Genomic DNA, 72,089 nt, shown 5'->3' on the forward strand with positions numbered 1-72,089 from the left:
GGACTTGAGCTATTTTCTGACTTGGATAGAAATGGTTCCCACGAGGCTAAAAGTGAGATTGTCGAGGGATGGCAAACTTCCAGGTGAAAACTTCATCAGAAGATGAACAGTTCTGAACAGTGAATCCCCTGTTATGGCGATCAAGATATTGGGTTAGATTTATTAAGGCACCATGGGTATTTTCATAAATTTTAGGAAATCCGAGGGTAGTTTTTAGTAATATTTGTGGACCCGGGTCAAAGTCTGTCAAGGGGGTTAAACCAGGGTTCTAGTCCAATGACGGGGGGTTTGGGTTAAAATGTGACGGGTCAAGATGGGTTTGACTACGGAGAGTGGCTATGTGTGTAGGTTAGCGAGATTGACTAAAACTGGATCTTTTTGGATGAATGGTCAAACAAGGGTATTTTTGGTTGAAATTTGGTTGGGTAAAGTTTTTGGACATTCTGAATTGATTGGTAGGGTTGGATTGCTCTTGGATCATGAAGATTTGGAATGGAGTTTGATTTGATCGATTTAGAGCCTCAAAATAAAATCTTTAGACGATAAAGAGTCAAAACAATGATATTTTTGGTTAAAATTTCATAGGGTAGTGTTTTTGAACATTATGGATTGATTAGTAGGGTTGGATTGGCCCAGCTGGGCCTAGATCGGTCATATATGGAAGGGTAGTGGTTCAATTAATCAAAGGTTTCAAAATGGAATCTTGGTGAGATAAAGGGGTGAAGAAAGGTATTTTGGGCTGAAATTTTATAGGTGTGTATTTTAAGGTCTCCAGGATCTGGTGGTAATGTTTGATTGGTTCAGGGGGGTCAAGATCATAAGAATTTGGGTCTACAAGAGGATTTATTATGGAATCTTGTTTTGATGGAAGGGTAAATGGGGGAATATTGGGTTAAAACTTTATGGGCAGGTGTTTTGGTGTGTTTAGGGATTAATTGTGTAGTTTGATTGGCTCAGAAATGCTTAGATCAAAGGGATATAGGTTGTGGATTTTTTACGCTAACGAGGGGGGTCAAAATGGAATTTTCATTTGATGAGAGGGTAAATAGAGGAATTTTAAGTTTAGATTTGCTAGGTCGGTATTTTAGGTTGTTTGGTGTTTAATGGTGGTGTTTGTTCTGAGGAGTGAGGTGCATATGGGGGTTGATCAAGGCCATCGGATTGGTATCAGGAAGATTTAATGGTGGATTTGAGGGCTCTTGGGGCAAAATTCTAGTTTGTTGGATTTTTAGGTGTTTTGGAATGATTGAAAGGGTCTCCGAGTGTTTAAGATAAATTGGAGGATCAAGCGATGGACCGAGTAAAAATTTGGTGGTACAATCACTCAGTTAGTATAACTACATTCTTCAATTTCTTCATTTTCTTCTACTATAGACATAAGGGTAATGTTCTTTCTATTGATGCCTTCTTATTTTTCTTTCTCCTTTTGTCTTATCTCATAGGTGAGAATGGACCTTATTAGCTCATCCATATGCATAAAGCTTAGGCTCCTTGATTTCTAGATGGTTGTTACCTTAATTTATCATTCATTTGGAAGAGATTTTAAAATCTTTCTCATTTTCTCTTCCTTAAGATTGGATTTCTTGAGGAATTTAAGTATGTTCACAATATCTGTGAATCTTGTGAACATGTTAGCATTGCTCTCATGAGGCTGCATACTGAATAGCTCATATACATGCACTAATATTCTGATTTTGGACTATTTAACCAAAGAGGTTCCCTCGGGTTATTTCTAAAGTTCTCCAAATTTCTTGGGCTATTTCTCATGATAAGATCCTATTGAACCTATTTCTATGTATTATGTGGCTATGTTTACTAAGTTGTTAAGCTTATGGATAGGTCAACTTATCTCTAATACCACTTGTTGGAACCAATGGCCTTACCCAATAGGGTTGTGAATTGGGTAAAGCTTCAAAAACAAAAAATCTTTAATTATAAATAAGTTAAGCTAAAAACCCTTCTCTTAAAATTAAATCTAAACCTTATTGACAGTATGACTCAAGATGAAGAGGAATAATAGGCCTAGTCAGTTCAGTTAAACAATTAATCAAGATATTGCTTAATGATTAACAAAATTGCTGAATATGAGTTGTAGCTACAAGAAACAAATACACAATGTGATAGTAGGAGCAATAGAAGTTAACAGTTAGTAGATATAAGTAGTAATGACAAGAACTACTAACAAGAGGATAGGAACTAAAATAAAGTGAAACAAATAAGTACTCTAGCCTGATTTTGGTTAGGGGTTCTAAGTTAAACAAATAAATGTAATCACTGTAAATGGACAACTGAAGATATGACCAACTACTAAGAGTAGTAGAGAGAAGGACTTTCTATGAGATGATAGTTGGGATAAGGACCAGCTATCTAAGACAAATTAACTTGAGATTCAAGCTATTGTTAGCTGCTATTAGAAACTTAAGGACAAGATAACTGCTAAAAGAAAATAAAATTGAACAATAAATACAAGCAATTGTAAATGTAAATGCAAAGCAGATAATATAGATGGTTAGTAGTTAGAAGAACTTAGAAGATAAAGCCTAGATTGTTGAACCAGTAGGACTTCATGGGTGCCTATAATACTTGATTTAGTTGGACTTACATGAGTGCCAACAAGACCAAATCTAGCAACACTTCTAATTACCTACAAGACCTTGTAGTTAGGCTTAACAGAGGTGTCAACAAGACCTTAATGGTGTTCAAAACATTAAACACCCACCTACATGGTAATAATACTTCTTTTAGCTCAAGTAGGTTACAAGTAAGGGAGACCTCTAGATTGGAAGATATAACAATACAAGGACAAGCTATCTTAGTTTCTAGAGTTTCTCTATCAATACTCAATTCATTGAGGAGACTACCAATAGTTGGGTGAGACTATATAAGATTACTAGATTTTCAACTTTGCTTACATCTAACACTATAGAAGCTTAGGCTAAATTTGGAAAAAAGTACGAATATGTATAAGGAATGCACAGGTTTTTCTCACAAGCCTGATTCAATCTTTTGCTTCTCTTGTTTTCTTTGAATCAAGCAAAACCCCTATATTTATAATGGATTTGATAGCATGTGACTATTTTCTAACCACTAAAGAGATTTTTCTTTACTTAATAATGATTTAAATTTTCTCCAACATCTTAGAAGACTTTCCTTAGATGGAGATAATTTAGAGCCTTTAAACAATCAAATTTCTTTGAAGTAGTTGTCTATCAAAATTGCTAATTGACTAAAATATGTTAGGAGGAATCTTTTTTTTCCTTTATTCAACTGGTTTTTTCTTATCAGTCAACTAATATGGCTTTGAACATAATTTGTTTGAGTTAGTCGACTATGTTGTTTTGGTTATTTGAAGACTCTTCTCAGATAGTGCATATTTATGCCTTGGTTGTTAGGGTTAGCCGATTACCTTTTGGAGTTGTCAACTATGTCCGATAGTCCTATCAATTTATGCCCTTGTTGTCAAAGTTAGTTGACTATACTCTTTAGGGTGGTCAACTATGTCTCTTAGTCAAGCTAAACTTGCCTTGGTTGTTACAATTAACTGACTATACATTTTAGAGTAGTTGATTACTCCATAAAGTCATGGAAATGTTATCTAACAAATAGCTGCACACTTAAAAACTTTAAAAAGGTTTGAGATCTCTTCCATTGTCTTTCAAAATGTATTTTTCTGATTATAATCACTAGTTTAGGTCTAAGAAAGCTGAACCAAACCTATTCTAACCAATGGTTTCTAAGGTTGATTGATACTTATTTCAGTCTTGTTAAGCATTAACATAGTGCCTCATATATATAAGTAATTACATCAGGATCCTAAAACATTGAGAAACTTTGAGTACAACTTAATGTAGTCTACTCCTTATTGAGTTGATGTAATAAATTTCCTTTGAGCAACTCTAAAGGCATTTAAATTGTTTATTAGCTTTGATGTGGCTCATTCATTTACTAAGGGCTTCCTCAACAGAGAGACTTGAAGATGGTGTAGAGATCATGAGGCATAGGCAACTAACTCGGTAAGGCTTCCATTTATTCATCTATGTAGCATCCTTTGCTTTAACACATTTTAGTGCAAGGAAACCTACTAAAGAATGCTGCACACTTTCACTCCATTAGTACTACCAATGACTTTGTTACCATTAAAACACATAAGGTCAACATCCTACACCTACCACCAGTGTATCAAAGCAAGATACAATAGGTGACTGAAAAGGATTCTAGTGAAAAAGGGTGCCATTCAAGAAGTCTACACACTTAATCACTCCATTAGTACTACCAATGACTTTGTTATCATTACAACACATAGGGTCAACATCCTACACCTACCATCAGTGTATCAAAGCAAGATACAATAGGTGACTGGTAAGGATTCTAGTGAAAAAGGGTGCCATTCAAGAAGTCTGAGGAACATTTACATGACATCATCTACTATACTCAACTTGCTAAGGATATAGAATCTAGGATCACAAGGGAAAATGGGTCTAGCCTATTAAGTTGCGATGAGAAGGAGGTGACCCCTTCATTAAAGAAAAATAAAAGGCATACGTGCATATGAATAACTGATCCTAGTGACCAGTCATAGTACACTTTAGCGGAGGAGGAGAGTTAAGCAAGTAAGCTAAAGAAATTGAATGTCATGGATGTGGTGTGAAGATTTATTTTTATGTAATTAATCACATCTATTTCCTTACATTGTCATTTGTATCCATCAAAATCTCTTATTGAATATACATATATACATGCATGCATGCATACATACCTACATACATATCCACACTTTAAGTTAGAGAATAATCTCTTACAATCAAAGTGAGTCATATCTTGTTCATCACGATACATGATAATTAGTTGTTACATTAATCATTTATCAAACCATACATGCAATACAAACATTGTTTGGCATTAATAAGGTATAATTAAGTAAAAATTTCAAACACAAAATGTTGCTAAACATGACACGTGTATATTAGGTCGAATTCAAATCTAGTGACTTGACTACATACTACAATGAAATAGAGCCTTCCCCCACCCACCTATAGGATCCAAACATTGTTTGGCATTAATAAGGTATAATTAAGTAAAAATTTCAAACACAAAATGTTGCTAAACATGACACGTGTATATTAGGTCGAATTCAAATCTAGTGACTTGACTACATACTACAATGAAATAGAGCCTTCCCCCACCCACCTATAGGATCCACACATTGTTGCAGATGAACCCTTAGAAGAGATTGACAATGCAAAAGGGGAGGGTAAAAGGTGTCCATTATTATTCATTTCAAGTAGACTACAATGATAACACAAAACCTGTCTCTTAGAGCTACAAATAGGTATACCATCCTTTCCCTATTCATCATGCTAAACTTAGTAATCTCCCTTACAAAATTTCAAGATGTCGTTGTGTGGTCATACAACTAGATGTTAAGCTTAGACCCTAGTATCACCAAGTAGTCACTCTACACACATTCCAATGTCAAGTCTGTAGATACTCCAGTTTTGTGCTCTTCAGTCTTTCAATAATATTTTGAGCTTCAAGCATTTTTAGCTAACCTTTCAACTAATTTGGGGGTATTTTTGGAATTTCACAAAAAATTGAACTCTAAAATCCAAAACCATAGGTACATAAATCCCAAAATCCAAATTCGACAATACCAAGATCACCTAAATCCAACACCGTTTGCCCCTTCATCCTAAGATCCAAAGTCGGAACAAATTCTGATCGTCTCATCAAAGTCATTTTGATCATAAATCTCATTTTATTTCAAATAAAAAATCCAAAATCATAGAAACATAGAGCCCAAAAATACAAATCCAATGAGACCAAGATCACTTGAATCCAACACCATTTACCCATTCATCTTAAGCTCTAAAGCTGGAACTGATTCTGATTGTCCAATTAGAGTCATTTTGATCCTCAATCTCATTTCATGTCAAATAAGAAATCCAAGACCATAGGTACGTAGAGCCTAAAAATATGAATCCATTGATACAAATATCACCCAAATCCGACACCATTTACCCCTTCATCTTAACACTTGAAGCCAAAATCGATTCCGACCATCTGATTGGAGTTATTTTGACCCCAAACCTCATCTCACGTTAAATCAGAAATCCAAAATCACAGGTACATATATACCAAAAATCTAAGTCTAACGATGCCAAGATCACCCAAATCCGACATCGTTTACCCCTTCATCTCAAGATCCAAAATCGAAACCAATTCCAATCATCCAATTTAAATCATTTTTTATCTTGAACCCTATCCTATATCAAATTTGAAATTCAACCTTGTAGATGGATAGAGATCAAAATTTTGAGTCCAGCAGTACCAAGGCCGTCCAATTCCAACATTATTAGCCCCTCCATCTTAAGATCCAAATCTAGACTTGATCTAAGCCTTCCGTTTGGAATTCTCTTCACTACAATTGTGAACCTAAGGCATCTCACAACCATATCCTCGTCCCAACCTCTATAAATATCTTAAAATTTAAAATCTAAGTAGCTAAGGAGCCTCCAATCAATCAAGCCAATCTCTAAAAGCTGTCTTAATAACCCCTTCCCTCAATCAATCTCCCTCCAAAAGCCCTTTAAACCTCAGCCGTTGATCTTCCTAGTCTTCCTATCTCAGCCCTTCATGCTCTTTTAGAACCCTTCTGAAAGTATCATAAATACCGCCCTTTTTCATATTCAAGGACACAATCTACCTTAGGAAGAGAACTCTACCCCCATTAACCTAGAAAATAACCCCCTTCAGCTCCAAACTTCCCTAACCCACGTCCTAGACTCACTCTCCACCATCTCTCACATCCCTTGGGTCCATCCATATCAGTATCAGGGCAGGAAACCCCCAGGTCGTACAAATTATAAAGGAAGGAAGCCGAAGCATGTTTGAAACCGCGACATTACAGTAGACACGGCAGACTTTCATCAGATCATCTACACATGGGCTAGACTCTACATGACCTTTGAATCCCGTGAGCAGTCAAGATATACAACGAATCATTGTAAGTAAAACTGATGCACGTTAAAGGTAAAGGCGGTCGAAGCAATGGGCGTCGGGTTCTTCCTTTTCTCTGTCATTCCAGCTATATTCACTGTTTTAAACTTTTAGATGATTTCTTAGTTTCATTTTGGAAGTAGTTTAATAGGATTTAGTTGTCCAAAGATAAACATCTCTTGCACACATTTGATCATTTCCCTCACGCTTATTTTTTCCTTTTCTTTCTAGAATTTAAAATCCTATGAATCAACTTTAAGGTTATGCTTTTCCTTGTAACTGTTTTCAAATTCAAACGTTGTGTGTCCATGCATTCTTTTTATTTAATCATTAATCCAATTAAGAATTTTGACATATCTACAATCAGCACTGTCCCATTCAGCATTTATATCTATTGTCATCTACCTATAATAGTGTAGTAACATTGAATATGTTTTAACCAAAATCCCTTTTCACCCTTTTCTATCTTAAATTTTAGAATATAGTGCCGGTCATTCTTTCAATCCAAGGTGGTAATTCATGTAGTTTACCAATTTCCTTTTATTCATATTAGTTTTAAGATCAACCCATGTACAATCATCGATTTGTTTCATTAGGCATCAACATTCAGCTCTCTTTTGTCATTTAGAATTAGCATTAACCACATATCCAGTCCTTGGTTAATCATCGGATTCAATCCCTCTTTTTTCTTTTCTTTTTCCTCTTTAATTAGATAAGACAACTGTTCCCACCTCATTCATGCTGCATTTACATAAACATGTTTTACATACTTCATTAAAGAGGAATAGAAATGAAATCGACAAATCCCCCAAGTCCAAGCCTTTGGGTGACCTGCTTCATTGCTCAACGTTTCAGTTATCTTTATTAGTAGTGGACTAGTGGGTTATAGGATTTATTAGTTTCACTCCAAGTTTTCATTAGAAACTAGGGTGCTATTCTAATGCTTCATTAACAGTCCCATGTTATTTTGGATGTATCAATCCATTAACTTAGTCTTTTTTTTTATGGCAAAAAGAGAATTCTAGAAGGTCCTACTGGGAGTTGAACCCAGGTCGCTGGATTCAAAGTACAAAGTGCCAACCACTATACCATAGAACCTTCGACCTTAACTTAGTCTTTTTTTTTTCATAAATATTTGCATCAGTTTTTGTTTTAATGCTTTTTGAGTTCTCGGTGCATTAATGGAGTGGTTCATTTTAGTCATCTAGTTCGTTAAATAAATGTTAGATGTTCACTAGTTCATATAGTTAGATTTTTTACTCTTTTTGTTGTAGTTCAGTTCATCACTTAGTACATTAATTCTCTAGGTTTTTTATGTTATATTATTATAGATTTTTTTAATCTTGTATTTTCCGTATTTCATTTATCATGTTTGGTGAGTGTGTGTTAATTTTGATAAATAATTCAAGCCTAAAATTGTTAAAAATCATCATTTGAGCATGGGTGAAGTAGAGGCTAGTTTAACCGGGTATGCATGGGGTGCCTAACACCTTCCCACACCGTACCTTGGCCCCCAAACCCTAAGAATCTCTATCCCATTGGGTCTTTGAGTCACCAAGGAAATTTTTGTTTTCCTTGAAAAATATTGGGTTTTTCCTAAATTCCGAATTCCAAAATTTAGGTAGTGACTCCAACTTCCCATTCCAACTCCATATTCAGTTCTCCCTTTGGGTTGGGTAGCCACAAAGTTGATAAAGCAGCCCCAACATGTCTTCAAGACTAAAATAGCAGTTAAGATAAAGGAAGAGATAGAAAAGCTCATCAATGTCGGGTTCATAAAGTCCACCATTCACCCTAAATGGTTAGCCAATGTCATCCCAATTAAGAAGAGTAATGGTCAACTAAGGTTAGATCCCAATTCCTACTCCCAACCTTGTCCTAATCACAAATCTTCATTTTCTAAAAGTGGATCCGGTAACTGCTCATTTAACCAGAACAATGGTGGTTAGGGTTTGTGTGGAGGTTGATCTTTTGAAAGAAAACCCTTGTCGTGTTTGGGTTGGGCTTGGCAAGGAGGGTTTCTAGTAGAAAATAGTTTATGAGAACCTTCCCAAATACTGCATGTTCTGCTTCAAACATAGTCATGGTGAGGGTAAATGCAAACTGAAACTGAAGAGAACTTCAAAAACATAGGGAGAAGTTGTCAAGACCAAGTCCACTTCAACTTCAAAGCTTGCAAAACCTAAACAAGCACCCAGGAAAAAAATAAGTTGTGTAATAGGTTTACTAGGAAGTTCGTAGATTTCCTACAACTGTTAAAGAAAGGGAAGTGACAGAAAATCAAAATATGGAGGAGATCTAGATTCAACAAACTGAAACCCAAAACCGATGACAATTCCTACAGAGGGGGTGCACAAATACTTTGCTTCCAAAGACGACATTAGTTTGAAGTCTATTCAGCCAATCAATCTGGAGACAATCACCTTTTTGTCTAGGAAGCCTGATAGGATCTGGAGTCTTGAGGATCTACGAAAATCTAAGCTGGAACGGGATGAAAGGCTCTCTCGTCGGGGGCACAATACTGTCAACAATTCTGATGCTGAGTTACTCGACAAAATTATTGAAAGAGTTGAAGGTTCTTCCTGTGCCCTATCTAAAGATGAAGCTGGGTTAGAGGTGGAGGCGAACTAGACACAGGTGGTTCGCAAGAAAAGGCCTCGCAAAAAATATGTGTAGAGTGAGAACAGGCTAGTTACCAGATCGTAGACTTGCCAAGGTACGCTTACTTCTAGATGTTCTTAATGAATGGTCTATTCTGGAATATAAGAGGGATTGCAAATGGTCCCTTTATCACTCATTTGAAAAATCTTTACAAACTGCATAAGTTAGGTGTGGTAACAGTTTCTGAACCCATGATTGGAGATGATAGACTTTCCCTGATTTCCAGGAGACTCAACATGTCTAGTTTCATGGTTAATATCAGTAGTAAAATTGTTCTGTTTTGGAATAGCTTTTTTTTTTGTACAGTTGATAGAGGACTATAATCAAATCCTAACTGTGAAAATTACCACATTTTCCAATGAGATATTTTTTCTTTCTATGGTTTATGCTAAATGTGATTGGCTAGAAAGAATATCTCTTTGGGACAAAATTTGGAATTTAGCCTCTGGCATTTCTGAACCTTGTTTGTTAGTTGGAAATTGTAATGTGATTGCTTGTAGAGAGGAAAATGTGGGTGGAATAAATCCTAATGTCTTTGCAATGGAGGATTTTGTTGATTTGATAAATACTATGAGCTTGGTAGATTTGGGTTTCTCTAGAAGACAGTTCATTTGGTGCAATAATAGAGAAGGTTTAGACTGTGTTTGGGCTCGTCTGGATTGAGTTCCGGTTAATTCTAGTTGGGTTCAATCCTTCCCTTTGAAGCTTGTCATTCATCTCAATCACACCTGTTTAGATCATTGTCCTTTGTTTCTTTGTGTTGAGGAAGAAAGACAGACAGGTCCCAAGTCTTTTAGATTTCAGCAAATGTGGCTCTCTCATCACTCTTTTCACATAGTTGTTAGGGACTGCTGGACTGAGGAGGTTCATGCCAATCCTTAGGTGAGTTTATTTCTAAAATTACATAAATTAAGGAGTAAACTCAAGCAATGGAATTGGTTAGTTTTTGGGAATGTTCATCAGGCAGCGAAGGAGGTAGAAGACAATGTTCAACGTGTAGAAATGAATCACTTACAGATGAACTCAGCTGCTAGCTTCATGGAGCTAAGAGAGGAGAGGAAGAAACTTCATGAAATTCACAATCTGGAGGAAATCTTCTGGAGGTAGAAATTTAGAATAAAATTGCTGAAAGAGGGTGATAGAAACTCAAAATTCTTTCATCTCTGTTAAGCTGAATCGAATGCGAAGCAAAATCTGCAAAATCAAAGATTCTATAGGAGACTGGATTACTGATCCAAAGGAGATGAAATAGGGTGTAGTGAACTATTTTTGCAGTGTTCTATAAGAGGAAGGGGCTGTTTGTGATGAAGATTTGCTGGAAGTCATACCGTGTGTGGTAAATCAAGGAGACAATGAATTTCTTTTGGCCATTCCTTCTGAGATAGAAATTCAAGAGGTGGTTCATGCCATGGAAAGAGACAGTGCTCCAGGACCGGATGGTTCCACAGGACATTTTTTTGTTTTGTGTTGGGGTATTGTTGGAGCGGATGTGGTAGGGGCTGTCTATTTTTCTTTAATGGTGGCCAACTTCTGGTGAATTACACTTTCTCCTTTATTACTTTGATTCCCAAATGCAAGGTTCTCGAAAGTTTCACAAATTTTTGTCTCATTAGATTAGGTAATTTTTGCTACAAAATTATTGCAAAAATATTTACTAAAAGATTGGCCGAAGTTTTACCTGAGATAATTTTGCAAGAGCAGGGTGCTTCCACTAAGGGGCGAAACATCATGGATAATGTGGCTCTGGTGTAAGAAATGGTTAATGATATTGAAAGGAAGGTGGGGGGGGGGGAATGTAGTTCTTCAACTTGATTTGGCAAAAACTTATGATCGGCTAAATTAGGACATTCTCTTCGCTGTCTTGAGATGGTTCGGTTTCAGTGAAGCCTATATTGAGCTGGTTAGAAAAATGGTTATTAATTGTTGGTTCTCAGTCCTTTGGAATGGAGGAGTCACAGGTTATTTTCAATCCACCAGAGGCTTGCGGCAAGGGTATCCACTCTTGCCTTACTTATTTATCATTGCAGAGGAGATACTCAACAGAAATTTAACTAAGCTAGGTGAAAAGTATCTTACAGGTGTTTATGTGACCCACAAGGGATGTCCACCTATCACCCACAGTCTCTATGCTGATGACACCATTATTTTCACAAGAGGGTCTAAGCAAGTGTTAAAGAAAGTCATGACAATAATCCCGAGGTATGAGAAGTGTTCGGGTCAATTGGTGAGTAAGGCTAAGAGCTGCCTTTTCACTTCAGTAAAAGCTTCTCACAACAGAATCCAAATTATCACATCAACCATGGGTTACTTACATAAGCCTCTTCCCTTCACTAACCTTGGTATCCCAATTGGTAAGGGCCATGTGAAAGCAGGAGCCTTTGATGGGGTTGTGCAGAAAGTGGTAGAAAAATTTTGGACTGGAAAGGAAAAGTGATTTTAGTAGGAGGTAATCTGATCCTAATTAGACATGTTTTAAATAGCATTCCTATATATTAATGTCAGCAGTTGCAACTCTCAAGAAGGTTATCAGGAGCCTAGAACAGTTGATGAAAGGTTTCCTGTAGTCTAATTTGGACTCGGTTAATCATCATCATTGTGTCACTTGGAAAAAAGTTGTGAGACCTTTTTTTCTGAAGGTGGACTACAAATTAAAAGTTTATCTGATGTGCAAAAAGCCCTTAGGCTGAAAGCTTTGTGACGAGTGCTATTTCAAAACTCCTTGTGGGCTGAATTCTTTAGATCCAAGGTGTTGAAGCATGGTTATTTCTATTCAGCCATCGCTCCTTGCTACACTTCTCGTACCTAGAAAGTTAATATGGAATTAAGAGGTGATTTAGTCCATCTCTCAAAGTGGATAGTGGGAAGGGGAGAAATCAGCTTTTGGTTTGATAATTGGACCATGGATGGTCCTTTAATTAAGAAAGCCATTTAGCTAGATGGCTTAAATTTGTAGTTGAGAGTTTGTGAAGTTGTTGATGAGGCAGGAGTTTAGCGCCTGGATCAGGTTAGGGGTTTTCTTGAAGAGGAGGTTCTCAACAGCATTCAGGTGTTTGGTGTGAAGCTCTCTAACAACCAAGATAAAATAGAACACTATCTCTGCGATGATGGTCTGTATCATGAATCAACCCAGTGATGAGCTTCCATGGTTTAAGTTTGCACAGTAGTGGAGGACATGCGAGTCCTTTTCTGCTCTCTGTTTTCAAATGAAGTAGATTGAAGAATAGGTCATTCTATTGGCCCATGGATTCTGGAAGTCTGGTCTCAAAGGATTGCAATCCGCCTTTGGTCGGTCCCTGAAGGATGTGCGCCTTCGCCTTAAGGTAGTTGAAGCTGGCCTTTCGAAGGCGACCGAGAAGCTAGACACCCTTTGGAGGAGTGTGCCTGTCGGTGAAAGATAGTATCCCTGTATGAGGCGGAGCAGAAAGACTTGCTAGATTTCTCGGCATGAAAGAACGGTCTAGTGGACATAGGTAATATGAGGAAAAGTTGGTCTGTCATGTAAAACATCTATGGTTTCTTATTCTGTAAATCATTGAAGTATTTGTAATGGAAAATGATCTTTAATTTTGGACTTATACTGGGTGTTGGTTGTCTCGCCTGATAATGACTTAAGCAATCATACCACGATTGTCTTAGTAGGTTTATGGCAACGTTAGCAAGCTTTCAGGCTTTGTGCGTTCATTATTACCTTAGCATTGTTACGCACGATATTCCTTGTAATTTCTGCATTTAAATTCTAAGAAGTTTGAACTTTGTCGCACTAAGTACATTGAGACTGGTAAGAACGTAAGTAAGTATCAGATAACACTAAGACTGGTAAGGTTCGACGCAAACGGTTTACTTTGTCCATGTTTTAATGTACAACAATTTCAATCCGAAAAAAAAGTTGCACACCATTCCAGCACTTCAGTGTCATCAGTCGAGAGAGAGTCATCGCAATAACACCCGGTAAAGCTTTATCGTGCACCAAAGAAATCTGAGTCGTGAGAAAGTTCCATAGTTTTTCGTAAGGTCAAACATGTCTTGCACGACGTAAGGGGTGTATTGCTATCAGTCGTGTCACAAATAGTTTTCAAATAGCGGCATTCGTGTTAATAGAGAACCATGTTTGCCCAAAGTCTAAAACGCAAAAGGCTTAAAACCAAACATTATCGCGAAGTTTGTGTTGGTACTCCTTAGTTCTGATTTCTGGAACTTCTACCTTGTCGTCGCCACATTCAAAAGGTCCCTTGCTATTGTCAATAGTACACTGTAATTGTTGTTCCTAAAAAATGTTTTGAACTTCACCGCATCGAGAGATATAAGCTCTTTTGGTGGTAACTGTAAACTCTTCTATGCACAAAGAACTGCACGTGTCAAATAATATTGAGAATAATAAGATTCAACGTCGGCACTTGAAGTCGGGTATCCCTCAAGGTAGGGTTAACTTTATCGCAAACAAGCATCGGCACAGGTAGAGTGAACTTTATCGCAAATCGTAAAAAACAATTGAGTGCTGTTCAGATATCTAAACATTATCAAGTGAAAAAGAGTTATTCCAATAACATATAGAGAGAGGGAATAAGCTATGAGGTGATTATTAAGGTCCACAACTATAGAAAAAGGGAGTTGAGCTACTTTGTGGGCGACAAAGTTGGGACTCAGCCATGGTGTAGAAAATTAGCATAAGTTTCATCGCACACGTTCGAGTTAACCATTGTGCTTTTCCTGTCAATCACATAGCATATTTGAAATTTCTCTGTGCATCTACGAGGGCAAAACATTCATGATCCACTGTACTTGTGTTCAATATGCCCTATGCAGGATGGTAATTCCTCACAAAGTAAGATGTGTTTGCCTTGTTTTAACATTGGGTGTTAGGGCCTTTGCATCGAGCATGTGACATTGTGCAATTGGCTACTATTAAACAGTACATGCCCTTAGCTCCAATCAGAATGATGTACATTATGACATTTATTGTAAATAAATAAATTACATATTTGATTCATGTTATTGTGGTATGTTTCTGTGTAATACCCTTAAACTGGACATATATGAGACTCGTGTTAGTTTAGAATGTTCATAGCCGTTGGATAAATCTAGGGAGATTTATCCTGCCAAGACTGACACTGATGTGCCGCCAAGTTCATTGGAGTGGCTTGTCTCAGCTGCTAGGGTGCCCGGTGTTGTTTTATAGCCTCTTTAGATAATCCGGTACAACAATTTAATATGATCGAAGTGTCCAAGGACATATTGGAAAGTCTAAAGACTATGTATGAGGAGCAGAATTGTTCTACTCATCAGAAGGTCTTAAAATTGTTTATGACTGCACAGATGACCAAGAACCAATAAGTTCATGACCATTGTCTAAAGATGATGAGTTACATTAATGAGTTGGAGGCTCTCGGGTCAGGGTTAGACCATGACACCAAAATTGATGTTGTCCTCAATTCCCTGCCTCCCTCCTTCAATTAGTTTATCACGAACTATAACATGAACAAGCTAAACGTTAGTCTTTATAAACTCAGCAATATGTTGTAGAGGGCTGAATAACTAATTAAGAAGGATAAGCCTATAGCCATGCTTGTTGAAAGTGGCAAATCAGGCAAAAGAAAGTGGAAGGATATGGGGAAGGCTCAGAAGAAAAGTAGCAAAGCTAAGAAGCAGAAGAAGGATAAGGCATCAGATGTCTGTCACTTCTGCAAACAGGCTGACCACTATAAGAGGAACTGTCCTCAATTTCTAGAGACTAAGAAGAAAGGTAATTTCAAATCTTTTATCATAGAGACCAATTTGTTGGTCATTTCTGCTTCTTGGTGTATTGACTTTGGGGCTTAAACTAATGCTTGTAACTCACTGCAGGCGTTCAAGATAGGCAGAAGACTGAGTGACAAAGAAGTAATGCTCTACTTGGGGACTTCTGCAATAGTTGTAGCTACAGCCATAGGAACTGTAGAATTAGTTTTCAGAGAATGAACTATTATACTAAAAGATTGTCTTTTCATACCAAATTTAAGAAGAAATTTGATTTTTGTCTCAAAATTGTGGATGGATCGTTATTCTATCTTATTCAATAATGTGATTACTATTAAACGGAATAAAAAATTCCTCACAAACGGAGAACTTGATAACGGTCTCTATGTTCTCCATCCTTCTCTAGAAACAAATCTTACCGAAACTATGTCGGAAATAATCCCCAAGAAGAGGATACGGTGAATCCCATGTGCCAGTGGCATTACCGACTTGGCCACATTAATAAAAATCGTATCACAAGGTTGGTAAATGATGGTCATTTAGATTTTCTAACTGTAGAAGATCTTCCAACTTGTGAACCTTGCCTTCAGGGTAAGATGATGAAACGACCATTTGCTAGTAAGCCTAAAAGATCTACAAGCACACTTGACCTTATACATACTGATGTATGTGGTCCCCTGAATGTTAGGACATGTAACCAACATGTTTATTTCATAACCTTTATCGATGATTACTCACAGTATGGTTATGTGTACCTAATGAGACATAAGTCTGAATCTTTTGAAAAGTTCAAAGAATTCAGATAAGAAGTCGAGAAACAGTTAGGGAGAGAAATTAAGACCCTTCGATCAGATCGGGGTGGCAAGTATCTCTCTGACGAATTTAGGGACTACATAAAGGACAGTGGGATAGTATCACAACTAGCTCCTCCTGCTACACCACAGTTAAACGGTGTGCCAGAAAGGAGGAACCGAACTTTATTGAATATGGTCTGATCACTTCTCGTACACTCAGAGTTACCCACATCTTTTTGGGGTTACGCATTAGAGACTGCCATATATGTTATGAACTGGGTTTCATCCAAATCCATCCCAAAGACTCCCTATGAGCTTTGGACCGGTAAGAAACCAAGTGAGGAGGATCCCATGACTTATACGGAAGCTATGTTGGATATAGATTTCTTGAAGTGGGTAGATGCCATGAGAGCTGAGATGGACTCTATGGAGACAAATGGAGTCTAGACTCTAGTAGATTCGCCCCTTGGGGTAAAGACAATTGGTTGCAAATGGATCTATAAGAGGAAGAAGGGCCCCGATGGTAAACTTGATACCTATAAGGCTCGTCTTGTGGCGAAAGGGTACACTTAGAAAGAGGGAATCGATTATGAGGAAACCTTCTCACCCGTGTCCATGCTTAAATCCATTAGGATCCTGCTAGCTGTAACAGCATAATGACTAGGAGATTTGGAAAATGCATGTCAAAACTGCACTCCTGAATGGAAATCTTACTAAAGATATCTATATGCAGCAACCGCAAGGTTTCATAGCTGTAGGTCAGGAACACATGGTATGCAAACTCAACCGATCCATAAATGGACTTAAGCAAGGTTCTACAAGTTGGAACATCCAGTTTGACTCTACCGTCAAATAGTTTGACTTTGAGCAAAATCCATATGAATCCTGTGTCTACAAGAAAACCAATGGTGATAAGGTTATGTTCTTGGTTCTGTATGTAGATGACATTCTACTCATTGGGAATGATGTAAGAATGTTAACTACGGTAAAAGTATAGCTTTCACAACAGTTCTCCATGAAAGATCTTGGAGAAACCTCCTACATATTGGGTCTTTGACTCTATAGAGATAGATCGAATAGGACAATAGGATTATCCCAGTTTACTTACGTTAACAAAATAGTCAAGAGATACAACATGGAGAACTCCAAGAAAGTAAATATTCCTTTCAGACATGGAGTCACTCTCTCCAAGGGTATGTCTCCCAAGACTCCCGAAGAGATTAAGAGCATGAAAGAGGTTCCCTATGCCTCATCTGTAGGGAGCATCATGTATTCCATGTTGTGCACTCATCCTGACATTTCTCAGGCAGTGAGTATGGTAAGCAGATACCAATCTAACACAGGGAAGAGCATTGGACCATTGTGAAAAACATACTAAAATACCTTCGAAGGACAAAAGAGTTTTGTCTGGTATTCGATGGTAGTTCACTATAGATCCAAGGGTATACTGATGCCAATTTTCAGTTAGATCTAGATGATAGAAAGTCTACATCTGGTTATATCTTCATGATAGGATCGTGTATTATTTGTTGGAAAAGCAACAAATGGGGGTCCACCGCAGATTCCACAACCGAAGCCGAATACATTGCCAGAAGTGAAGCCGCCAAAGAAGCCGTTTGGATGAAAAAGTTCATTTAGGAATTAGGAGTAGTTCATCCAGCACATCACCCATTCCATTATTGTGTGACAACACTCGATTCATTGTTCCGGCTAAGGAGCCACGAGCCCACTCGAAATCGAAGCACATCGAGAGATAGTACTATGTACTGTGAGAGATAATTGGAAGAGGGGATGTCCTAATTCAAAAGGTAGCATCAGCGAAAAATGTAGCAGACCCATTGACTAAGCCACTGACACAGAAAGTGTTTGAGAAACATATGGAAAGTATGGGGCATTGGCTTATACCCGATTGGACCTAAGTGCAAGTGAGAGCTGTTAGACAATTATGCCCTTTAGCTCCAATCAGATTGATGTATCTTTTTGACATTTATTGTAAATGAATAAAGTACTGATGAGACTAAAAAGTACCCTATTGTTATCCCCTAATATTCACTATTTTACACTTATTTAACACTTAAATGGACTCATTACTCTTGTATTTCGATTCAGGGCAAGAAAGAAGGCAATTGGGAGAAATCAGGGCAATTCGGATGATTTTGCACAGTTTCAGCAATAGTTAGTAATCTGGGCATAACTCTCATTTCCGGACTCCGAATTGGACAATTCAAGAGGAATTAGAAAGATGAAAGAAAGGCCCACAACTTTTATGTTTTCGATTTTCACAGATTTGATCTACATCGAATACGAAACCGGGCCTGAAGTCGGAGCAAGTTCATAGCCAGGCCCATTTCATAGTTGAAGCCCAACTCGCAGAAGAGTTTTGTAGCAGCCCAACTCGAATGTAATCCTATAAAGATAAGAAGATTGGATTAAATCACTAGATAAGAGATAGGATAGGATTAGTTCAAAATAGATTAGGACTTTCTAAGCTAAGGATAATCTCCTAGAAGGAGTTGGAAAACAGCCCTATCCCTCAGCTATATAAAGGGGGGGGGGACCAGCTCTAGCATCACTCAATCCAAGGATCCAAGAGATCATCAAGCAACTCAAGCTACCAAGAGAGCAGTTCGGCCACTGAGAAGCAGAGCATGGAGAGTTCGAAGATCATGAGCAACTAAGCTATTCTTTTCTGGTTCAAGGGGGGAGGTTCGATTGTGCCATTGTGAGGTTCTGTATTTAATTTAAGATCTTGCTTTTTAATTCAAGTATTTATTGGTTCTTGTGCATATTTTCATTGGATGTTAATGTAAATTAGTTTGACAAATTAATTAATGTTGATTTTCCTACTGCTATCCATGGTTCGGTGATCCGTAATTGTCATGAATAGTGGTACAAGTAGCAATTAGGTTAATATCTTTCTGGGTCAATTGTTCGTGACAACCTTTGACCAATGTATTGATATGTTTTAACCTAAGGGTAATCAATAGAAGAAGATTCGATAATTGTAGCTATCTCAATTGTTGTTATCTTGGTTTAACTGTTTTCACAAAGCATAATGCTATCACTGGTTAATATGGAACGCTATCGTACCTAGTTAAGTAGAGATAAGTGTTGATCGAATGCTAGGTTTGGTCAACTGAATTGGGAAAACACAAGGTTTATTATGGCTATCCTAATAAAATCTACGATTAAATGCTTGAATTGCGAGACTACTAGAGTCTACCTATGATCGATGGCCAATTGTCAAACCTAAACCCTTGAACCAGAATTCGGTAAGAATGATTACTTCTTGTTAGTTGAATTTGCTATTGCTTTCTTGTTCTTTTAAATTTTAGTTATTTAATTTTCCCACTCAGTTATATTATTCATTCAGCTGAGAGATTATTGTTTAGCTCCTTGTGGGATTCGACCTAGTACCACTTTTACGACAAACATTTTATTGTAGGACTAGCACTAATTTTGAGTTCTCCGACAATCCATCAAGTACATAATTAATTCATGTCATTGTGGTGTGTTTCTGTTCAATACCCTTAAACTAGACAATTCATGAGACTCGTGTTAGTTTAGAATCTTCACAGCCATTAGATAGATCTAGGGAGATTTATCCTACCAAGGCTGACACTGATGTTCCACCAAGTTGGTTGGGTTAGCTTGTCTCAGCCGCCAAGGTGAGACCTGAAGTACATGTAGTGTGGGTTTTCTTGAAACCCTGAACCAGACCAAAATTCCAATATTGCCCTAGACCTTGGAGATAGATAGGCAAAAATGGAACGTTACACCTAACCCCTAGACTCGATTATGATACTGCACTAGGTGTTGGATTGGGCTGCCTTTGATATGCCAATCAGTGAGATCCTTAGAGGGGGTCAAACTTGGGTATGTTGGGACAGTCCGAGAATTCATCTGAGTGGGTGATCATAGTGATAGGATCAGCCCCTTTGTCAAACAAAGTGAATGATCGGGGATGCACTCTCTTTGATGGAAACCTAATCCTCAGTAGTTGATTTCAACCGTTGAAATTTGTTTTACAAAATATATTTATATGAAGATATACTATATATATATATATATATATATATATATATATATATATATTATGGTTTCAAAATGTTTGCAAAAGGTTTTAATTCTCGAGATCCATGTTTGTAGAGAGTGCGACACTGCACCTTGCAACCGAGTGAGAGGTCCTCTCTTGTTGGGCAGTATTTGATCATTATGGGCTGAGAGTTTAAGTTTAAGACCATTGAGGGTAATGCTTGATGGGCTAATCTTGCATCTGCCCACAGTCCTTGGGTTTTCATAAGGTAGCTGGACCTAAGGACCATTTAGTGTAAATGTTGGGCCCATTAAGAGTCCATGGTGATGGACTTAGTGGTTCACTGTCTCCTATAGTGAATTCGGCCAGGCCTTGTAGCAAAGGCTGAGTTGAACCCATGTGGCCGATGTGTAAATTAATGTTTGGGTCCCACGCAATACAAGAATAGCCAACTGGGTAGCAAGTTCAAGAGGGCTAGTGAGCACATAGACTTAATGGGCCTAAATCCATTCGAACTGGCTTAATAAGATTAATTAAGTAAGGGGTGGTTCTGGAATTTGGATCAGCTGATAGGATGAGGGATTATCCCTATCCACTCAAAGAGTCCATATCTAAATAAAGATTTAGATAAGGAAACTCCTAATTTGATTAGGAAGGTTGATCTTTATTCGTAAATAAGATAAAGGATTATTCTTATCTCTTAAAGAGAGTCCAGATCCAAATCTAAGATTTGGATTAGGAAACTCCTAATATGATTAGGAGAACCTCTCTTTAAGGCTATAAATAGGAGAGCAGGGCGGACCCCAAATATACTCACTGTCTGCTGAATTAAGAGAGAAGACAACACACAGTTGATTGCTCCTGTCTTCTGTTCTTTTTCTTCCTGTTCTTGCCGCCCCTACTCAGTTTGATCTCCACCAGCGGGAGTGATTAAGAACCATTCTTGATATTGCTTCTTGCTAGAAGAGGCAATTTGAAGTTGTGCTCACTAGCCCTTTACTACATTATTGCTGAAGAATTTGGTTCTTGCTGAAGAGCCATCCTACTGATTCTGCTTCACATCACACTGTGTTATCTTTAGCGGGAGTAAATTTTGGTTTTCTCCTTGTGCGTGAACACCTTCATTGGGAGTTAATGTTACTCCGTGTCAGGTAATGTGATCCTTGAAAATGCAGTTCTCTAAAATAGGGAATGGGATTCCCAAATGGGAGAGAGAGAAATTTTTGAAATTTTACCCAACCTTCCTACAAGGTTTGGCCATCCATATGATGGATCTCTCATCCCCTTCACCCTATGCCTTAGCCGTAGGGAGCATCATGTATGCCATGCTGTGCACTCGGCCTGACATTACTCAGGTAGTGAGTGTGGTAAGTAGACACCTATCAAAACCAGGATAGGAGCAATGGACAACTATGAAAAACAAACTCAAATACCTTCAAAGGACAAAAACGTTTTGTTTGGTATTCAATGATAGTTTACTATAGATCCTAGGGTGTACCAATGCCAACTTCCATTCAGACGTAGATGATAGAAATTATTCATTTGGTTACATCTTCACGATGGGGTCCTATAAAGTAAGAAAAATAGTCCACGACCCAAGCCAAGAACATTGCTGTAAGTGAGGCTGCCAAATGGATGAAATTGTTCATTTTGGAATTTGGAATTAAGTACATCACCCATTCAACTATTGCACGACAACACTGGATCTATAGGAGATTATTGTTAGAGGTAGCATCAGTAGAGAATGTGGTAGACCCATTGACGAAGCCACTAACATAGAAAGCGTTTGAGAAACACGTGGACAGTTTCAAAGTGAGGCTTGTACTTGATTGGACCTATATATAAGTGTGAGTTATTAGGCAGTGTATGCTCTTAGCCCCAATCAGATTGATGTACTTTTGACATTTATTATAAATGAATAGAGTACATAATTGATTCATGTTATTATGGTGTGTTTCTGTGTAATACCCTTAAATTGGACACTTAAAAGACTCGTGTTAGTTTAGAATCTTCACAGTCATTGGATAGACCTAGGCAAACTCACATCTGCCCATAGTCTTTGGGCCTTCATAAGATGGCTGGACCTAAGGACCATTTAGTGTAAATGTTGGTCCCATTAAAAGCCCATACTGATGGACTCAAGGGTTCTTTGTACTCAGTAATAAATTTGGCCAGGCCTTGTAACAAAGGCTAGGCTGAACCCATGTGGCTTATGTGGAGATCAATGATAGGGCCCCACGCCATACAATGAGAGCCAAGCTAGCCAGCATTAAAAGGAAGTGAGCCTGAATGCTTAATGGGCCTAAAGCCCATTTTGAACTATGTTATTTGGATTAATTAAATAGGGGTAAATCAGGGTATGGATCAACAGATAAGGATAAGCGGATAACTTTTATCCACTTAAAGAGCGCAGATCCAAATAAAGATTTGGATTCAGAAACTTCTAATTGGATTAGGAGAAGTTGATCCCAATCTGCAAATAAGATAAGGTATAAGCCTTATGATGTGTGCGCATGATACACATCATTTTTATTGCTTTATATCTGGTTTTGATAATGATTTTCAATGATTTTTACCCTAATTGAGAAAAAATTCAGGAAACCAAGAGTTTGGGACAACTTAGGGTGAAGATAGCGTGAATACATGCTGATAGGGCGAATAGGGAAGCATTTTGGCCCATCTAGAAGAAAAGCCCAGGCAAAACTGTATGGGACACATCTAGAAGAAAGGCCCAGCCAAAACATTATAAGAGAAGCACTTCGGCTCACCAAGGAGGGAGGCCCAACTGCAGCCCAACCACAACCCTAAGGGAGGCTCCAAAAAGGTGGCTGACTTTTAGAGAAGAAAAAGGTTGAAGGGAAGAGTATAAAAAGAAAAGAAAAAGGAGGAATTAGGGTTTGAACCCCTGAAGACAAAATCAAGAGGAGAAGGCTGCTAAATGTGAACTGAAGAAGAAGAAGGGGTCAAAGATTGATGTAGAAACTGAAGGGATGAGAGATCCATCCCATGGACGCCCAAAGATTGCGGAATAAGGGGCGAATTTCAAAAATTTTTCTCTCCCTTCAACTGGGAATCACATTCCCTATTTAGAAAATCATATTTTCAAGGATCATTCTTGAATTTTAAAATGAACCAGATCTGAACCAAAAGGAATAGGAGAGAATTATACCTGATACGGAGAAGTAGTATCTCCCAACGAAGGTGTTCACGCCCAAGGAAAGATCCAAAGACTGCTCCCACTGAAGATGGCGCAGTGCAGGATGGAGCAGAATCAGTAGTGTTCTTCCCCAAGAACTCTGTCATTCGCAAGAATCAGTAGAATGGTACGTGAGCAAGATCCAATCTTTGACTTCTCCCACAACTGGAGATCGAACTGGCAAACAGGGTGACAAGAACAGGGAGGCGGCAAGAGAGTATTCGTAGGGTGCAGAATTCTCTCTTCTTGATTTCAGCACTAAAGAAGATCTGATGTATCTCTTCTAAGTTTGCCACCCCCTCCTTCCTTTTGTTAACTTAAAAGATCAGCTCCTAATACCATTAGGAGCTGCTTATCCAAATCATATTTGGATCAGCCTTCTCTTCTAGTGATAAGGATAAACCCTTATCTTATCTGCAGATTAGATTACCTTTCTCCTAATCCCATTAGGAGGTTTCTAGATCTGAATCACATTCAGATCTGGACTCTCTGAGTGGATAGGATTAAGACCCTATCCTATCTGCTAATCCATCTCAGAATTTGCAACTAAATAAATAGCCCAGTTCAAAATGGGCTTTAGGCCCATTAAGCTTATGTGCTCACTTAACCTTCCTAACTGCTGCCCAGTTGGGTTTCCTTGTATGGCGTGGGACCCAAGCATTGATCTACACATCAGCCACATGGGTTCAGCCCAGCCTTTGTTACAAGGCCTGGTCAAATACACTGTTAAAGACAGTGCACCCCGTGAAACCCATCGAATGGGCTCTATGGGCCCTACACTTACCCTAAGTAGTCCTTGGGCCAAGCCACCTTGTAACACACAGGGACTGTGGGCAGATTCAAGATTAGCCCATCAGGTATTATCCTCAATGGTCTTACACTTAACCTCTCAGCCCTTAATGATCATACACTGCCCAACAAGAGAGGACCTCTCCCTCGGCTGTAAGGAACAGTGTTGCACTCTCCACTTATATGGATCTCGGGAGTTAAAACCTTTTTGCAATCATTTTAGAAACCATAATGTATATACTTTTATATCTCATATAAAATATACTTTGCAAAACAAATCTCAACGGTTGAAATCGGCTGCCGGCAGTCTTGGTTTCTAACAGTGAGAGTGAATCCCCGATCATTACCTTTGTCCGACAAAGGGGCTGATCTTGTCACTATGATCACCCACTTAGATGAATTCTCAGATTGTCCCAACATACCCAGGTTTTGACCCCCGCTAAGGATCTCACTGATTGGTACATCAAAGACAGCCTGATCCGACACCTAGTGCAGTATCATAATCGAGTCTAGGGGTCGGGTGTAACTTTCCAGTTTTGCCCATCATTCTCTAAGGTCCAGGGCAACACTGGAAATCTGGTCCAGTTTAAAGATTCAATTAATCCCACATTGTATGTGCCTAGGGTCTCACCCCGGTAGCTGAGACAAGCCACCCCAACTGACTTGGTGGCACCACAGTGTCAGCCTTATTAGGATAGGTCTCCCCTGACCGACCCACTGGCTGTGAACATTTTAAACTAACACGAGTCTCAATAAGTGTCCAATTTAAGGGTATTACACAGAAACATACCAAGGGAACATGAATCAAATATGCACTTTTATTCATTTACAATAAACTCATAAAGTACATCAATTTTGATTGAAGCTAAGGGCATACAAAATTGTTTAACAGCTCCCACTTGCACTTAGGTCCAATCAGGTACTAGCCGGAGTCCCATGCTTTCCACGTGTTTCTCAAACACTTTCTATGATAGTGGCTTTGTCAATGGGTCTGCTACATTTTCCGCTGACGCTACCTTTTGAATCAAGATGTCCCCTCTACCAACAATCTCCCGCAGTACGTGGTACTTCCTCTCGATGTGCTTCGACTTCGAGTGGGCTCTTGGCTCCTTAGCCTGAGCAATGGCTCCATTGTTGTCACACAACAATGGGATGGGTGATGTGTCGGATGGAACTACTCCCAACTCATGAATGAACTTCTTCATCCATACGGCTTCTTTTGCAGCCTCACTTGCGGCAATGTACTCGGCCTCGGTCGTGGAGTCTGTAGTGGACCCTTATTTGCTGCTTTTCCAGCAAACAGCACACGATCCTATCATGAAAACATATCCAGATGTAGACTTTCTATCATCTGGGTCTGACTGAAAATCAGCATCTGTATACCCTTGGATCTGTAGGGAGCTACCATCGAATATTAGACAAAACTCTTTTGTCCTTCGAAGGTACTTAAGTATGTTTTTCACAGCAGTCCAATGCTCCTGCCTTGGGTTGGCCTGAAATCTGCTTACTACACTCACTGCCTGAGCTATGTTAGGACGAGTGCACAGCATGGCATACATGATGCTCCCTACGACAGAGGCATAGAGAACGTCTTTCGTGCCATCAATCTCCTCAGAAGTCTTGGGAGACATCTTCTTGGAGAGAGTGACTCCGTGCCTGAAAGGAACATTTCCTTTCTTCGAGTTTTCCATGCTGTATCTTTTGACTATTTTGTCAATGTAGGCAGATTGGGATAATCCTATTAACCGCTTCGATCTATCTCTATAGAGTCGAAGACCCAGTATATAAGAGGCTTTTCCAAGATCTTTCATTGAGAATTGCTATGATAGCCACACTTTCACCGTAGTTAACATACCTACATCATTCCCAATGAGTAGAATATCATCTACATATAGAACCAAGAAGGTAACCTTATCTCCACTGTACTTCTTGTATACATAGGGTTCATCCGGATTCTGCTCAAAGTCAAGCGATTTGACGGCAGAGTCAAAATGGATGTTCCAACTTCTAGAAGTTTGCTTAAGTCCATAAATGGATCTATTAAGTTTACATACCATGTTTTCCTGACCTGCAGCAATGAAGCCTTGCGGCTGCTGCATATAGATATCTTCAGTAAGATCTCCATTTAGGAATGCAGTTTTGACATCCATTTGCCAAATCTGATAATCATGGTAAGCTGCTACAGCTAACAGGATCCTAATGGATTTAAGCATGGCCACAGGCGAAAAGGTTTCCTCATAATCGATGCCCTCTTTCTGAGTGTACCCTTTTGCCACTAGACGAGCCTTGAAGGTTCAACCTTACCATCGGGGCCCTTCTTCCTCTTGTAAATCCATTTGCAACCGATTGCTTTTAACCCTAGAGGGCAGATCTACTCTCATGGCCTCCACCCACTTCTGGGAATCTATGTCCAACATAGCTTCCGTGTAAGTCACCGGATCCTCCTCACTAGTCAAGGTTTCCACCAGGTAACTATCCTGGTCATAACCATAACGGACTGGTGGCCTGGATACCCGAGTGGATCTTCTAGGTTGGTCACTACCTGGAACTTATGGGACATCTCCCACTACTCCTGAGCTCTCCTCATCAAGAACAACTTCCTGACGATGTGTGTCCAGGATATAGTCGGTTTCCAAGAATTGCGCATTACGACTGCAGAACACTTTCTGCTCACTTTGGTCATAGAATAGGTAACCTACAGAGCCTTTTGGGTAGCCTACAAATAGGCAACGGTTGGTCTTGGATTCCAACTTGTCTACACTCATTCTTTTAACGTGTGCTAGACAACCCCAAATCTTCAAGTGTCTAACACTTGGTTTCTTTCCAGTCCAAAGTTCATGTGGAGTATTCGGAACCGATTTGGTTGGAACCCGATTCGACACATAAATCACAGCCTCTAATGCATAACCCCAAAAGGATGTGGGTAACACTGAGTGTATGAGAAGCGACCGGACCATATCCAATAACCTGTGTTGCAAGGTCTAGCCCGGATCCAATAGCCTCCAGTTCGTTGATGTATCCCTTCATCCGAAGATAATGGTCATGAACTTGTTGACCTTTGGACATTTGTGCGGTCATGAACTATTTCAAGACCTTTTGTCGAGTAGAACGGTTTTGCTCTTCATACATTGTCCTGAGACTGTCCAATATGTCTTTGGCAAGTTTTATCTGATTGAATTGCCTCGGTATCGGGTTGTCTAAGGAGGCAATGATGTAACACCAGGCAAGGGAGTTTTTCTCCTCCCATTCTTGATGGTCTCTCCTTCAGGCCTCAGAAGCCCTATCACTCGGACGCTTCGGGGCAGGATTCTTTGCCACTTTGTCTAGCTTTTCAGAAGCTAGGACCAGCATAAGGTTCCTGTACCAGTCAGCATAGTTTGGGCCCTTCAACTTGTTGTCATCAAGCAGTTTTGCAAAAGATCCGTTTGCCATTTTCTGATAAAAGATTAAACATCAGTCCACAATCTAATTTGATTCATGTTCATTTCATAGATATGGATTTTAATCTATGATCCAATTTCCATTTATTCGTCTCTGAGATTTCTCTCCTTTCTCAGTGACGGAGACTAAGGGTTGTCTCTGGAAATGTGAAAAATCACATAGGGTGCATGGAGCCAACTGTTTCAGCTGCATAACCCCACCATCTTTCTGTGAAGGATCATATCCACTCATCATATGAGTTTTCCCTTTGCCCTCTATCAAACAAGGTTCAGAGCCGTTTTCAGGTAAACCTTTCTGTCCAGTGAGTGCTTACCCATCATATTCGTGAACGCCAAGGTACCGTGAGAGAGTTTTCATTTTCTGGTGAAGCCCCTCCCACATCGGTCTATGACGCCCCTATCATCTTATGAAACACTCAGACAAGCCCAACAGCAAATGGATAGCCCATTTTCTGGTGCGTTTCCTCATTACTGAAGGACCCATCCTCATGCTAATGATGGAAGGCATTTAGAGAGTTCATCATATGAATCTCCCTATCACATGCACTCATATTAGCTGGAGGGAACAAAATTACGCACTAGTTTGATTTAGGTCAAATCAAAGTGGCTCCCACTGACTTTCATAAAGCCAGATTTTGGTGGACCTTGAATCGGCTAGGGTTCCGCATGCAACCTCTTGATGAGGTGTGGGGCCTACCACTGAGGGAAGTCATCCAATGACCAAAAGGGACACCGTGGCAATGATGTGCATTCAGCCATGGTGTGCGAAAGAGCCACTGTCGAATGAGCATGGGCCAAGTACTTATGGCCCATGTACGCAACACATCACACATCCATACATCACTTGCAGGAATAAATTGATCCAATCAATTAATTATCTGTAAGGCCCGTTGGAAGCCCGTTAAGATTCCATAATATTAACCATTAATATTATGTAGGTATATGGGCTGAATTAGGGTTACCCAGTTCGGCCCATATAGCTTTATCCTTTAAAATGGGCTTTTGCAGTTTTATCTATTTAAAACTGGGCCTTTACAGGCTGGGCCGAAATAACCATTTAATTAAATATCAATCCTTAGGCCCATTAGTGGGAAATTAGGGCTGACTTTCAGCCTTGATTAAACCCTAGAATTGGTCCAAACAGTTTTGAACCAACCTCGGTTCGAATGGGTCTAGGGTTTGATTTTTAATTAAATCCTTAATTCAAGAAAATAATATGAAATTAAATACTGATAAAAGGAAAAACAAGAATCAGTCAAACAGGGCTGTTCACACAATCCTTCCTGCAAAACAGAGGTTAGATCACAGAATGCAGTTTCATAAACTGCAAATCGCAAATAGCATTTCTCTTATCTGCGAAATCTCCTTCTCTGCGAAATCTCCTTTTCTACGCCGCAATCTTCGATCCAAAATAAAATTAAATAGAAATCCTATTTCTATTAATAATTACATCAGATCAAATACCTATACCTTGAGTCTAGAAAAAAAAAATTATAGATCCAAAATAATTCAAGAACTGCAAAAATGCAGGTTCCCTGCGCAAACCAAGAATTCGATCTCCTCTTGTATGAACAACCCATAAATTAAGAAAATTATAAAGAACAATTCTAAATAATAATCAAATTTATTTAAAATTAATTTCAGATTATTTGCCCATCTGTTTTGGGAACAAATTTCCCAAAAAACCATATCTGCGCAAATTGGGTAGAACGCCTTCTCCCTAATTGCGCAAGTTCAGATCTGAAAGAGAATGGTTCAAGATTTGAACCTGGGCTTTGATACCACTAAAGGGATGAGAGATCCATCCCATGGATGCCCAAAGATTGCGGAATAAGGGGCGTATTTCAAAAATTTTTCTCTCCCTTCAATTGGGAATCACATTTCCTATTTAGAAAATCATATTTTCAAGGATCATTCTTGAACCTTAAAATGAACCAGATCTGAACCAAAAGGAATAGGAGAGAATTATACCTGATACGGAGAAGTAGTATCTCCCAACGAACGTGTTCACACCCAAGGAAGGATCCAAAGACTGCTCCCACTGAAGATGGCGCAGTGCAGGATGGAGTAGAATCAGTAGTGTTCTTCCCCAAGAACTCTGTCCTTCGCAAGAATCAGTAGAATGGTACGTGAGCATAGCTTCCTTTTCAATCCTTTCTCAAAGAACTGATGACAAGATCCAATCTTGACTTCCCCTACAATTGGAGATCGAACTGGCAAACAGGGTGACAAGAACAGGGAGGCGGCAAGAGAGTATTCGCAGGGTGCAGAATTCTCTCTTCTTGATTTCAGCACTAAAGAAGATCTGATGTATCTCTTCTAAGGCTGCCGCCCCCTCCTTCCATTTGTTAACTTAAAAGATCAGCTCCTAATCCCTTTAGGAGCTGCTTATCCAAATCATATTTGGATCAGCCTTCTCTTCTAGTGATAAGGATAAACCCTTATCTTATCTGCAGATTAGATTAGCTTTCTCCTAATCCAATTAGGAGGTTTCTAGATCTGAATCACATTCAGATCTGGACACTCTGAGTGGATAGGATTAAGACCCTATCCTATCTACTAATCCATCTCAGAATTCGCCCCTAAATAAATAGCCCAGTTCGAAATGGGATTTAGGCCCATTAAGCTTATGTTCTCACTTAACCTTCCTAACTGCTGCCCAGTTGGGTTTCCTTGTATGGCGTGGGACCCAAGCATTGATCTACACATCAGCCACATGGGTTCGGCCCAGCATTTGTTACAAGGCTTGGTCGAATACACTGTTAAGGACAGTGCACTCCCTAAAACCCATCGAATGGGCTTTATGGGCCCAACACTTACCCTTAGTGGTCACTGGGCCAAACCACCTTGTAACACCCAGGGACTGTGGGCAGATGCAAGATTAACCCATCAGGTATTATCCTCAGTGGTCTTACACTTAACCTCTCAGCCCTTAATGATCATACACTGCCCGACAAGAGAGGACCTCTCCCTCGGCTGCAAGGAACAGTGTTGCACTCTCCACTTATATGGATCCCGGGAATTAAAACCTTTTTGCAAACATTTTAGAAACCATAATGTATATACTTTTATATCTCATATAAAATATACTTTGAAAAACAAATCTCAACGGTTGAAATCGGCTGCCGGCAGTCTTGGTTTCCAACAGTGAGAGTGCATCCCTGATCATTACCTTTGTCCGACAAAGGGGCTGATCCTGTCTCTATGATCACCCACTCAGATGAATTCTCGGATTGTCCCAACATACCCAGGTTTTGACCCCCGCTAAGGATCTCACTAATTGGTACATCAAAGGCAGCCCGATCCGACACCTAGTGCAGTATCATAATCGAGTCTAGGGGTCGGGTGTAACTTTTCAGTTTTGCCCATCAATCTCCAAGGTCCAGGGCAACACTAGAAATCTGGTCCAGTTCAAAGATTCAATTAATCGCACACTGTATGTGCCTAGGGTCTCACCTCGGTAGCTGAGACAAGCCACCCCAACCGACTTGGTTGCACCATAGTGTCAGCCTTGTCAGGATAGGTCTCCCCAGACCGACCCACTGGCTGTGAACATTCTAAACTAACACGAGTCTCAATAAGTGTCCAGTTTAAGGGTATTACATAGAAACATACCAAGGGAACATGAATCAAATATGCACTTTTATTCATTTACAATAAACTCATAAAGTACATCAATTTTGATTGAAGCTAAGGGCATACAAAATTGTCTAACAGAAACCCTAGGTTGTCTTCTTCTTTGATTCTACAAATTCAGTAACATAGGTTTGATTAGTGTTTAATGATTTTTCTCTATTGAATCTTTCTTTCTTTCTGTTATTCGAACCATGGTGAATTTTAATTCAGATCTATAATTAAATCTTTAATGTTGTTCGATTGATTGTGATTCATTCTTGGGATTTCTTGATTAGGGTTTTTGATTCATAGAATAGTCTTGGCTGAATTGTTCTTGTTTCTTGGATTGCTTGAATTGCTTGACCAAGGGTTTAGGTAATCAGATCAACTAATCAAGAAAACGGATTTAATGCATCTTAGAGATAACATGCATGGTTCGTTTGAAATTCATTCATACCTGAATTGATGACCTTCAAATTCTTTGTTCTTAATACATCTATGGTGATTAAATTCTTGATAGAAATATAGGAATTATCGCCTATCGATAGGGTGGGCTGTGCTCGAAAGAGGCTACTCATACCATTAAGGTTTCGCCAACCCATGACTGAATTCAACTTCAGTTGGACAGCTTGATGATTTAATTAGGGTAGTTTGTTAGGGGTTAGGTTTATTTCTATTTAGCCCTTCGGATTGTCAAATAACAAACGACTGATTCATTACTAGTAGTTGTTGGATCAATCCCCGTAGGAGTGATACTCTACTCATCATTATATTACTTGATCGGCTAGTGCACTTGCTAGTGTAATCTATACATATAATGTTTTTGGCGCTGTTGCCAGGGATTCATGAAAATAATATTAGGAACCATCTATCATTGTTAATCTGATTCTGTACATTATGTTCAAGATTTGTGTGTATTAGTCTCTTTATGGCTTTGACTTGTACATTTTATGACACGCACAAGTGAAAAGGAGAGCATCACCTACGATCCTGAGATTGAAAGAACTCTCCGTCACCGCCTTAGAACATCTAAGCAAGTGAGAGCTGAAAGTGTAGAGATGGCCAAACAAAGGACCATGATGGATTATGCCAAACCAACCCTCACCAGGGCAGCCTCGAGCATTGTGAGACCAGCAATAGCTGCCAACAAGTTCGAAATCAATCCAGCAATCATTCAGATGATTTAGAATATAGTTCAGTTCTGCAGCTTGGCTCATGAAGATTCGAACACTCACATCGCCAACTTCTTGGAATTATGTGACACATTCAAGCACAATGGGGTTAGTGATGATGCGGTGAGGCTCAGATTGTTCCCATTCTCATTGAAGGACAAGGCTAAGACATGGCTGAATTCTCTACAGCTGGATCACTCTCTACTTGAGATGAAATGACCAACTATTTCCTATCCAAGTATTTTCCTCCGTCCAAGACAGCAAAGATGAGGAATGATATAACCACCTTCTATCAATAGGATGGGGAGTCATTGTATGAGTCATGGGAGCATTACAAAGAATTACTAAGGAACGTCCCTCATCATGGACTTCTCGTATGGCTGCAAGTTCAGACATTTTATAATGGGTTGGCCAAAGCAAATAAGACCATTATGGACACCATAGCTGGGGGATCCATTAATAACAAAATCCCTAAAGTTGCCCATGCACTCATTGAGGAGATGGCTGCAAACAACTATCAGTGGCATTCTGAGAGAGCCCAAGTTAGGAGACAGCCCGATCTTCACAATGTAGACACATATATAGCGCTATCTACACAAATCGGTGCCCTCAGTAAGAAGATAGATGAAATGCAGTTGGCAGCCATGCATGTTTAGACCGTAGCCTGTGAATGGTGTGGGGGAGGTCATATTAGCACCGAATGTCAAGTTGGAAATCAGTTCATGCAGTCCCTTGAGCAAGTAGATTTTGTTGGTAATTTGCAAAGGCAACAAGGCAATCAGTACCCTCGTGCATTTAACCTCAGATGGAAGAACCACCCCAATCTGTCTTGGCAAAATCAAAATGCAGTGAAACCATTCCCTCAAAATTTTGCTCAGCCGAAAAAGAAATCTAATCTAGAGGAGCTGATGACCAAGTTCATATCAAGTGCTGAAATGAGATTTCAAAACCAAGAAGCACCGATCAAGAACTTGGAGACTCAAGTAGGACAGTTGGCACAGATGATATCTTCTAGAGTCCAAGGTACTTTACCCAGCAATACCAAAGCAAATCCAAGAGAACAGGTGTAGGCCATTACCTTGAGGAGTGGAAAGGAGCTGCAAGAGGTGGAGAACAAAGCAAAGGAAGAAGGCAAGGTGAGTGCAATCCTAGAAACTAAAAAGAAGGAGGAAGAGCAGTCTGAATCAAAGAAAGAGAAAAGTCAACAGCCGCAAGTACAATTTCTGAATAGGCTAAAGCAACATAAATTGGAAAAGGAATTCAGTAAGTTTCTTGAATTTTTTAAGAGTTTACATATTAACATTCCTTTTGCAGATGCTTTAGCCCAGATGCCACACTATGCAAAGTTCCTGAAGGAAATCTTGGTGAACAAAAGGAAACTGGGAGATGTGGCTACAGTTGCATTGAATGAAGAATGCTCAGCAATCCTCCTCAACAAGCTGCCTCAGAAATTGAAAGATCCAGGGAGTTTCACTATTTCTTGCACTATAGGCAGTTTAAAAATTAATAAGGCATTGTGTGATTTAGGAGCTAATATAAATCTGATGTCATATTCGGTTTTTAAGAAGTTAGGGTTGGGTGAACCCTAACCCACTAGAGTTGCATTGCAATTAGCTGATAGGTCCATCAAGCATCCTAGGGGAATCATAGAAGATGTACTTGTTAAAGTTTACAAATTCATTTTTCCTATGGATTTCATAGTTTTAGACATGCAAGAGGATGTTGATGTCCCACTAATCCTAGGGCAACCCTTCCTAGCTACAAAAAAGGCAATGATTGATATCCAACAAGGACAACTCAGCCTTAGGATTCAAGATGAGGAAGTAATTTTTAAAATGTCTGATGCTATGAAACATGCACCTTTCAGTGATGATTCTTATTATATGATTGATGTCATTGATTATGTTGTTGGTGATTGTTTTTAGGTTAACAGGTTGGCTGATCCCCTTGAGCTATGCATACAAGATGGAGAAGCCGTAATGGGAGAAAATGAAGAGATTCAAAGCATGGTAGCATACCTGAATGCTAATCCTTAGTTTCAAGGAAAGAGATTCATCAAGTTTTTGAAAAAAAAAAGAGAGGCAATCCATTTGACGGGTTTGTCGAAGCCCTCAAAATTAGTACTACTCCCACAATAAAATATTTGCAGTAAAAGTGGTTCTAGGTCGAATCCCACAGGGAGCAAATCAATAATCTCTTAGCCGAATGGGTAAAGTAATTGTGTGAGAAAATTAAATAACTAAAATTAAAAAATAACAAACTAAACAAACAAGAGAAAATCAGTCTTATCGAATTCTGGTTCAAGGGTTCGGGTTGAATCAATTGGCCATCGATCCTAGGTACAATTTCGCATTCTTGCAATTCAAGCATTTAACCTTAGATTTATTAGGATAGCCATAATAAACATTGTGTTTTCCTAATTCAGTTGACCAAACCCAGCATTCGATCAACACTTATCACCACTCAACTGGGTACGATAGCGTTCCATGTTAAACAATGATAGCATTAAGATTTGTGAAAACAGTTAAACCAAATTAACAATAATTGAGATAGCTGCAATTACTGAATTTTGTTCCATCGATTCTTTTAGGTTGAATCATGTTAAAACATTGGTCAAAGGCTGTCACGAACAATTGACCCAAAAAGATATCAACCTAATTGCTACTTGTACCATTATTCGTGACAATTACGGATCACCGAAATCATGGATAGCAGTAGGAAAATCAACATTAATTCAGTTTGTCAGACTAATTAACATTAACATCCAAAATAAATGTGCACAAGAAACAATGAATACTTGAATTAAAAAGAAAGAAAATAAAGTAACTACAGAACCTCACAATGACACAATCGAACCTCCCCCCTTGAACCAGAAAAAGAAGCTTAGCTACTCATGATCTGTGCAATCTCCATGCTCTTCTTCTCCATAGCTGAACTGCCTTCTTGCTTCTTGGTCTTCTTGATGATCTCTTGGATCTTGGAATGAGTGATTGCTAGAGCTGGGTCACCCCCCTCTTTATATAGCCAAAGGAGAGGGTTGTTTTCCAACTCCTTCTAGGAGATCATCTTATCCTTAGGGTGTTTTGATCTTATCTTGAACTAATCCTATCATATCTCTTATCTAATGATCTAATCTCAATCTTCTTATATCTCTAGGATTATATTCAAGACTTTAGATCTGATAAAACTCTCTCCTTGGAAATTACATTCGAAATTCGGACTCTTAACTCTTGAATTCGAGTTGGGCTGCTTCAAGGTACTTCTGCGAGTTGGGCTTAAGTTGTGAAATGGATCTGGCTGCGAATTTGCTCCAACTTTGGGCTCATTTTCGTACTCGATGCGGGACGAATCTGTCAAAATCCAAAACATAAAAGTTATGGGCCTTCATTTTTTCTTTCTAATGCTTCTTGAATTGTCCAATTCGGTGTCCGGAATTGAGAGTTAGGCCCAGATTACTGACTGCCGCCGAAACTGTGCAAAATCACCCGATTTGCCCTGTTTTCTTCCAATTGCCTTCTTTATTGCCCTGAATCGAAATACAAGAGTAATGAGTCCATTTAAGTGCTAAATAAACATAAAAGAGTGAATATTAGGGGATAAAATTAGGGTTCGTTTTGGTCTCATCACCATTGCTGATAAGTAGTTTTTTTTTTAATTTATTTATTTGTTCTTTTTCTGTTATTCATTTTCTATATCATTCAAATTTTTTTAGGATCTTAGTTTCGTAGATTGCTGATCACCCTTAGTGTATCTCATTCTCTCCTCCTAGTTTCTTTTGATCCTTGGCAGCTAGAGGGTCGAAACGAAGGAGCCATTCCTTGATTTCAAAACGCTCTTTAAGGAAGTTCTCTAAACCCCTTCAATTGCTTGAAGTTCCACTGCCCTCATTGCTGAATTCATCTTCACACTCTATGAACATTGAGGGCAATGTTCATGATAAGTGTGGGGGACATTGTAGCTATACACCTCAATCACCCCAATACATAAATGCATTGATATGCCGAATAAACTGGAATCCCCTTCAAAATTATTGCTATCTATAGGGTGAATTCCAAGAGGTAATATGATGAAGTTGAAGGAAATCATTGTAAGTGCTAAAATTTATTCTAGTGATTTATCCAATTTTATCATAATATGTGAGGTTAAGGAAGCCGAATAAGACTTTCATCATGACTAGCACAAACTCTACTCATGTGTATAGGGCACTTGATTGAAATCTTAATGGATACTCGAGCATTAGTGCACTTCATGAACTGTTAATGCATGAATTTCAACAATTGCAAAAAGAAAGCGAGAGAGAGAGAGAAGAAGGGAAAGGGACAAAGTCCAAATAACTCCGCTGTCATGAAATGAATAGTAAAACTAGCGGTTTATGATATGAGTTCAGTCCCAACTCCGCTATTCCAAGCTGAATAGTAAAACTAGCAACTTGGAATATGAGTATTGTTATCTGCCTCTAGCCTGTGACCCGTGCGAGATGGAGCATAAAATGCACTCACACCAAAAAAAGAAAAGAAGAAGAAGAGAGAAAAGAATTCAGTGATGGCTGAGGTTCACGGGACAAAATATGGTTGAACATTCAATTTAGTGCTTTGATAGGATTTGAGACCAAGCTCGAGGTGATGGTTAGTTATGGCGGTCAAGGAGATGCTATATATATGGAACGGAAGTGAGTGTTGGAGCATGAAGAATCTCATGTTTTCCCCTTCCTTGGCTCTTATGTATGTGGTAAGAGTGGCCAATCATGGGGATGAATCAGAGTGCTTATGCAAGATTTCTGATCACTTAACTAATTCTCATCCTAAAATTCATTCGATAGGTGGAACTAATCTGGGGGATGATCGGTTTATGGGTAATATATTTTCTTGAGGATAAGCAAAAGATTAAGTGTGGGGGTGTTTGATGTGTGCGCATGCTACACATCATTTTTATTGCTTTATACCTAGTTTGATAATGATTTTCAATGATTTTTACCCTAATTGAGAATCATTTCAGGAAACCAAGAGCTTGGGACAGCTTAGGGAGAAGATAGCATGAAGACATGCTGATAGGGCAAATAGGGAAGCATTTCGGCCCATCTAGAAGAAAAGCCTAGCCGAAACCCTATGGGAGACACCTAGAAGAAAGGCCCAGCCAATACTTTATAAGAGAAGCACTTCGGCCCACCAAGGAGGGAGGCCCAATTGCAGACCAACAGCAGCCCTAAGGGAGGCTCCAAAAAGGTGGCTGACTTTTAGAGAAGAAAAAGGCTGAAGAGAAGAGTATAAAAAGAAAAGAAAAATGAGGAATTAGGGTTCGAACCCCTGAAGACAAAATCAAGAGGAGAAGTGCCGAAGAAAGAGGAGAAGGCTGCTGAATGAAAATTGAAGAAGAAGGGATCGGAGATTGATGCAGAAACCCTAAGGTGTCTTCTTCTTTGATTTTGCGAATTCGGTAACATAGGTTCGACTAGGGTTTAATGATTTTTCTCTATTGAATCTTTCTTTCTTTCTGTTAATTGAACCATGGTGAATGTTAATTCAGATTTGTAATTAAATCTTGAATGTTGTCCGATTGATTGTGATTCATTCTTGGGATTTCTTGATTAGGGTTTTCGATTAATAGAATAGTCTTGGCCGGATTGTTCTTGTTTCTTGGATTGCTTGAATTGATTGAGAAAGGGTTTAGGTAATCAGATCAACTAATCAAGAAAATGGATTTAATGCATCTTAGAGATAATATGGATGGGTCATTTGGCATTCGTTCATACCTGAATTGATAACCTTCGAATTCGTTGTTCTTAATGCATCTATGGTGATTAAATTCTTGATAGAAATATAGGAATTGCCACCTATAGACAGAAATATAAAAATTGTCACCTATAGATATGGATGGTTCGTTCGGCCATCTATATGATAGATCTCCCATCCCTTTAGAAACTTCCTAAACTATACTCCGAATGTGCACTTCAAGGGGTTAAGCCTTAGGTTGAAAGCTCTACATTGACTGAACACTTTTCATAGCACCTCAGGATGATCTTCTTGCTTCTTTCTCTTTGATATGTGACCCTAGCGTTCTTTAGGCCAAAGGGCATCATCTGGTAGTAGAAGTTCCCGATAGGTGTCCTAAAGGTTATGTGAGGTGCATGTACAAGATCCATAAGAATTTGGTTATACCCATTGTAGGCATCTAGGAGGAGAAAAGCCGATTCCCTACTGTTGAGTTTATCAGAATCTCCATGTTTGTAGGGGAAACTCATCTTTGGGATAGGCCTTATTCATGTCCATAAAGTTGATTTAGCATCTGTGATGGGAGTGAGAGGAGTTAATAGTGTTCTAAGAGCTTAACTAAGCAGCTAAACTTTAGATACTAACCTGAGTTGCCCGTTCTTCTTCTTAATTGGGATTATATTGGCTAGCCACTATGGGTGCACTATAGGCTTAATGAACCCTACATTTAGGAGTCGCTCGACCTCTTCCTTAATATTTAGGGTTACTTCTAGCTTGAAAAATCCTCTGGGTTGCTTTACATGTTTGAACTTCAGATCTATAAACAGATAGTGCCTGACAAGTGCCAAGTCTAAACCTGGCATCTGGCCGTACAACCAACCGAAGACTTCTTGGAATTCTGTGAAAGTGCACACAAATTAGTCTATTTTTGTTTAAACAAATCCTAGTACTTTTATGATAAGGAAAGGTTTTTACATTTCAGTATTGTGATCAAGTTTTCTTTATCTTCTAGTCCTAATCTGGTTGATATGTACAATGGCCTCTTTTCTATCCCCTCTATGGCCATGTTGATTTCCTCTAATGGCTATTCCACCGCATCAGTGGAATCTTGCATACGTTTGGGAGGTTCTTGGATTTCATCATAGTACTCTAAAGTTTCTTATTTTTGTTCCAGTTATCGCAAGTAGGTTTTAAAATTTCAAATTGCTTGTTACTTATGTGCTTATTGTATTTTAGTACCATACCTTCATTGCATGTAGTTCTTGTTTTGATTGTAGTGTGTCTTCCTCTGATGTAACTACTGCAATGTCCTTTTGTGGAGAAGGTCTAGTGAAAAAGTTCTAGTTAAAAACATTGTTTATAGATATGATTAAGAGAAATTTATGATTATTTCCATTCAAAACTCATATTTTACAGATGGTACATTCATATGGCAAGAATATCTATAAGTCAGTTTTTGGAAAAACCGCTTCGCGGTGATAGTTGTACTTTGCAATAAATTCATATGTGTATATCTTTTTACTCTAGCAGACATGACATAGATATCATACCGTGTAACTAATCATAAAGTCATACCTCAAGGATGGCCTTTTTGGCTTTCGTTAATACTCCATCCTCATAATCCGCTACGATGGTGTAGTACACACATTTGGTCCTCTTCTTTCTTTCTGGCATCGCTAAGGGTTCGCTCCGCATAAGGTTTGGCAATTGTAGTCCCTCTACTTCTACTATTCTTGTTTCACCTTCACAGCCAGCTCTGTGTGGTAGATTGCATCTTGCAAGTGAACTTTTGACCTGTCGAAGGGAACTTTGGTTGTTGGAATCCTTATCACACGTCCCATGTGTTTGACCTTTATGCGTTGATGGTATGTTGACGGAACCAAAGCCAGACAATGTATCAACGGTCACCCCAGTAAGGTATGATAGACGATCCATCCTGAGATGACTTGGAACTCTTGCATGATGGAGAATGGCCCAATTGTGACTTGTAGCCCAATGGACCCTCTATGATGGAAGTGTTGTCATTGAAGCCAGTCACCTCCATGGGAAAGCCTTTAACTGTCTCCTTCTGTATGTTCATTTGCTTTAACATGTGGACAGAAATTAGGTTGACAGAGCTCCCAGGATCAACCATAGACCTTCTCATCTCAAAGCCCCCCACCCTTCTTGTGTCGTATAAAGGTCAATTGTGGTGGGGGTCAGTAGCTAGCATGTCACCCAGTGTGAATTCTACATTGGTTCGATCAGGTCGATGTGACTCCAGTGGCCTTCTGAATGCTTCTGCCAGTGTTGTGATGTCCAACCTCCTCATTGAAGCTTCGGACTCTACTCAAACCTTTCTATCAGCATGTCATGCTAATACTGGCTTGGTGCTCCAACAACGTTGATGCTTCCCCCTTGGGTATGAGCTAGGAGGGGGTCGGTCTCTATTCAAACCTTTTTGAATGCTTCCCCCTTGCAAAATTAGCCTTCTCAGGAAAAAAACAATCCATTAGATCATGATGTGGCAATTGGTGGAAGTTGCACCATCTTCCTCCAAGCCTATACTTCTCCAAGTCCACTCCTTGTGGTGGTAGTGGCAAGTTGATCACCCTGACCAACTAGTTCATGATCATTAACACCTCCTCCTTGGTGTAGGGAAAAGGAGGAGGGATCGGAAAGTTACTCCTCTTTCCCTAGGGGTTGTTATGGTAATAGGGCCCCTGCCTGGGCCCTTTATTGTTTTGGGGCTTTCGATAAATTGCATAGGCCTCGTTCCTTCCATATTGCCTCAAAACTGGCATAGATTGGGCCAAAGTGTTCTTGACTGTGCATGTCGTTCTCTCCGCACATCTCCACAATTGACTAAACGTGTCAACTTCTACATTTTCAATGCATATCCCATAGGTAGACTGCATCCCCTATACGCATTGCTCGAGGAAGCTTTCCTTAGTGGCGTGCTTGTTGAAGACAAAATGTGTCAATTTCTGAAACCTCTAATCGTAGAAGGGGATTTGACTCACTAAGCTTCCTTGATTCCCACACATGAGTTAATCATCTTTCGATATCATAGTCTATCATGCAATTTTTATTGCCTATGGATCTAATTCAGAACAATCCTTTGGTCAGTCATGCATGAATCATCAAATCTTTAAAAGATTGGCCAATTCTTTTAAAGAATTAAGCATAGCAATAAAAATTCCCCATGCAAATAATAAAGGTCTTGAATTGAATTAAACAAATAACTATGTAATCTTAAGATCAAAATCCATCTAAACCCTAGCTAAGAGAATTTAGCTAGACATCATTAAATTCAACATACTCAAGAAAATTAAAGGCGAAACACAGCAAGAACACATCAAATAATGAATAGAATAATAAGAAAATTTTAGCCTTTGTAGGTCAAAGACAAGTGCAGCAACTAAGCCTTCCTCCCTCTTGGATTCGGATTGTTCCTCTCCTTCTCTAGCATGCTGAAACTACTTCCTCTCTTTTTTTTCTCTTCCAAATTCTCTCTAAAGATGTGCCCCTATGCCTTGAGTCTATGGTCTTTTTTATAATGCAACCTCTCCTCAATTTCTTCTCAATGCAGACTCCTAATTCAACACAAATTAGGTCTCTTAGTCTTTATCTTAGTTGAATTCCTATCTCTTCTGCACTGCCAACTGCTAGACCCGAAAATTGTAGCTTGCATTTCACTTGGGTGGAGGTGGAATTAGGTTGATTGATAAACATAAGAGTTGTAGTCCTATCTATTAGCTTTAATTATTTGTTTGAATCACCTCAATCTGAGTTGTAGGCAGAAAGTTATGCCCAAAATACGGGAACTATATCAAAACAGGAAATTTTCCGATTTTTGTGCATACATATCAAATCCGATTTGAATGGATTCTCTCCTTCATGGCTACATCCTGGAGCATCATTTCTATGTTGTCCTTCCTCTATTATTATCTTGATCAATTAAATCAAACTCCTCCTTAAAATTGCACAATTAACCTCCAAATCATCTTCTAAGACAATTTCATCATAATTAGTTTAATACCATGCTAATTCCAAAAACATTATTACCAAAATCATCAAGTTAGAGGTTTGACAATATGTACAAATATATGCTTATCAACAAGACTAAGGTTTCTTGAGGAGTTCAAGGGTTGTAGAAGGGAATGACGCCCGGATATTGTCAGGAGGGGTTCCTACAAGCAGTCCTACCAATCTGCAACTACCACCATTGGATTTGATCAGCCATCCTTTTGATTTTCTTTATTTTCTTTTATGTTATTTTTATTCCAGCAATCTTTTAGATTTAATTTCTATTTGTTTGTTGCTTTTGCAGATCTGAATTTGTCCGGTTCAAGGCTAAGGTGTCTCGAGGGGTTCGAGGGCTCAATGGAAGGAGAAAACTTGTATTCCGTCTTCCCAGATAGCTACCGTCACTGGATCTAAATTTTGGATCACTTTTATTTATTTCTTTTGTTGATTTCAATGTTCTTTAATTTCTGAATTTTAATTATTGTCTTGTTTAATTCCAAACCTTTAATTTTAGCATTAATAAATTTTATTTTCTTATTTTCTACAAATTCTAGATCCATTTTACTTTTATTTGTCCGAAACAAAAAATAACAATTTTTATTCTTGCTTCCTTGTGGGTTCGGCCCCTTCTTCACCACGCACTACATTGTTTAAGGTTACATGAGGATTGGAAAAATTTATAAATCTCTAAACAAGTGTTCCAAAGTGGTTAACGACACGCTTCCGGCTACACCACTCTTGCGGGCTTCCTTTCTGCCTGTCATACTGTAGCCACAACTGGGGAGGAGTGTAGCCAGTGGAGTGAGGTTTATACAAGATTCAGTCAGAGTAAGGCTTCTGCAAGATGACTGAAGTTTGGGTTGGTTACAGCTTTCCACCACTAGCCCCTGAACATACTCTCTTAACTCATCCCGGCTGAATGGGACTTATGTTATCAGGTCCACTTGGGAAGGACTCTGGACTACCCAATGGTGGGCTTCCCTGCTTGTGTGGGCACCAGCATGATGGCTAGCAGGCATGGTTGCGGGAGTGGTGGCCGGGGTGAAGGGAGATTGTTTGGTCCAAGCTGACTATTGGATGAGGATTTGTAGGGCTTGTTTCATTCCACATCAGCTCGATTCTATCAAATCAAGTCTCAAACTGAGTTTCAAATTCGTATACTTTATTTGAAAGGATTTCAATATCAATCTGGTCGGCTGTCTCTGTCTCATATTGGTTTCAAACCTCTAGGTTGTTGTCCTACAGGATGTTGCCATGCTCTTCAGGGATAAGTGAAAGGGTGACTCCACGGGTGGCCATCCTTCATGATCAAGGAGTAAAGAGAGATTCTAATGTAGGTGTGGTGGTCAGGCTACGTTCAGGGGTCTCCTTGAAGGACAAAGGAAGATTGGGTGCAGGGTCAAGGTTTGGAGATTAGGGTAAATGGAATAAGGGAGTAGGGTAGGAAGATTGAATGATTCTGATGTCCCGAAAGGAAGGCATTGAAAGAGATTGATTCTCATTAGGAAAGGGAATATTAGATTCATTGTCAGTCATTAAGGAACACTACTAGGGTTTCACCATGTGTCTTATGAGAACTCTTAAGGACTGACTTTCCTTTCATCCGAGGATTCTCATAATCCACGTGTGCTACTTCCTTTCATGACCTACTTGACCGACATGGTGCTGGTAACATCACCATTTCACGAGCACACTTTTACTAAACCTACATGGCACCTTACCAGGCGTGTAACTTAAAGTTGCATGTGCGGCCGATATTTAATTCTGATTAATAGTGATCCACGGTTTTGTAACGGTCTTGGGTTCATAGCAAGACCGTGCCCCTCTGAGGTTCATCGCAAAACCGTGTCCATCAATGTTTATTGCAGAACCGCACGCATATAACATTCATTGCGGTTTTAAATCAACTAAAATCTATCTTGACTCGTGTCAAGTACAAGTTCATCGCGAACATGCGATGAGTCGTATGTTCATCGCGGACATTCAATGAGTTATAAGCTCATCATAGGTACCAATGAGCTATGGACTCATCACAAGTGTACATATGGTATGAAAGGATAGGAAATCCATCATATGGATGCCCAAAGATTGCGGAATAAGGGGGGGGAATTTCAAATATTTTTCTCTCCCTTTAATTGGGAATCGAATTCCCTATTTTGAAAATCATATTTTCAAGGATCATTCTTGAACCATAAACTGAACCAGATCTGAACGAAAAAGAGTAGGGAGGGATTATACCTGATACAAAGAAGCAATATCTCCCAATGGAGGTGTTTATGCCCAAGGAAGGATCCAAAATCTGCTCCCACTGAAGAAGGCGTAGTGCAGGGTGAAGCAGAATCAATAGTGTTCATCCAAAAGAACTTGACCCTTCGCAAGAATCAAATGGATGGCTTGTGAATACAACTCCAACTAATCTTTTCTCCAAAAGATTGGTATCAAGATCAAATCTTGATTTCTCCCATGAATTGGAGATCAAACTGCTAGAGGCGGCGACTGCAGGAAGGAGGCGGCAAGGGAGTATTCGTCGGGTGCAGATTCTCTCTTCTTGTGATTTCAGCTCTGAAGACAAGAATGTGGATTGCTTGCATGTCTAAAGGTTGCCGTCCCCTCCTCCTTTTATAATCTAAAAGGATCAGCTCATAATCCCATTAGGAGTTGCTAACCCAAATCATATTTGGATTAGAAGTCCCTTCAACTGATAAGGGATAACCCTTATCTTATCTGCAGATTAGATCAGCCATCTCCTAATCTAAGTAGGAGGCTTTCAGATCTAAATCTTATTTAGATCATGGACTCTCTAAGTGGATAGGGTCTGGGCCCAATCCTATAAGCCGATCCATCTCAGAATTCGCCCCTTAAGTGACTAATCAAATTAGCCTAGTTCGAAATGGGCTTAAGGACCATTTAAGGTTATGTATTCATTTAGCCTTCCAAACGGCTGCCCAGTTGAGCTTCCTTGTATGGCATGGGACCCAAACATTGATCTACACATCAGCCACATGGGTTTGGCCAAGACTTGGCCGAATACACTATTATGGACAGTGCACCCCCTGAAAACCATCTCATGGTCTCTATGTGCCCAACACTTACCCTAAGTGGTCCCTAGGCCAACCCACCTTGTAACACCCAGGGACTATGGGCAGCTGCAAGATTAGCCCATCAGGTATTATCCTCAATGGTCTTACACCTAACCTCTCAGCCCATAATGATCATACACTGCCCGACAAGAGAGGACCTCTCCCTCGGCTGCAAAGAACAGTGTTGCACTCTCTGCTTATATTGATCCCGAGAATTAAATCCTTTTGCAAATCATTTCAAACCATAATATATATACTTTTATATCTCATATAAAATATATTTTGGAAAACAAATCTCAACGATTGAAATCAGTTTCCAGCAGTCTTGGTTTCCATCAATGAGAGTGCATCCCCGATCATTACCTTTGTTCGACAAAGGGGCTGATCCTGTTACCATGATCACCCACTCAGATGAATTCTCAGACTGTCCCAACATACCCAGGTTTTGACCCCCGCTAAGGATCCCACTGATTGGTACATCTAAGACAGCCTAATTCGACACCCAATGCAGTATCATAATCGAGTCTAGGGGTCGGGTGTAACTTTCCAGTTTTGCCCAGCAATCTCCAAGGTCTAGGGCAATACTGGAAATCTAGTCCAGTTCAAAGATTTAATTAATCCTACACTGTATGTGCCTAGGGTCTCACCCTGGCAGCTGAGACAGGCCACCCCAACTGACTTGGTGGCATCACAGTGTCAGCCTTGTCAGGATAGGTCTCCCCAGACCGACCCATTGGCTGTGAACATTCTAAACTAACACGAGTCTCATTAAGTGTCCAGTTTAAGGGTATTACACAGAAACATACTAAGGGAACATGAATGAAATATGCACTTTTATTCATTTACAATAAACTCATAAAGTACATCAAATTGATTGAAGCTAAGGGCATACAAAACTATCTAACAACTCCCACTTGTACTTAGGTCGAATCAGGTACTGGCCGGAGTCCCATGCTTTCCACGTGTTTCTCAAACACTTTTGGAGAGAGTGACTCCCTTAGTACATGGTACTTTCTCTCGATGTGCTTCGACTTTGAGTGGGCTCATGGCTCCTAAGCCTGAGCAATAGCTCCATTGTTGTCACACAACAATGGGATGAGTGATGTGCTTCTTTGGCAGCCTAACTTGCGGCAATGTACTCGGCCTCGGTCGTGGAGTCTACAGTGAACCCCTGTTTGCTGCTTTTCCAACAAACAGCACATGATCCTATCGTGAATACATATCCAGATGTAGACTTTCTATCATCTGGATCCGTCTGGAAATCGGCATCTGTATACCCTTGGATTTGTAGTGAGTTACTATCGAATACTAGATAAAACTCTTTTATTCTCCGAAGGTACTTAAGTATGTTTTTCATAACAGTCCAGTGCTCCTGCCCTGGGTTGGCCTGAAATCTGCCTACTACACTCACAGCCTGAGCAATGTCAGGACGAGTGCACAGCATGGCACACATGATGCTCCCTACAGTAGAGGCAAAGGGAACGTCTTTCATGCCATCAATCTCCTCAGAAGTGTTGGGAGACATCTTTTTGGAGAGAGTGACTCCGTGCCTGAAAGGAACATTTCCTTTCTTCAAGTTTTCCATGCTGTATCTTTTGACTATTTTGTCAATGTAGGTAGATTGGGATAATCCTATTATCCGCTTCGATCTATCTCTATAGAGTCGAAGACCCAGTATTTAGGAGGCCTCTCCAAGATCTTTCATGGAGAATTGCTGTGAAAGCCATACTTTCACCGTAGTTAACATTCCTACATCATTCCCAACGAGTAGAATGTCATCTACATACAGAACCAAGAAGGTAACCTTATGTCCACTGTACTTCCTATAGACACAGGGTTCATCCGGATTCTGCTCGAAGTCAAACGATTTGACAGTAGAGTCAAAATGGATGTTCCAACTTCTAGAAGCTTACTTAAGTCCATAAATGGATCTATTAAGTTTACTTACCATGTTTTCCTGACCCGCAACTATAAAGCCTTGCGGTTGCTGCATATAGATATCTTCAGTAAGATCTCCATTCAGGAATGCAGTTTTGCCATCCATTTGCCAAATCTCATAATCATGGTATGCTGCTATAGCTAGCAGGATCCTAATGGATTTAAGCATGGCAATAGGCAAAAAGGTTTCCTCATAATCGATGCCCTCTTTCTGAGTGTACCCTTTCACCACCAAACGAGCTTTGAAGGTCTCAACCCTTACATCGGGGCCCTTCTTCCACTTGTAAATCCATTCGCAACTGATTGCTTTTACCCCGGAGGGTGGATCTACTAGAGTCCAGACTTCATTGGTCTCCATTGAGTCAATCTCTGCTCTCATGGCCTCCACCCACTTCTGGGAATTTATGTCCAACATAGCTTCCGTGTAAGTCACCGGATCCTCCTCACTAGTCAAGGTTTCCACCAGGTAACTATCCTGGTCATAACCATAACGGACTGGTGGCTTGGATACCCGAGTGGATCTTCTAGGTTGGTCACTACCTGAAACTTGTGGGACATCTCCCACTGCTCCTGAGCTCTCCTTATCAAGAACAATTTCCTGAAGATGGGTGTCCAAGATGTAATCGGTCTCCAAGAATTGTGCATTTCGACTGCAGAACACTTTCTGCTCACTTGGGTCATAGAATAGGTAACCTATAGAGCCTTGGTAGCCTACAAATAGGCAACAGCTGGTCTTGGATTCCAACTTGTCTGCACTCGTTCTTTTAACGTGTGCTAGACAACCCCAAATCTTCAAGTGTCTGACACTTGGTTTCTTTTCGGTCCAAAGTTCATATGGAGTATTTAGAACCGATTTGGTTGGAAACAGATTCAGTACGTAAATCGCAGTCTCTAATGCGTAACCCCAAAAGGATGTGGGTAACTCTGAGTGTATGAGAAGCGACCAGACCATATCCAATAAGGTCCTATTCCTCCTCTCTGAAACATCGTTAAGTTGTGGTGTAGCAGGAGGAGCTAATTGTGATACTATCCCATTGTCCTTTAAGTAGTCCCTGAATTCGTCAAAGAGATACTCGCCACCACGATCTGATCGAAGGGCCTTAATTTCTCTCCCTAACTATTTCTCGACCTCTTGTCTAAACTCTTTGAACTTTTCAAAGGATTCAGACTTGTGTCTCATTAGGTACACGTAACTATATCGTGAGAAATCATCTGTGAAGGTGATGAAATACACGTGTTGACTTCATGTCCTAACACTCAGGGGACCACATACATCCGTTTGTATTAGGTCAAGTGTGCCTATACATCTTTTAGGCTTACCGTTAAATGGCCGTTTCATCATCTTGCCTTGTAGGCAAGGCTCACAAGTGGGAAGATCTTCTACAGTTAGAAAATTCAAAGGACCATACTTTACCAACCTTGTGATTCGGTCAACACCGATGTGGCCAAGTCGGTAATGCCATAGACACATGGGATTAACTGTATCATGGGCTCTCTTCTTGGGGATTTCAGCCGACGTAGTTTCGGTTATGTTAGTTTCTAGAGAAGGATGTAGAACATAGAGACCATTCTCCAGTTCCCCGTATACGATGAATCTGTTATTTCTTTAATAGTAATCGTATTACTAAAGAAGACAAAATAACCATCTGCACGCAATTTTGAGACAGAAATCAATTTTCCCCTTAAATTTTGTACATAAAGACAATCTTTCAATACAATTATTCCTTCTCTAAAAATTAACTCCTCGGTTCCCATGGCCGTGGCTGCAACAGTTGCAGTAGTCCCCAAGTAGAGTGTAACTTCTCCTTCACTCAGCCTTCAGCTTACCTTGAACCCCAGCAGTGAGTTACACGCATGAGTTGAAGCCCTGGAGTTAATACACCAGGAAGCAGAAGCTACCAATAAATTAGTTTCTATAACAGAAGTTTCGAAATTACCTTTCTTGGATTCCAGGTAGGCAGGACAGTTCCTATTCTAGTGGCTGGTCTTCTTGCAGAAGTGACAGGCATCCGATGCTTTGTCTTTCTTCTACTTCTTACCCTTAGTGACTTTTTTCTAAGGCTTCTTTGCCTTCCTCTTTCTCTTGCCTGTCTTGCTAGCTTCAACAAGCATAGCTACAGGCTCATCATTTCCAATCAGTTCTTCGGCTCTTTGCAACATATTGCTGAGCTCTTGCAAGTTGACATTCAGCTTGTTCATGTTATAGTTCATGATGAACGGATTAAAGGAAGGAGGCCAAGAATTAAGGATAGCATCTATCTGGGTCACAAGATCCAGCCCAGATCCAAGAGCCTCCAGTTCGTTGATGTATCCCATCATCCGAAGACAATGGTCATGAACTTGTTGGCCCTTGGTCATTTGTGCGGTCATGAACTATTTCAAGACCTTTTGTCAAGTAGAATGATTCTGCTCTTCATACATCATCCTAAGACTATCCAATATGTCATTGGCAAGTTCGATCTGATTGAACTGCCTCTGTATTGGGTTGTCCAAGGAGGCAATGATGTAACACCAGGCAAGGGAGTTTTTCTCCTCCCATTCCTGATAGTCTCTCCTTCGGGCCTCAGAAGGCCTGTCGCCCGGACGCTCCGGGGCAGGATTCTTTGCCACTTAGTCCAGCTTTTTAGAAGCTAGGACTAGAATAAGGTTCCTGTACCAGTTGGCATAGTTTGGGCCCTTAAGCTTGTTGTCGTCAAGAAGCTTTGCAAAAGATCTGTTTGCCTTTTTCTGAGAAAATAGCAAACATCAGTCCACAACCTAATTTGATTCATGTTCATTACATAGATATGGATTTTAATCTACGTTCCATTTCCATTTATTCATCTCTGGGATTTCCCTCCTTTCTTAGTGACGGAGATTACGGGTTGTCTCTGGAAATGTGGGAAATCACATAGGGTGCATGGAGCCAACTATTTCAACTACATAACTCCACCACCTTTCTGTGAAGGATCATATCCACTCATCATATGAGTTTTCCCTTTGGCCTCTGCTAGACAAGGTTCAGAGTCATTTTCAGGTATACCTTTCTGTCCAGTGAGTGACAAGGTTCAGAGTCATTTTCAGGTATACCTTTCTATCCAGTGAGTGCTTACCCATCATATTCGTGAATGCCAAGGTACCGTGAGAGAGTTCCCATTTTCTAGTGAAGCCCCTCCCACATCGGTCTATGATGCCCCTATCATCTTATGAAACACTTAGACAAGCCCAACAGCAAATGGATAGCCCATTTTCTGGTGCGTTTCCTCATTACTAAAGGACTCATCCTCATGCTAATGATGGAAGGCCTTTAGAGAGTTCATCATATGAATCTCCCTATCACATGCACTCATATTAGTTGGAGGGAACAGTTATTACGCCCTAGTTTGATTTAGGTCAAACCAAAGTGGCTCCCACTGACTTTCATAAAGTCAGATTTCGGTGGGCCTTAAATTGGCTAGGGTTCCGCACGTAACCTCCTGATGAGGTGTGGGGCCCACCACTGAGGGAGATCATCCAATGACCAAAAGGGACACCATGGCAAAGATGTGCATTCAGCCATGGTATGCACAAGAGCCACTGTCGAATGAGCATGGGCCAAGCACTTATGGCCCACGTACGTAGCACATCACACATCCATACATCTCATGCAGGGATAAGTTGATCCAATCAATTAATTATCTGTAAGGCCCATGTACGTAGCTCATCACACTTCCAAAAGAACTTGACCCTTCGCAAGAATCAAATGGATGGCTTGTGAATACAACTCCAACTAATCTTTTCTCCAAAAGATTGGTATCAAGATCAAATCTTTATTTCTCCCAAGAACTGGAGATCGAACTGCTAGAGGCGACGGTTGCAGAAAGGAGGCAGCAAGGGAGTGTTCGTAGGGTGCAGATTCTCTCTTCTTGTGATTTCAGCTCTGAAGACAAGAATGTGGATTGCTTGCATGTCTAAAGCCTGCCGCCCCATCCTCCTTTTATAATCTCAAAGGGATCAGCTCCTAATCCCATTAGGAGTTGCTAACCCAAACCATATTTGGACTAGAAGTCCCTTTAAGTGATAAGGGATAACCCTTATCTTATGTGCAAATTAGATCAGCCATCTCCTAATCTAATTAGGAGGCTTCCAAGATCTTATTTAGATCTTGGACTCTCTAAGTGGATAGAGTCTGGGCCCAATCCTATAAGCTGATCCATCTCAGAATTCACCCCTTAAATGACTAATCAAATTAGCCTAGTTCAAAATGGGCTTAAGGCCCATTTAAGGTTATGTATTCATTTAGCCTTCCAAATTGCTGCCCAGTTGGGCTTCCTTATATGACGTGGGACCCAAACATTGATCTACACATCAGCCACAAGGGTTCGGCCCAGCCTTTGTTACAATACCTGGCCGAATACACTATTATGGACAGTGCACCCCCTGAAAACCATCTCATGGTCTCTATGGGCCCAACACTTACCCTAAGTTGTCCCTGGGCCAACCCACCTTGTAACACCCAGGGACTATGGGTAGATGCAAGATTAGCCCATTAGGTATTATCCTCAATGGTCTTACACTTAACCTCTTAGCCCATAATGATCATACACTGCCCGACAAGAGAGGACCTCTCTCTCGGTTGCAAGGAACAGTGTTGCACTCTCTGTTTATATGGATCCTGAGAATTAAAACATTTTGCAAATTATTTTGAAACCATAATATATATACTTTTATATCTCATATAAAATATATTTTGCAAAACAAATCTCAACGATTGAAATCAGTTGCCGGCAGTCTTGGTTTCCATCAGTGAGAGTGCATCCCCGATCATTACCTTTGTCCGACAAAGGGACTAATCCTGTCACTATGATCACCCACTCAGATGAATTCTCAGACTGTCCCAACATACCCAGGTTTTGACCCTCGCTAAGGATCTCACTGATTGGTAGATTAAAGACAGCCTAATCCGACACCCAGTGTAGTATCATAAGCAAGTCTAGGGGTCGGGTGTAACTTTCCAGTTTTGCCCATCAATCTCCAAGGTCCAGGGCAATACTGAAAATCTGGTCCAGTTCAAAGATTCAATTAATCCTACATGGTATGTGCCTAGGGTCTCACCCTGGCAGCTAAGACAGGCCACCCCAACTGACTTGGTGGCACCACAGTGTCAGCCTTGTCAGGATATGTCTCCCCAGACCGACCCACTGGCTGTGAACAATCTAAACTAACACGAGTCTCATTAAGTGTCCAGTTTAAGGGTATTACACATAAACATACCAAGGGAACATGAATCAAATATGCACTTTTATTCATTTACAATAACTCATAAAGTACATCAAATTGATTGAAGCTAAGGGCATACAAAACTGTCTAATATGGTATCAATTTGGTATCTTCTATACTTTGATGAACTAAGCAAGTACTATGTACCTACAACCCATGGAGGAGCATTAGGGATCAAAACTTCTCCAGTGGTCCCTCAGATCCTTACTTCAATCATACGTCTCAAGAGTGGGCACCTTGAAATTAGCAGGGAGTGGCTCTGAGGTGATGGAGTCAATGAAAGCCTCCATTCGACTGGATGAGTTGGGCTGGCTAGTGGAGGAATCACTCTTTACCTCCTTGACCTACCTGATCTCATCCTGGATGGCACCTATTTATGCTTGGAGGTCTTCGAGGCATCAGTCAATATGACACATTGGGGCCTCAACTTGTTCATGGGGTTCTCTTACTTAGGAGAGGTTCACGTGGTTCCTAAAGTATTCTGATTTGTTCGGGTCTTGGGCTCTATGAGCACTGTGATCATTGAGGTGATCGCAAAGATCCGAGGCTGGTGAGGGTGAGGTATGGAATCGGCCAACACCCAAATGTTGAAGGGGGCTGTGATGACCTAAGTGCCTGTTGTTGCCCTTGTTGTGATTGGAAGCTGTGTGGTTGGTATGGTGATTTCGATAGTCATCTAGAGTGTTGTAGATGTGGGAGCTAGGGTGGTTCACACCTTGGTTTGGGGGAAGCCTAAAGGTGTTAGAGCAATGTTTACTTGCCCAATGACTACTACCATCGGACTCTAAGGGGTCTCCACCAACGCATCCACCTAGGCACTGGCTCACTGAGATTGGGATGGATCTTCTGCCATTTTTCTACTGGCCCCTGGTGAGGCAGCCATTTTGTGGTAGGCCTCCTACCAAGCACCACAACTCATCTAGTTGCTAGGCCAAATGGTCTAGTTGTTGGAGTACCATGTTAAACTACTCATGTGTGACCAAGTTTTGAGCATTTTGGACACTATCTTGGTTATCAGCCATTGCCGAAATTATTATAGAGTTTTCTTAAAGTTTGTTAAGGGAAAGATACTAAGTCATTCCCATAGACAATGCCAATTGTTGTTGTTGAATTTGGAGCTGAGGGCGGCATGGTAATTTTTGAAGTCTGAAGGTTGTGGGTTTCGCTTGCTGTGTGAAAAGACGCCAGAGGTCTCGAGAGTGTTCCTAGGGGCAAAAACTTTGAACAATCAAGTTAGCTGAGGACTTAAAGTAAATTAAGGTCACCACAAGAGGGTAAGTGCTAGCTCAACTATGTGTGTCCATACCTTTAGATGTAGTGCCCCTTTTATAGTTAAAGTCACCTAGGAGAAGAGTAATGGACTATTAGATAGTGTATGGCCCTTAGCTCCAATCAGTATGATGTACATTATGACATTTATTGAAAATGTCATATTTGATTCATGTTATTGTGGTATGTTTCTGTCTAATACCCTTAAACTGGACACATATGAGACTTGTATTGGTTTATAATCTTCACAGCCGTTGGATAGATCTGGGGAGATTTATCCTGCCAAGGCTGACACTGATGTGCTGCCAAGTTGGTTGGGGTGGCTTGTCTCAGCTGTTAGGGTGAGACCTGAGGTACATGCAGTGTGGGTTTTTTTGAAACCCTGAACCGGACCAAAATTTTAATATAGCCCTGAACCATGGAGATAGATGGGCAAAATTGGAATGTTACACCTGACCCCTAGACTTGATTATGATACTGCACTAGGTGTCGGATTGGGCTGTCTTTGATGCGCCAATCAGTGAGATCCTTAGAGGGGGTCAAAACTTGAGTATGTTGGGATAGTCTGAGAATTCATCTGAGTGGGTCATCATAGTTACAAGATCATCCCCTTTGTCGAACAAAGTGAACGATCAGGGAAATGCACTCTCTCTAATGAAAAGCTAAACTACCAGTAGAAGATTTCAAATGTGTTTGAAATTTGGTTTTGCAAAATATGTTTATATAAAGATATACTTATATTATGGTTTCACAAATTGTTTGCAAAAGGTTTTAATTCCTGAGATCCATGTAAGTAGAGAGTGTACCATTGGGCTAATCTTGCATTTGCCCACAGTCCTTTAGCCTTCATAAGATGGCTAGATCCAATGACCATTTAGTGTAAATTTTGGACCCATTAAGAGCCCATAGTGATGGACTCAGGGGTTCACTGTATTCAGTAGTGAATTCGGTTAGGCCTTGTAACAGAGGTTAGTTTGAACCCATGTGGCTGATGTGTAGATCAATTTTAGGGTCCCATGCCATACAAAGAGAGCCAAGCTAGCCAACATTAAAAGGAAGTGAGCTTGAAAGCTTAATGGGCCTAAAGCCCATTTCGATCTAGGTTAATTGGGTTAATTAAATAGGGGAGAATTTGGGTTTGGATCACCAGATAAAGATAAGAGGATAACTCTTATCCACTTAAAGAGTCCAGATCCAAATAAAGATTTGGATCAAGGAACTCCTAATTTGATTAGGAATAAGTTGATCTTGAACTGCAGATGAGATAAGTGATTATCCTTATCAGTTAAAGAGTTCAGATCCAAATAAAGATTTGGAATAAGAGACTCCTAATCAGACTAGGAGGTTGTCTCTTTAAGTCTTTAAATAGAGAGTAGGGCGGATATGAAAAGACACACAAACACTACAGAAGACAACTCAGTTTGATTGACTTTTGCCTTTAGTTCTTTTTCTCCCCGCTCTTTCCGCCCCACCCTGTTCAATCTCCAATTCTTGGATCTGATCATGATTTGATCTAGATATTGTTTCTTGCTAGAAGAAACTATTTTGAAGCTGTGCTCACTACCCCATTCGATTCTTGCTGAAGAATCACAAGTTCTTGGTGAAGAACTACTTGTTGATCTTACCTCATCCTAAGCTATGTCATCTTCAGTGGATGGAGGATTTGGTACACTCTTTGGGCGTGAACACCTGCATTGGGAGGAACTTTTTGTGTGGATTCTGTATCTATCCCTCCCTATTCTTGGTTTTAGGTTTGGTCCACTTTGGTTATAAGAACGAACCTTGAAAATACAGTTTTCTAAATTGGGAATACGATTCCCAGATGGGTGTACAAAAATTTTTGAAATTTTGCCTAACCTTCCTACAGGGTTCGGCCATCCATATGATGAATCTCCCATCCCTTCATGAATGACGAGTAACCATCTTGTAGATTGCAGTCACATAGGGGGAGTCATAGAGGCATCGACCGATCACGATCCCTTCATTGGCGTGTCAAGAGTAAATGCGCTAGGATCTTGCATCAGTAGTAAATGCTCCACAACTGTCTAGAGTGGGAGTTACCCTATTGCCCTTTGTGGGAGTATGGATTGACCGAAGTGCCCCTGGACAATGCCATGTGTTGGGGTCTGGTATGTCGACCAAATATACCTACATCAGTGCATATGCAAGCATAAACATGGAAAAATCATCTAAAATAGAATGGAGGGTCCAACAAGCATGTAAATAGACAGAATATTCTTGACTGGTTTTACTAAAATAAGTTTAAAAAAAAATTGAGAAGAAATATGATAGGACTTTCTGTAAAATGGACCCACCACCTGTAAACACCCTAAGGCTATGTTTGATTTGAAGAAAAAATGTAGGGAAAGGAAAGGAAAGAGAAGAAAACCTATACAAGGTTTGTAAAAGTTTCTTTACCTTTCTCTTCCTTTCCATGCATTTTCCATCAAACCAAACATAACCCAAGGTTTCAAATTTGTCCTTCTATAGTATTAACTAGTAATGCTCCTACCAATGCATAGCAATGGACTTCAATGGAAACATCAAAATTGCCTGGTGTAGTTTAGGTACGATGAAGTCTAGATTGAGACGAATTGAAGATTATATTGACTGTATTAGAAAAAAATACAAAAGAGTCGAATCTTAATAAGAAGTAGGGACGGACGGACAGTCCTCATAAATTTTATTAACCATTGTCAAAAGAGTCGAATCTTAATACAGGAGAGGACAAAGCCCCATTTATTTCATACTGAAATACTAAAGTCCACAGGTTTGGGACGCGAAATTAACTTCCATGGAAAGGTAAAGTTACTAGCCCAAAAAATGCACAAGGCTGAGGAGAAGAGAGTAGAATAGAAATCAAATATTCACACACTTGCTACGTGCCAGTTGGTTGGTTGGTAATGCCTCCAGCTGATTGTGCCGGAGAATTGGAATCCAATCCCACCTACTCTCGTCTTGTAATTGGGGACATGGCTTCGGGCGTTTCAATTTGGCCCACAAAATATTAGAAGCTGTATTTGGTGAAAATCCAGAAAAGTTCAAATCAGTGTTCGCCGATAGGTTATTTAGATACGGATGCCTAATATGAGCTATTTCTTTGTAGCAGCTCATAGTGCTGCGTATTTAGAGGGGCTTTCACGCAAGACTTTTAACCAATGTTTTCAAACGGTCGTTGATCTGGATGGTCGGATTATTTGGACCGAAAGCTGTTTAAGTAATCGGTTTTATTTTACCCCAAATTCGATTCTTGGATAAAAATTATTGAATTAGTTAATAACCCGTGGATCCAGACCGTTGAACTATCAATCTGTTCAATCTATTCTATGGTTTTAATAATTTTTATTTTTTTATCAGAACGGGCCATCTATTTAAACCGGACAGTCAAACCATCGACCCAAAAACTGGTGGCCAGAATGGTTCCGGTTTTGAGTCATTTTTAAAACATTGCTTCAAACATTACAAGCTAATGAAAATTTCAGAAAACCAAAAATCACTCTCAGTGAGGGGAGACCGGAGAATTGGCTTTCATACAAAGGACAAAGAGAAATTAGGAAATTACGTTGAATCAGTATACATATGTAATATAGACATTTGGGGGCGTTGCTACCATAGGGATTTTGTAATATTGGTCTATTTATATTTAACTAGTAAATGTGAACATGCATTTGCAGGTGACAGTGCATTCGATGAAGGTAGATTTGTTTTGTTTCATACTTTCATGCATTTACTGTGTTTATTTAAGCCTTATCTATCTATTGATGATAAAGTGTGGGACTGTACATATTATTTCTCTTTTTAATCACCGTGATACTTTCATGTAAAGACTATTTAGTAGACCTTTTCTTATATGGTTATAAGTGAGAAGTTTCTGGAGTGAGAATAAAAGACATATATACTCTCTTTACGCCCCACTGTATGCTTACCTAAAAAAAAAAGAAAACATCCAATAAAAATTGCATAAAGAAGGGGACCTTAGAACATTCTGTCATTTCAAGTGGGTCATTGTGGTTCTTGGTGGACCCACGTTATATTCCGTATGTGTAGGGTATGATGAACATTGAAGGACTATAAGAAATTATTATTTTTTTTTGTTTTCTTTTTCAACGAGAAGATTCCTTTCCATCCTTGGCCATTTTCCATAGTTTGTAAATTATATTAGGCCCTATAATTTAGGTTTCCATCCTTTAATTTGTCAAATAAATTATCAAGAAAATAAAATATAAATAAGAAATAAAAGGCCATACATAATTTAATAAGCAAAACGATTAATGTGAAATGGGATGGGACCGAAGATTAATTTGGACCATATCTTCTTTAGTTGTGAGGTAATGAAAGTAGTATAGTTTGGATCGTGTGTCATGACCACCTATCATGAAACGCTCACATTGGTAGGGTGTTGACCGAGGGACCAAAAGGAAGATATATAACATGATGATTTTCAAAATCGGAAGGGACGGACAGTTAGATCGGAAAAATCGGGAATCGATTAGGTGATTGGTTCCGTTTAAATTAAAATCGTTATTTTTTTTTTTTAAATCGTTGATTTGGTCATTGAACTGCTGATTTGGGAGGTTGAATTATTCAACGGTTTGATCGATTTTTATTTTTTGGTCAGAATGGGCTATTCATTCGATTTGAACGGTTAGACCGTTCGACCCAGGAATCAAACCTTTAACTGGTTTATTGTTCGAATCAGTTTTAAAAACGTAGATTTATAGCTCAGTTTGGAAGGAGTACAAATGCAAATGCGTAGAGTATATATTATTTTGTATGTATTTGTAGTGTACATATTTGTATTTGTATTCATTCCAAACTGAGCCTATCTATTTTTGCGAGTAGGTTCCTTGCAAGAGGGTTACGTAAGTACGGGTGGCCATGAGTCGAGCTCTTCACGAGCTACTCGAGCTCGGCTCGTGAAAAGCTCAGCTCGGTTCGGTTTCAACCAAGCTTTGAGCCGATCTCGAGCCCAATTTACAAGCTTGATTAATAAACGAGTCGAGCTCAAGCGTAATAGAACTCAACTCGTAAGGCTCGTGAGCTGAGCTTGATATATATATATATATATATATATATATATATATAATAAAAATATTATAATTCTTAATTTTTTAAATATCAAATAAAAAATAACTTTTATATATAATTTTTTATTTTTATAAAACATTTTTCTCAAATCAAACTCGAGTCGAGCCAAGATGAAACTTATGAGTTTTCTACTCGAGCTAAATTCAACCTCATGGTTCTTGCTTGAGCCGAACTCAAGCTCGAATCTTATATTAACTTGGCGAACCAAACTCGAGCCTCATACATGTTATCACTGGAATCCACCCTTATACGTAAATAAGACCATCTCTCTCATAAATGTTATCACTGTAGCTCACTGTCAGATCAATGAAATCATTAGACTCAAGTTGGATAGAAAAATTGAATTTTCTTTAAAATTCGTACAAAATCTTATTTTCCCAACAACCAATTTGTTATCACATTCCTCATCATTGATGAAGATTTATGTTGATGGTGGTTTGGGAGTACAATGGGACCGCAATGTTGCCTCTAAATGATCCTAAAGTCACTAAAGTTAGAGCTTTTCGGGAAGGTTTTCGTCCTTGTTCGAGATCTAAGGCTTAGTCATATGCATGTAGAAGAGCAGAAGATAACTACTATCCTGTTGGACCTTTTAACTCCGAGGTCAATTATTGCCAACTGCAGGAGTCTTTTCCGGTCCTTGAATTAGATCACTACCTTATCTACTACATCTTTGTACAGGAAATAGGGAAGCACACACCTAATTAATACGCCTGTATAATTAATGGGTTCGATTATGATATGGAAAACCATACCATATCTAAAATCTCTATTACTGCCACGTATATAACAATTATCGAATTTATTTAAGTAATTATTAATTATTTTTTTTATATATTAATTAAATTTTAAAACACTCTTTAACTTATCCGTTAATCGAATCCTTGTTACCCATTCTTATCTTCTTCGAGTCCCCTCTTCTGGTCGAACTTCTCCTTTTGAAATTGTAAATCCACAATTGGATTATGGATTTGACCTAAGTAAAGGATTTGAATTTAGTGAATACATACCCCAAGATTTATGCGAGTCAAGCTGGAACAGTCTCAGACTGAACTTTAATCACCTTTCCATTGTCAACAACCTAATCATTTTATGCATAATGTTTCAAAATAATCTTGTCATCCTTATACCTCTTAACATCTGCTAACATGCCAGCAATGCGTTGGGGATCCACCTCTGTATTTATTTTCCGCTGTAAGGCATCAATTTGATCCCAAATGATCGCATTGTGTTTACAACTACAAGTGTTTCATCAAGATCAAATACCATGCCAAGACATCTAAGATTTAGCATGACAAGACAAGAATTGTAAAGCACTGGTGCAACAATATTAAAACCCCAAAAACATAAATATTGTATATCATTCTTCCTAGATAACATGGCTACCGAATGAAGTTCTTCCTCTCCTAGTGGCATATCTGTAGTTTGTAAACCAAAAATCCACAAACACAAGGCATGGTAAGTGAAAAAAATGCTTTGAGAAGTTGAAAATAAGCACATACAGGGAACTGGTAATTGAATTGTATTTTCAGAGGAACTCAATGCTAACAAAGAAGCTGAAACACTTGGTCAGTTGGTAAAAAGTAATTGAGTTTTAGAACTCAATGCTAACAAAGAAGCTGAAACACTTGGCCAGTTGGTAAAAAGTAATTGAGTTTTATTTTCTTTTGGGTTGGACATATTTCTGAATTTGTTACCAGCTAGAGAGATTTTGATATTTTGTTTTGTTACGATTTGTTATGTTGTAGTTGTAGTTCTACCAAGAAAAACCATTATTACCATTATGATGCTGTATTATACGAATTAGGAGTTATACAAATTAGCAGTTACAGATTAATGAATCAAAAACTAACTCAATCTCTAGTTATATGCATTGTGTAACTCTCCTTCGATGGTAGAATCCTACAACAATCCCTCCTTGGTGACTGCACAGGAAAAAAGAAATCTGGTTAATAACCAAAATGTAGAAAAATACACCTCTCATCTCCTATAGACTACATGTGGTTGCAGGTGGTTAATAGAATAATAAGTACTTAAAGAGCTTAATTAATTAATTATTACACACCGCCAGCGAAGGTTGTATGGTCTCTTGAAGATGACAATGGACTCGATTGCAGCTGGGGAAGCCATTTTCCATCGGAAATAAAGGTTGTCTCTCTCTGTAGTAGGACTCGATTGCTTCTTGATAATAAGGTTGGAATAATGCAGGGCATGGGGTTAGAATTTGGAGATAAAGAGAAAAGGTGGAGGGTGGCATTTTTTTTTGAAATGTGATTTAAATAGTTGTTTTTAAAACTAGTTACTTGAGATAACCCGTATTCACCCAAACAAAAAGTTGAATGTTGATGGGTCCATCTCATCTGATATGCTTTTTCCATATCATAGATTTTCTCATAATTAATTTCTCTCGACCATTATCCTAAATTCTTGATTTTTCCTTATATATTAAAAGAATTGAAGTTTAGGAATATTTCTTTATTTTGAATTTTGAATTTTTTTCGTTTCATGTCATTTTTGAAACAACCAATGAGATGTTCTCCTTTCCATAAGAAATTACCAAAGCTCTCTCTCTCTCTCTCCACACACTCATACTTTCCTAATAACCTATATAATCTCCTATCCTAAAATTTCTCCTAAACTACCTCACCCACTATCCTCCACTTTCTCTTAAGTTATCTCTAATTTCTATTTATCTCCTAAATTATTTGTGATTTGGAGAGAGTTTCTCTCTTAAGTTATCTCTAATTCCTTTTTGTCCTCTCCCCCACTTTTTATCTATATCAATCTAAAGAAAGTTTTAATTAAAAAAAATTAAGAATTATTTAAGTATTCTAACAAAATTATATAATAACTTTAAATTATTTATTAAAAACAAAAAAAAATATTTCTAATATATTTAATAATATTCATATTATTAATAATTGTGTATTTTAAAAAAGTTTAACACAAAATTATGTACTAATAATATAAATTATGATTTCAATTTAAATGTTATTCAAAAGAAAGTTTGAAATAAAAAATTGAAGAATTATTTAAATATTCTAACAAAATTATATAATAACTTTAAAATATTTATTAAAAACACAAAAATAACTCTGATATATTTAATAATATTCATATTATTAATAATTTCATATTTTTACAAAATTCAACACGAAATTATGTAATAAGAATATAAATTATGACTTTCTATATTATAAATTTGTCCAAATAATAATTTTTTAACATTAAACAAATAAAAAAAATATTATTTAAATATTTCAATAACTAAATAGCTTAAACAACAAAATATTAAAAATAGCTAAATAATTATGTAACAAACTATTTAATATTATGTAATAGCTTTAAAACAAATAAAATTCAAATGACAAAAAAATTCAATCATTTACATATTATTTAAAAATTTAAATATGAAATATTTAACATAACAAGATTTTAAATAGTTAAAATAATGAAATTATGTAATAAATTTAAAAAATTTCTTAAAAGTATAAAGTTAATTATAACATAATATTGAAATTAATAATAATTTAATATTTTATAAATTATAATTTTATGATTTTTTAAATTCAATAAATAATCAATATTTTAAAATTTAAATAATGATATTATTTAGATAACTAAATAATATTGTAAATAACTAATTTTTCACTTATATCAATTAATAATTTGAGAAAGCAACGTTCAAAAAATTAATATTTATTAATAATACTTTTAAACTATTAATGCATTTTTATTATAATTACACATACTAAAATTAAAATGATTGTATTTCAGTAATTATTTATTAATATTTGTGATAAATATATTTTCAATAATTATTTATAAATTTATTTATATTTTTTATTTAAGAAAAAATTTTTAATAATTATTTAAGATTAAACCACTACTATTTAACTTTTTAACTTTAAACTATTGTACTTATTGTATTTATTATATTTTTGTTATAATTTATTGATAAATATTTATTAGCAATTAAATTATTATGTGATATTATACTATTTATTGACTAATTTAATATATATTTTTAGTAGTTATTATATTTTTATTAGTTATTTATTGTATTTTCATTATCAATATATTTTCAATAATTGTGTATTTAATTTAAAAAGTAAATTTATGATATATAATATCTTAGACTAAGAAATATGGTAATTTTCTCACTTTCTCATTTTAAAAAATTATACTTAAAATATAAAATAATATTAACATATATCTATGGTCAGGTCATTTTATTTTGGTCGGTTTACAAATGGCCAAAGCGAAATTGATTCAACCTGGTTGGATTTGAAAATTATTGGACATAAGTCAAATGGAAATATTAGAAAACTTACCAATTCGAGTCGAGTTGGTCGGTTTCATTAGTTTGATGAACAACCCTAATTAAAATTAATTATTGTTATTTTTTTATTGTAAAAAATTTATTAAAAATAGTATATAAAATATAAATAAATATTAATTATTTAAAAAAATTAAAATATAAAACAATTATATACTCTCATATGTTTATTTTATTGAACTTTTGCTTAACAAATCTGATACATCGCATAAATTCTCACTAATATGCTTCTTAAATAATGAAATGGGATGACAGTCAAATTTGAAAATTGGGTGTTACATAGATTCTAATCCAACGGCGAAAAAGTTTACCTCTTATCCAAGGATTTCATAGATTAATGAATAATCATGGAAGATGGATGGGTAAATATAAAGATAACTACAACAAATGGAAAAGACAAAAATGACGAACCGAACACGAAAACGAAATGTGAACATCGAAATGTGAGCATGTCAATTATAAAAAAAATAAAAAAAAAATGGAAATGTAGATCGTATACATTGTCCGGTTTGGTTGTCAGACATATGCTGCATATAAAAAAAGTGTGTATCCCCTCAATTCTTACACCAACCGCACACAAGAGAGAGAGAGGGAGAGATGATTAGTAATGGTTGGAAGAGAACGTCCCTCTGCTTCCTCTTTGCAATGGTACTGCTGCTCCGAGTCCGTAGTTCTGGATCTTCAATGGTAGCTGCCGCAGGAAGCAGTGATAAACAGTGGCCATGTAATGATTCTATTGCAGAATGTAGTCGAGAGGAGGAAGGATTGATGGAGTCGGAGATCAGTCGTCGGTTTCTTGAGCAAACAAACAGAATTAGTTATGGGGCTCTGAAATCAGACCAAGCAACTTGTGGTAATGGTGTAAGAGGAAAACCCTATTCAAATAGTTGCCTTCCTACTCCATCAAACACTGTCAATAGAGGGTGTTCTAAGGTCTATCGATGTAGATCCAAACTCTGAGGGTGTTAATGATCGATCATGGGAGGAAGGCATCCATGGTTGTAGCTTTAGTTCTCTCTTTTCTGTCATCTAATTAATGTTCATTGATTGTGTTTGTTGATAAAGATGGTGGATGGGATTATTGCTTTGCTATGTGTTCATTGTATTACTCACATTCTTATATAAGTGATTTCTGTTTTATTTGTTAAATTTGGTTGATTTCTATAGCATTGCAAAAGATTCATCGGTCACAGGGGTTCGGAATTTGGCTGCTTAATTATATTTAAATGTTGTCAGCCTCTGAGGCATTTAGAAGGGAAAAGTTAGAAGTATAATAGTTTGGGTGACGCTTTGGGTAGATCATTGGTCTATCTACATATATTCAGTAAAGAATGTGACGACTTGGATTATGTGGAAATTTGGCAACATCTAAATAGGTCACATGAACAACTACAGCAAGATAGAGGAGATGTTAGATATTTCTCTTTGTAAGATGGATCTATGATTCAATTGTGTTGCTGGAAGCCTCTAAGCCAGTGTTGTAAGATTTGGACCAGAACAGATGGTTCATTCAGTGATTCCGATCCGGTGACTCGGATCCTGTGTTTAAAACATTAAATAAAGGCTTTCATGGTTTGGATGGGCTAACAGCCTCGGTTAATCAATAAAATTGTGACCCAGTTTCATAAAACCGGATGGGCTAACAGCCTCGGTTAATCAATAAAATTGTGACCCAGTTTCGTAAAACCGCCCGAGTTACTAAATGAGTTGGTCTCCATTACCTTTTACTTGTGTGTATTATCTTGTTAATTACTATTAATCCATTGATATGCACACACATCATCATCATCACGGTTCGACTTTTGATTTGATCTCATCAATTGAACCTTTGACCTGTGAACCTCTTCTTTTTTTTCATTTCTATACATGATCCGGTTCTTTGAATGTTTATTTTTACAAGAACAAATAATAATAAACATGTAATAGGTTCTGCAAATGGAATTCTTGATAATCTTTTTGAAGAAGATTAGTTGGAAACAAAATGTTTGATGGATTTTTCATGGAGTATTTATGCTTTTGAACTGATAAACATATGTTAGAAGGTTTCATAGACATAAATATAAATGGGGATGTTGACTTTAGAAAATGTACATTGGGAAACCTATTAACTTTTACAAGGGGAGTAGTAAATTGGCACAAAGCATGCATATATAGTCATAACAAAATCATGTAACATAATATGGAAAATGAAAATGTTCTTAGAAGAACCTAGGGTTAATGTAAAATAGTTATCATATTCATTATGATAGTTATAATGGCATACACCTAAGTAAGAAGAACTCAAATTTGCTATTCACACCAGCCTCACAACACTTTAATCCGTTTAGAAACATCTTGTGTAGTTTTATGTTGTCATTCAAGAAGGGGAGATGTTTGCTAGACAGTCTATGTCCTCAACTCCAACAAAAGTGAGGTAAACTGAATTTTGTTATTGAATAAATTCAGTTCACGATTATTTCATGTGTATTGTATGTTTCTATGTAATATCCCTTAATTTGGATATTTATGAGACTTATGTTAACTTAAAATGTTTTCAGTTGATTAATAAATTTAGGAGTTTATCATGCCCAGGTTGACGACACTCTTGTGCTACTAAAATGGCAAAGCAATCTGCCTTAATTACTAGGCTAAAGTTAAGGTACAATAAGTGGATGATTGAGAAACACTAAACAAAACCTTTTTAATTCAACCCTATACCTTGGAGATAGATGGGTAAAACTAGAAAGTTGCATTTAATCTAGTATTTAGAAAAAATAGATCGAACCAATTGGTTAGACCAGTTGAATTGTGACTATGCCCTTAGACGGTTTGGTCATACCCCTAAAACTATAGTGTAAAAAACCAAACAAAATCGACGACCCAAATGATCAAACTAGAAATCTAGTGACTTGGTCCCAATTTTAGAAAACTGATTGGTTTATTGATATATTACTTTTACCAAATAAATGCAAACTTCTAAAGGCCATAACTTTGCTCTCGAATGTTTGATTTGAGTAATCCTTTTTGTGGGATAGATATATATATATATATCTATGACGGTTTGACCTCTTATTAGTAACCTCCCCATGCCAATACCAAAGTTCTAAGGAAGAGATGTAAGGCCCTTGAAAATATTATAAAGAATTAAAGAATTAGTCTCAACAATCAACTTGTCCAAATTCAAGGCTTTCACCGAAAGAAACTACTCTAAAGTGTTAGATAGTGTATGCCCCTATACCCAATCAGATTGATGTATAGATACATTTATTATAAATGAATAAAAGTACATTATTGTTTTATATTGGTATTGATATGCTTTTGTGAAATTACCCCTCAACCATTGGATAGACTTGGAGAGTTTATCCAGCCAAGGCTGACACTGATGTGCTACCAAAGAAGTTGGGGTAGGTTGTTTCAACTGCTTAGGTTAGATCTGAAGCACATGTAGTGTATGCTTGGATGAAATACAGAACCCAGACCATTTTCTTGTTATGCCATGGACTTTAGAGATTGATGGGAAAAAGTAGAAAATTACACATAACCCTTATACTTGATTATGGTACTACAGTAGGTGTTGGATTGAGTTGTCTTTGATATGCCAATTAGTGAGATCCATCAAGGATCAAAACCTAGGTTTGTTGGGGTGTTTTGAGAATTCACTTGAGTGGGTGACTATAGTGAATCAACCCCTTTGTTAGACAAAGTGAATAATAAGTCTTACTCTCTCTAATGGAAACCTAAATTTCCGATAATGTATTTCAACTATGTTTGAGATCTGGTTTTGCAAAATATATTTATATGATATATTATATTATGTTTTATGAAAAATGTTTGCAAAATGTTTTAATTCATGAGATCCATTCAAGCAAAGAGTGTGACACTATACCTTATATCCAAGGGAGAGGTCCTTCCCTGTCGGGCAGCGTTGTGATCGTTATAGGCCAATAAGTTAAGTGTAAGAGACCATTATAGGGTTGATTACCTGATGGGCTTTATCTTTCTTAAGCTCATTATCCTTGAGTCTTCATATAATGACTGAATTCAATGATCATTTAGGTGTAAATGTTGGGCCCATATTGAGCCCATAGTGATGTGCTCAAGGGTTCATTGTGTTTAATAGTAAATTCGGCTAAGCCTTTTCATAGAGGTTGGACTGAACTCATTGTGGGGTCTCACACTATACAAATTAGAGCTAAGTTAGCCATGCAATATCTTAGATCGTGAGCCTTTGAAGGAAATAGGCCTAAGGCCCATAATTAATAAAGGTTAAGTAAACTGTTACATGACAACTTTTTGTTCTGGGTCAAATTTAGGTTTGGAAATGAGTATGGAGCATCTATCTTCTTAAGAGGATAAGGCTTGTCTCTTAATAGAGTCTATATCCAATTTAGATTTGGATAATCTCCTAATTTGATTAGGAAAGTGCTTCATAAGGAGATAAAAGAAGAAGAAGGCGAACCAGACTAGGAGACAACTCTCTCTTGTTCTTTTTTGTCTTCCAAGAAACCTTATCATGACCTAGGCTTTCAAGGATTGATATAAATAAGTTTTCTTCTAATTTTTGCAAGAAAAATTTAGAGGAATTTCAAGCTAACCTTCCTTAGTTCGATCCAAGCAATTAGGTTGTAGTTTTGTTGAAAACTGTATTATTGAATCATCTTCACCTATACACTGTGCCATCTTCAATGGAGGCTAATTTTATGACTAATTTGGGTGTGAACTTCCACCTTGGGATTTATATTTGTGGTATCTGTATCAGGTATAAATCTCCCTCTTTGCTTGGTTTCAAATCTGGTCTGGTTTAATGCAAGACCAATCTGGAAAAATGCAGTATTTTAGAACATAGGGAATTCGATTCCTAGAATGATTAGAAAATTTTTAAAATTTTGCCTAGTCATCTAACATGCTTTGGCCATCCATATGATGGATCCAAACCCTTCCAACATGAAAAGCATAAGCTTTGACCATTAAATTGGTGGTTATGCCATAAGGGGCATGGAAAGCTCCAATGAAATTATTTTGGCCATCTCTAATGATTCCCCCCACCACCATCAACATTCAACTTTACAAACTTGTTTGAAATCAGATTGATATAATAATCACTTTGGTTGCATTAATTTTAAGATGATAAACTATTAGCTCTAAACCAGCTAAGGAAAGTTGTTGGTCCAAATTGACCTGGCAAGAATAATTTTGAAGATTGTAAATTTCTTGAATCCATTTTTAGGTGGAAAGAGTCACCATTTGTGAGCACCTATATAGATCATCCAATCCTTGGTGATTTCGTTCTTTCCAAATTTACTAAAGTAAAATGTAGGCTATCACACCTACTAACACCGCACACAAATTATCCGAATGAAAAGTTGGCTAAAACTAGTTCACCCTAAGAGAAATCTCACCAAATCAGTACTATGGTAATCCATACCAAAAGCCTGTTGAAATAACTTCACACTTTTCTCACTAAGCTGTTAGACAGTTGTATGCCCTTAGCTCCAATCAGAATGATGTACATTATGACATTTAATGTAAATGGATAAAGTAGATATTTTATTCATGTTCCTACGGTGTATTTCTATGTAATACCCTTAAACTGGACACTTATGAGACTCGTGTTATTTTAGAATGTTCACGGCCTTTGGATAAGTCTAGGGAGATTTATCCTACCAAGGCTGACACTGGTGTGCTGCCAAATGTTGGGGTGGCCTGTCTCAGCCACCAGGGTGAGACCCGAGGCCCATGCAGTGTAGGATTACTTGAATCTTTGAACCGGACCAGATTTCCAGTATTGCCCTGGACCTTGGAGATTGATGGAAAAAACAGGAAAGTTACACCTAACCCCTAAACTCGATTATGATACTGCACTAGGTGTCAGATTGGGCTGTCTTTGATATGCGAATCAGTGAGATCCTTAGTGGGGGTCAAAACCTGGGTATGTTGGGACAGTCCGAGAATTCATCTGAGTGGGTGATCATAGTGACAGGATAAGCCCCTTTGTCAGACAATGGTAATGATTAGGGATGCACTCTCTCTGATGGAAACCAAGACTGCCAGCAGTCGATTTCAATCGTTGAAATTTTGTTTTACAAAATATATTTATATACTGATATACATATATATTACGGTTTCTAAACGTTTGCAAAAGGTTTTAATTCCCGAGATCCATGTGAGCAGAGAGTGCAGCACTGTTCCTTGCAGCCGAGGGAGAGATCCTCTCTTGTCGGGCAGTGTTTGATCATTATGGGCTGAGAGATTAAGTGTAAGTCCTTTGAGGGCTATACTTGATGGGATAATCTTGCATCTGCCCACAGTCCCTGGGTGTTACAAGGTGGCTTAGCCGAGGAACCACTTAGTGTAAGTGTTGGGCCCATAGAGTCCATGTGATGGGCTCAAGGGGTTTACTGGGCTTTCTAGTGAATTCAGCTAGGCCTTGTAACAAAGGCTGGGTCGAACCCTTGTGGCTGATGTGTAGATCAATGCTTGGGTCCCACACCATACAAGGAAGCCCAGCTGGGTAGCAGTTTGGAAGGGTAAGTGAGCACATATACTTATTGGGCCTAAAGCCCACTTTGAACTGGGCTGATTTGATTAGTTAAATAAGGGGGTGGATCTGGGATTAAATCAGCAGATAGGATAGGGTCTTATCCTTATCCACTCAGAGAGTCCAAGATAGATTTAGATTTGGATACATCCTAATAAAATTAGGAGAGGGCTAGTCTAATATGCAGATATGATAGGGGTTTATCCTTATCACTTAAAGGGAATTCAGATCCAAATATGATTTGGATCAGCAACTCCTAATAGGATTAGGAGCTGATACCTTTAAGTTTATAAAAGGAGGAGGGAGCAGCAGCCTTTAAGACATTCACAATCTCACCTACAAAGAAAGATCACAGAAGAAAGAAAACAACTTTCAATGAGACTACACTGATTTCTCCTTGCCACCTCCTTCCTACCGCCGCCGCCATTGCCAGTGCATCTCCAAGACAGCAGGAGTGATCAAGAAATGTTCTTGATATCAGTTATTTTGAAAGGGCTGATTGGAAGTCGTGCTCATGTGCCGTCCAGCTAATTCTTGCGAAGGATCTGGTTCTTTGGAAGAACACTGCTGATTCTGCTCCATCCTACACTGCGCCATCTTTAGTCAGAGCAGTCTTTGGTTCCTTCCTTGGGCATGAACACCTCCATTGGGAGATATTATTTCTCCATATCAGGTATATCCCTCTCCTACTATTTTTGTTCAGATCTGGTTTGGTTCTTGGTTCAAGATTGATCCATGAAAAATATGATTTTTCTAAAATAGGGAATGCGATTTCTAGTAGGAAGGAGAAAAATTTTTTGAAATTCGCCCATTTTATTCCGCAAGATTCGGGCATCCATACGATGGATCTCTCATCCCTTCAGTGGTATCAGAGCCATGGTTCCAATCTTGAACTAGAATAATTCAGATCTAAACCTGTGCAAATGGGCAGAAGGCGTTCTACCCGATTTGCGCAGATTGCATTTTTTAGGAAATTGTTCCCAGAATTATGGGCAAATAATCTAAAATTAAATTTTATGTAAATCTAAATTTTATTTAGAATTGTTCTTTATGATTTTCTTGATTTATGGGTTGTTCGTACAAGTGGAGATCAAAATATATTTTTTTTGGCTCGTGGAGATCTGTGATTTGCAAATTCTTGATTTATTTATTCATTTGGTCTGTAAAATAATTTTTTTTTTTAATTTTTAGATTGAATGTATAGGATTCGATTTGATGTAATATAATAGAAAAATTTAGGATTTCTATTTTATTATTTTTGGATCGAAGATGGCGGCGTAGGAAGGAGAATTCGCAGATGGGAAAATCGCTATCTGCGATTAGTAGTTTATGAAACTGCAAACTATGATCTAACCTTTGTTTTGCAAGATGGTATGTGCGAACAACCCTATCTGACTGATTCTTGATTTTCTTTAATCAATATTTAATTTTAGATTATTTTCTTGAATTAATTCTTTAATTAAAAATCAAACCAGACCAGTTCGAACTGGATTTGGACCAAATTGTTTGGACCAAACCTGTGGTTCGATGGGGGCTGTTTTCAGCCATGTTTTCTCCCACTCTTGGGTCAGGGATTGACTTTTAATTGGAATATTTAATTCAGCCCAACCTTTAAGGCCCAATTTTAATTGTTAAAACTGTGAAAGCCCACCAACTACAGAAAAACTATATGGGCCGAATTGCTAAATGCTATTCAGCCCATATACTTAGATAATATTAATGGTTAATATTATGGTTTCAAATGGGCTTTAAAATGGGCTTTACAGATATTAATTGATTGGATCAATTCTATCCCTACATGTGATGTATGGATGTGTGATGTGCTACGTTCTTGCGTCATAAGTACTTGGCCCATGCTGATTCGATAGTGGCTCTTGTGCGCACCATGGCTGAATGCACATCATTGCCATGGTGTCCCTTCTGGTCATTGGATGACCTCCCTCAGTGGTGGGCCCCACACCTCCTGAAGAGGATACGTGCGGAACCCTAGCCGATTAGGGCCCACCAAAATTTGGCTTTATGAAAGTCAGTGGGAGCCACCTGGTTTGACCTAAACTGATCTAGGCCGTAATTTTTTGTTCCCTCCAGCAATATGAGTGCATGTGATAGGGAGATTTATATGATGAACTCTCTAAAGGCCTTCCATCATTAGCATGAAGATGGGTCCTTCAGTAATGAGGAAATGCACTAGAAAATGGGCTATCCATTTGCTGTTGGATTTGTCTGAGTGTTTCATAAGATGATAGGAGCGTCATCGACCGATGTGGGAGGTGCTTCATTAGAAAATGGGAACTCTCTCACGGTACCTTGGCGTTCACGAATATGATCGGTGAGCACTCACTGGACAGAAAGGTTTAACCTAAAATGGCTATGAACCTTGTCTGACAGAGGTCAAAGGGAAAGCTCATATGATGAGTGGATATGATTCTTCACAGAAAGGTGGTGGGGTTTTACAACTGAAACAGTTGACTC

General features: G+C 38.5%; 1 non-coding gene across 1 annotated transcript; it reads right to left on the minus strand.

Moving 5' to 3' along the window:
• Positions 1 to 32,695: 32,695 nt before the first annotated feature.
• On the minus strand, positions 32,696 to 32,802 carry LOC148874547 (small nucleolar RNA R71). The gene has a single exon (XR_016106300.1). It is a non-coding gene; the product is annotated as a small nucleolar RNA R71 (small nucleolar RNA).
• Between the last annotated feature and the right edge of the window lie 39,287 nt (positions 32,803 to 72,089).

Source organism: Nelumbo lutea, chromosome 1, assembly GCF_056320005.1.
Source record: "Nelumbo lutea isolate HS-2025 chromosome 1, American lotus-T2T, whole genome shotgun sequence".
NCBI lineage: Eukaryota > Viridiplantae > Streptophyta > Magnoliopsida > Proteales > Nelumbonaceae > Nelumbo > Nelumbo lutea.